The 58,934-nt window shown below is 38.3% G+C and overlaps 6 protein-coding genes across 12 annotated transcripts in view; 1 reads left to right on the plus strand and 5 right to left on the minus strand.

The window, feature by feature from the left end:
• Window positions 1–893, minus strand: part of LOC126791823 (protein IQ-DOMAIN 14-like) — a 5,357-nt gene extending 4,464 nt beyond the window's left edge. Inside the window, exon 1 of one of the 2 annotated variants that reach the window (XM_050518313.1) lies at window positions 486–893. The gene's annotated coding sequence lies outside the window, so the exon portion shown is untranslated. The remainder of the gene's footprint in view (window positions 1–485) is intronic. The other variant, XM_050518312.1, reaches the window with a different exon arrangement.
• Window positions 894–13,052: 12,159 nt separating this feature from the next.
• On the minus strand, window positions 13,053–15,027 carry LOC126791834 (uncharacterized). Of its 2 annotated transcripts, none has more exons than XM_050518327.1 (2): window positions 14,673–15,027; window positions 13,053–13,684 (listed from the first exon to the last, which is right to left on the minus strand). In XM_050518327.1, the coding sequence occupies exons 1-2, from the start codon at window positions 14,678–14,680 to the stop codon at window positions 13,117–13,119; spliced, it is 576 nt and encodes a 191-aa protein (XP_050374284.1). In that variant the 5' UTR covers window positions 14,681–15,027; the 3' UTR covers window positions 13,053–13,116. The 2 variants fall into 2 exon arrangements, with proteins under 2 accessions (XP_050374284.1, XP_050374283.1); XM_050518326.1 differs by having other exon boundaries at window positions 14,683–15,022.
• A 6,448-nt stretch (window positions 15,028–21,475) lies between these two features.
• LOC126791820 (pentatricopeptide repeat-containing protein At4g19440, chloroplastic-like) lies at window positions 21,476–27,403 on the minus strand. 2 transcript variants are annotated; one of them, XM_050518309.1, is made up of 5 exons: window positions 24,823–27,403; window positions 24,606–24,685; window positions 22,952–23,012; window positions 22,674–22,735; window positions 21,476–21,959 (listed from the first exon to the last, which is right to left on the minus strand). In XM_050518309.1, the coding sequence occupies exon 1, from the start codon at window positions 27,301–27,303 to the stop codon at window positions 24,826–24,828; it is 2,478 nt and encodes an 825-aa protein (XP_050374266.1). In that variant the 5' UTR covers window positions 27,304–27,403; the 3' UTR covers window positions 21,476–21,959; window positions 22,674–22,735; window positions 22,952–23,012; window positions 24,606–24,685; window positions 24,823–24,825. The 2 variants fall into 2 exon arrangements, with proteins under 2 accessions (XP_050374266.1, XP_050374267.1); XM_050518310.1 differs by having other exon boundaries at window positions 24,606–24,690.
• Window positions 27,404–27,621: 218 nt separating this feature from the next.
• On the plus strand, window positions 27,622–33,893 carry LOC126791840 (uncharacterized). The gene is made up of 4 exons (XM_050518336.1): window positions 27,622–27,812; window positions 28,457–28,515; window positions 33,068–33,249; window positions 33,518–33,893. The coding sequence occupies exons 1-4, from the start codon at window positions 27,644–27,646 to the stop codon at window positions 33,588–33,590; spliced, it is 483 nt and encodes a 160-aa protein (XP_050374293.1). The 5' UTR covers window positions 27,622–27,643; the 3' UTR covers window positions 33,591–33,893.
• A 532-nt stretch (window positions 33,894–34,425) lies between these two features.
• On the minus strand, window positions 34,426–39,570 carry LOC126791839 (transcription factor bHLH153). 4 transcript variants are annotated; one of them, XM_050518335.1, is made up of 7 exons: window positions 39,247–39,570; window positions 38,016–38,112; window positions 37,057–37,182; window positions 36,335–36,400; window positions 35,964–36,029; window positions 35,340–35,387; window positions 34,426–34,932 (listed from the first exon to the last, which is right to left on the minus strand). In XM_050518335.1, exons 3-7 carry the CDS (start codon window positions 37,153–37,155, stop codon window positions 34,780–34,782), a joined length of 432 nt encoding a protein of 143 aa, XP_050374292.1. In that variant the 5' UTR covers window positions 37,156–37,182; window positions 38,016–38,112; window positions 39,247–39,570; the 3' UTR covers window positions 34,426–34,779. The 4 variants fall into 4 exon arrangements, with proteins under 4 accessions (XP_050374292.1, XP_050374290.1, XP_050374291.1 ...); XM_050518333.1 differs by lacking the exon at window positions 38,016–38,112; XM_050518334.1 differs by lacking the exons at window positions 38,016–38,112; window positions 39,247–39,570 and adding an exon at window positions 37,430–37,666 and having other exon boundaries at window positions 34,426–34,923.
• Window positions 39,571–41,649: 2,079 nt separating this feature from the next.
• LOC126792145 (AUGMIN subunit 1) lies at window positions 41,650–46,962 on the minus strand. Its single transcript, XM_050518629.1, is given in 2 exon segments — window positions 41,650–41,757; window positions 41,839–46,962. Coding segments are annotated over 2 exon segments (231 nt in total). The 5' UTR covers window positions 41,962–46,962.
• Window positions 46,963–58,934: the final 11,972 nt, after the last annotated feature.

A 58,934-nucleotide genomic window follows, 5' to 3' on the forward strand; every position in this document is an offset into this window, starting at 1 on the left:
TAACCTATTCAATATCTATATATGAACAAAAACAAATTGAGATCATACTGGAATTAGATCAGAAAAAAACTACAACTGAATATTCAAACTCCCAGTAACTGTCATATTGATTATCCTTAATCAATTGAGAACAAAAACAACCCGCCAAAAACAAACAGAACAAATTTGCAGGCACAGGGGGGGGGGGGAGAGAGAGAGAGAGAGAGAGAGAGTTAACGGTAACAAGACAATAAGTCTCCAGGAGGAAACAGCATCTGACACACTGAAAAAACAAGAGGGATCCCAAGAAGAAGAAAAAAAATTAATATGAAAAATTCCGAAAATCAATAGATATGCTCCTCTTTGCTCCACATGAGTTTTCTCGTATTCCGATTAATCTATATAAACTAATCCCTTACAATCAAAAGTAATTTCTATCAACCTTAAATACACAGAGGCAAAAACCCAAAAGGATTATTAACAGGAGAGAGTGAGATGATTTGTACCTTATTGAGACCATCCAAGCTTCCAAATAGCCTTGAAAAAAGCTGCTACAAGCAAAAGAAAAGAGCAAGAAGCAGAGAAGAGAAGGGAAGAGGGGTAGGCTCGGTTCCCCTTAGTCTCTAAGCTTTCCTTTGTTATACAAACACATGCTTCGTTTCCACAGAAACCCTTTTACAAGAGAAGAAGAATTGAAAATGGGTTGTTGATGACAACAGACCCTCTTTCTCTCTGGCTGGCTGGCTCTACCACTTCGAATCTGGTCCTTGCTTGTATGGATTTGCTTTTCTTCTTCTTTAACACCACCTTTTACCTTTTGTGGGATTTATAATTTAGTTTAAGCTAAGCTGAGGATGTTGGATGATCATGAATCATGATGACCAAGAAAGAAAGAGAGAGAGAGACATGGAGGTTGCCCACTTTGTCACTCAATGTGTCATTGTGTGTGTGGCCAACTTCAACTAACTTTACTTGAATGGGAAGACTATTTGGGCCGAAGATACTTATTACACGGTTGGTTCCATGGGGGTTGGTACCTCTGTTTCTGTTTTCTAGTTTTTCTCTCTTTATTACTTCCGTACTCATCCTTCGTCTTTATTGCAACGGTCGTAGAATTGGATTTTTGGATAACAAAATCTATCCTACCATTTAAAGAAGCCTCTCTACCATGGATCCCTCTACTATTTATCTAAATAATTATTTTAAGAAAATATCCTGCTTTTGTAACCGGGAAGCATCATTTTTGTTAAAAAAATACACTCATAATTCTTTATCGAAATATTAAAAAGCGAATTTCACACAACAAAGCGTATTTCCACAAATAGAGTGAAGTTATGTCGTCAATGGTTTTTTTTGTTTTGTTAGCGTTCCTTGATGCTAAAGTGGTTGGGTTTAGTGGACACAGGTTTTCTTGGCCTTGTAATCTCGAAGTCTCCATTGTTGTTGATCAGGCTAGGATTGTGGCAATAATTAAACAGAAATCCAAGAGGAGATATCACAAATCAATTTTCATCAATAGATTGTATAAATGAGTTAAAGTCAGAACTCATACGGTGGACATGAAAACTCATTACTTAGGCTGCTTAACTAACCTAAAGGGTATTTCACCCCAAACTCATCTACTCAAGGTGTTAAGACTTGGTTTTGGCGACAAAATTCCAAGACATATGTGCGCATTTGGTCCATGTGTTGCTTGAGCACGTATCTTTTACTTTGAAAGTGGTGCACAACCGGGTTAGTGTGTCTTAACCAAAATACCAAGTTGAGAAAGAGTCAAGTCCAAAGATGGGGTCTTGTACGTCCAAAACCCAAAAGGACCAAATGACTTGCGTTATGGTCTAAGCTACATTGCTTGACCCATTCTTAAGGCAACTACTTGTCTTAAACCGTATTTGTATGAATTGTAGCATAACACGTACCAATTCTTACATACTAATTAACAATCAAAATCATACCTTTTACCTGATAATGAAAAGCACTAACAATAGCTGGTATAACAACGATTAGAATAATTGAGAGGAGAGGGAATAAGCGTTTGGTGGATACGTGGACCACTGGATATAAGCCATGTGATCTCAGCCGTCAGTTCGTACGTCCTAATTCTCTAATTATTCCGGCCTTGCAAATATTAGATATGGTATTGTCAGAATTAACGTCTAAATTAGATGGCTAAAGAAAGATTGATTGGCTAAAGAAAGATTCATGATGTAATGTGATGAAATTAAAAGTATAATTAAATACTAACATGATGTTCCCTCCTCAGGGGTACGTAAACTGAATTTAATCTTAATTATTTCAACCAAAGTAATTAAGGATTGTTGTCATTTTAATCAAAGTCTAAACTCTGAGCTCTACCGTTATATTATCTTTTCGGTGCCTATCTTTTCATATATGATTACTCCTACTTAAAGTTTCAATATTGATCTCCATGGCGTATTTTTTCTCTATTAATCGAGGTCTAAACTCTGAGCTCCACCGCTACACTATCCTGCTATTTCTATTCCGGTTATGGATAGATGATCGATGGTGGATAAAGTATAGGTCAGCCTAAGACTCAGCCTAGATTGGTCTTTTTGTTAGGGGTATGTTACATCGGGTTTCCGGCGGCGGAACTCTGGCGAACCGATGAAGCTTTTTGATCACCTATAAACCACAAGCACACGGCGTTACGGAGTGAAGACCGGGTTGGCCGGGCTTCAACGTTCTGATGCCTAAGTCAGCAAAGATAAACTATGATATGTGTGAGTGGAGGATAAGAGGCTTAGGAGAGCTTACCTTGATGTGGAGAGGAAATGCATATTTATAGAGATAAATAGGGTGCAACCAGTGAAATTACCAAACTGCCCTCGTGGGCTAATAATAGCTGCAATGGGCTTTTGGGCCAATTGGACCCTAAAACGGTGAGCAATCATGATGTTTAGCCCATTAAAGGGCGTATCGTTAACAAGTGCCCAAATTCTCGATCAAGAGACTTTCTTGAGTGGTGATTTTATCAAATAAAACATCGGGAGTGTGAGTTTGAACGAGTGCTGGAGCACTAGTGGTGACACTACCAGTCACGAGTCCCCGAAGTCCCCATGCAAAAGAGTGGCTGACCAGGCATAAAGAAACATGCACAATGATGTATGCTTCCAGAGAAATCGTATAATGTAAGTATAGTCTGTGGGACATGTGATGGCAATGCACGTTGAGTATGCACGTGGTGCATGATGAGCATGTATATGATATATGATGAGTGTGCACATGATGCATAATGTATAAGTCCCCCGGTCCCCATATGGCAGGGACGGACCGGTGGAAAGACGTCAGGCCCCGGAGAGACCGGGCGATAAAATAAGTATAGTGCAAGAAGAACCGAAATCAAGACAAGCGAGTGTTACAATCCGGAGGACCATGTGGCAGCGTATACGACGTGCCGACATATGGCGATACGTGATTCGGGGGATCATATGGCGATGCGTTCGATAGGTGTGGCGTGGTTCGGGGGACCATATGGCGATGTGTGGCATAGATGGTTGTGGTCCGAGGGATCAGATGGCGATATTGGCGACATACGGTTGCCGCTAGGTGCTAGAATGCCTACGTACCCACGTATGGGATCAAATCAAATGTAGTTCCTTTGGAGTTAAGCCGGGCCAATGCGATCAGGGCAAGGCGAGTATGCGTGTAACGCATGTTATCGTGTGGCAGGTGAAACACATCAAGTCCCCAGTATTCGGATCATGGCGAAGAGGAGGCACGAATCCCCCGGTGTCCGGAGTTGTAGAACCGGGCCAGAAACTATCTAAGTGCACGCCCGGATCGGGCCGAGGCAAGATGCGGCCGAGGAGGTCGAGAAGGGGCCGAGTGAGAGCGACCGGGGCCGGTGCATCCGAGCGAGTGCTACCAGTGCGTCCAAGGCAAGGCACGATCGAGGCTCGTGCGACTAAGGCTCGTGCGACCAAGGTAAGGCAGCCAATATGATACTTCTGTTAACTTTGCTGTTAAAATGCTCATCTGCCACCTAAACGGCCCTGCTGCCAAGCAAAGACATGGGTAAAAAAGTGATTGCCAAATTTATTTACTTTTTTAAGGAAAATAAGAAAAATTATTCACTTCAATGAAATCCATCAAGATCAACTTTTATTCCTTTGTTTAAGCTCTCCCACTGATCTTGGTAGGGGAACAACACACCTCCTTTCGAAAAAAAAAAAACGCTCTCACCGATCATAATATTGAATGGCACAGGGGTGTGTCCTCAAAAAACGAAAACGTTATGCCTCTGTTATCTCCTCTAGTGTCAAAACCACATGGCGAAACACAGGTTAGCAGCTCCACACGACAGTTTTTCTTTTATTCAGTTGATGACTGATAGTATGAGAGATGGCTTCTGCAGATAACTTGATGCTTGAAATAATAATAATTATAGTAATGCACCCATCACCGGTTCTTCAAAAGAAGAAGGATATAAACAATAGTAATTGAGTCTTTGCCAAAATTCCAGCAAGTTTTTGTTCACCAAATTTTCATTTTTTTTAATTAAGTGATTTTAGAATTATAAGGATTTATAGTTTAATCAATAAAAAAATTATGTTTGACAATTTTACCCTCATTTTTAATGGTAAATCAGACAGATGTACTATAATAGCTGACGGAACATTAACTTAGGTACCATTTATGTAGTTCTCTCTTTTGAAGCATATTTTAGATACCATTTGAGGATTTTGCTCTTTTGTTATGCACCTCTAATTATGCATGTAATTAATAGGCCCGCCATGTAACAATGACTAGTAGGCATGCATTCTTCTTGAAAAATGATCATTTCATACTAATTTAACATTCTAATTGCCCATTTCAATGACAAAATTCAAAATGTGACCATTTCAACACAAGATAAACTAATATTTGGCCAATTAGTACAAAAACCATAGTTTTAAGACTATTTCACCTCATTTATCTAAACACTAATTTATAGAGAAAGTTGACGAAATATGACACTTTTCCGGAGTCCTGATCACCCGTCACCAAACTCCGATTGTCGTCCCCGGACACCGGTCAACTACGCTGGACTCCAGCCACCGTTGCCAGACTTGTCGCCGGATTCCAACCACCGGTCGCTAGTAAAAAAACTAACATCCAGTAACCCCCAATAATAAATTACTAATACTTAGTAACCTTAATAACAAATTACTGATACCCAATAATCTTCAATAACAAATTACTGATACAGTAATCTCCAATAACAAATTACTGATACCCAGTAATCTCCAATAACAAATTATTAACACCCAGTAATCCTCAAACAACAAATTACTGACAGTCAATATACTCTAATAACAAATTACTGACACCTAGTAACTCCATAAAAAGCAGCGCATAACAATGTTGTTTAGGGTTTAGGGTTTAGCATTTAGCGTTTACGCTAAAGCCTAGACTTTAAACCTAAACCCTAAACGCACCCCAAGGGTTTAAGGTTAGCGTTTATGGTTTAGAAAACTTTAGGGTTTGTTTAACACTTTTTGTCACACTACGTAGCACACTACATGCGTATTTAAAAAAAACGGCGCATAACAATGTTTAGCGATTATGGTTATTGTTACCCAATAACTCCCAAATAATAAATTATTGACACCCAACAACCCCTAATAACAAATTATTGACACCCAACAACCTCTAATAACAAATTATTGACACCTAGTAACCGCCCAATAACAAATTATTAACACCCAGTAACCCCCCTAATAACAAATTACTGATACACACTAACCCCAATAACAAATTATTGACACCTAGTAACCCCCCAAATAACAAATTATTGACACCCAGTAACCTCACCTTCATAAAAAGCGGCGCATAACAATGTTTAGCATTTAGGATTTAGGGTCTAGGGTTTAGCGTTTACGCTAAATCACCCAGAGTCGAAACCCTAAACCCTAAACACAGCCTAACTTTTAGAGTTTAGGGTTTAGAAAAGTTTAGGGGTTAGTGTTAAATATTGTCACACTACGTATCACCCCAATAACATATTACTGACACCTAGTAACTCCATAAATAACAAAGGCATAAATGCCGATTTGCACCCCAAACTTGGCTGAAATTGTCAATTTACATCCCGAACTTGCATTTGAGTCAATTTACCTCCTAAACTTGGTAAAAATTGCCGATTTACACACCGAACTTGTATTTGAGTCAATTTACCTCCTAAACTTGGTAAAAATTGCCGATTTGCACCCAATCCGTTAAATTTAACTGTTTCTATCCAATTTTGCGTCACATGTCATTCATTTAAGGGGTAGTATTGTCATTATATATTTATATTTTTCTTAAAAATAAATAAAAATATTCTTTAAAATGAAGATTATTTTGTTAATCAAATTATTTATTTACATCTTTTTTTCTACCTACTTAACCCTACTTTGAATTATATATTCAATATACCCACCCATTCAAATATAGTGTGTTGTGTATAAATATATTTTTATATGTACACATTGTTAGAGGATGAACAAAACAAGAATAATAACGACGTAATATAACAGAACGTAACCGTTTATTGATTGATAATGAGGCCAATATATAGGCATTACATAACCACAATCCCGTAGGATTCGGAGTCCTAATCTATTACAGAGATGCGAATCTATCTCTAACAGAAAACCTAATAAGGCTAAGACACACATAATGGTAGAATAGTAATTCTCTCGGAACACATTTATTTTTAATTTTCAATGTATTTATTTATTTATATTTTTTCTAATATCTTTTAACATACCATATCACATAAAATAATAAATATATAAATCAATAACATGTTTCGAAAAAACAAACATTGTAGCAAGTGTTCCTCTTAAGTAATTTTATTAATTTATTTCATTATTCAATATGAATAAATATATAATGACAATACTACCTCTTAAATGCATGACATGTGACGCAAAATTGGATAGAAACAGTTAAATTTAACGGATGGGATGCAAATCAGCAATTTTTACCAAGTTTAGGAGGTAAATTGACTCAAATACAAGTTCGGGGTGTAAATCAGCAATTTTTACTAAGTTTAGGAGGTAAATTGACTCAAATGCAAGTTCGGGATGCAAGTTGACAATTTCAACCAAGTTTGGGGTGCAAATTGGCATTTATGCCAATAACAAATTACTAACACGCAGTAACCCGCTAATAACAAATTACTGACACCTAATAAATATAGTAAACATGTTACTGACCCTCAATAAGTTACTTATCCCGCAATATGTGTGTTGTTGGTGCCTATTATATGTAAAGTGTATTGTTCAACATATCTAGCTACTATATCATGCTGCAAGATCTTCTGATGAAGTAGTAGCAATGGATAGATACTATAAAAATGTATTGTACAATGGTAAGAAATCAAATTTTCGAGTTCATAAAGTATATCCCTTCATATCAGAATAGAAGCAAATTGAAGACCAACAAATAGGAATTATTTGAGTTTTACCTCCGAGCTATACATATTTAAATTCAGGTGTCAACAGCTTTTGAGCAATTCTTTTCAACATAATACAGGAGTCCCCTTGTTTGATTAATGACCGCTGATACACCTTTTGGAGGTGGTAGGCACAAAATATAGGTGACAACTATATGTCAGGAACAAATTTGATCAAAGCTTTTGTCAATGGAAGTACATAAGATATATAATGTATCAGTAAGCAAGCAGCCCTCAAAGATATAGTCAGGGGAACCCAAAAATCTAAGCAAGTACTTATCGCATTGTCTCCGCCAATCTCTCTTGCTCTCTTGGTCCCACCGAAAAAAACTCCAGGTTAGGGAAGGTCATTACTCAATACTACATTGAGGAAAATGTAATAACTAATAAAGAGACTTCAGAATATCAACAATAAGGTTGAATAGATCAGATAACTCAAACACAAGTAGTCATGAATTACTCTAAAAAGCTCAGTACGTAGATTGATTGGTCTACTAAGGCAGAATTCAAATGAATGAAGGAAAAAGAATACAAAAGATAAAACGAAAATGATTGGTACCTGATTTCTTCCGATATGAATATCAGCAGGAGTTTCTGATCAGAATACCAACAGTCGTTGTCGTCTTCATTGAGGCCGCGGCGATAGCAGCAGCGACAACGGCGCCACTGTCTTCATCGAGGCAGCAGCGGCGAGGAACATCGGCGTCGACGAGGCAGGAGAGAAAGAGGCTTCGTCGGAGTTGGCGTCGTCTAGAAAGATCGGTGTCGACGAGGCGGTCGGTGCGAGAGAGAGAGAGAGAGAGAGAGAGAGAGAGCAGATGGGGAACCTTCGATTTCAGAGGTGGATCTGAGCGTCTTCTCCGGTCTGGTGTTGAATATGAGATTCGTCTCCAACAACACACGCAGCGTCGGTGCAGAGAGATGTTTCAGACTGGGGCAGTTGAATTAGAGGGAGGGTAAGTCTGTCTTTTTATTATTAATCATTGGAATGGGATTTTTTTTTGGGAGCTTCTATTCATACCTCCTAAAATGGCACTTGGACCTCCATCTTTTTTTTAGATAGTTTTGACTTAGTCAATACATATGAAATTACCAAAAAAACATATAATAATAAAAATACAAGAAGGGAAATAATTCATTACTTGACTATTATAAAATATAAATGTAGATCATTATCCTTTATATTTATTGCTAGACAATCCAAAATAGGATATCAAATTGCATTAAATGATTTAATTGATTACCTTCTTTTTTTATAAACATTATTAGTCAAAAATTTAATATAGTTGATAAACATCAAATTGAATGTGGACGATTTAATGTGAGCCAAAAAAATAAAACTCGTTCATTAGAGGTTAAAATATTTCATATACGTTGATGAACAAAACTTGTTAATTAGAGGTAAAAATATTTCATATACGTTGATGTTACTATCAATGAATGAAAAATATAGTTTACCAATTTATTATGAATTTAGAAAACGAGTGGAAGAGTGATTGAATTAATTCGAGAAAATAATTTGTGTGATTATTATGTATTTTTCGAGTTGTATATAATAAATGAATTTGAAATAGAGTAGGAAATAAATTAATAGATAGTAGTATGATTTGATATATCAAATTAGATAAGGGGCATTTTAGGAAAACTTTGGAGGTCTAAATAGTATTTTAGGTATCTATAAAAGTAAAATGGAGATCTACTGAGTAAAGAGGTCTAAATACCGTTTTTGGAAGTATGAATAGAAGCTCCCTTTTTTTTTGGTTAACATTTGGAATGGGATAGTAGAATTGGTTTGTGCATTTGGTCAAAACCTCTTCTTCTTATTGTTTCTTCGTTCTAACGTCAAAACAACGTTGTTTTGGGCTTCATTAATAATTAACGAGGCTTTCATCAAAAAAATAAAAAAATTAACGAGGCAAGAACCAAATCCATTCCGGCATCTAACCATATACAATCAAATTTTGCTTTGTTTTATATAATCAAAATATGCTAGTGATACTTTGCCAAAACTCATTTAGGCTATGCTGAAGTTCAGCAAATTAGATTTTGTAAACATAATTTGCCTTGGCTCATAAAAGATCCTGGATCTGCCGGCCGCCGCTGTGGATAATAGTGGGATTTTACACATGTACAATCTCATTTATATCTCTGTTTCTAATGCAATAAAACTGTAACTTCATCTAATTTGAAATGATCCTGAACTCGTTGTAATTCTTCTTAAGTGGATAAATTAAATTTTGATAAAAATAAAAATAAAGAATGAAATTGCATGCACAATAACTCGTCTTCTCGTAATTAGCCTACCAGAAATTCAGTTCATACCATTGAATGCTAAATCTTTATTGACTGAGTTGGCTAATGCTATGTTTTAGAAGGAAAGTTAGCTGTTCGAGGCTTCCATGTATTTATCTTGATTAGAATCATTAGATGGCTCCCCATGATGTTCCTACAAAGAAAAAAAGACCCTAGCCTCTGCGAAATTAGTATCCTGGATCCGCCATGATGATTTCAGTGCATTGTATACCTGATTCGTCTTCACACCAGTGCCGGCCCTGGGGCGGTCAAGGAGGCGCGGCCGCACATGGCCCTCTGACCGGCATGGGCCCTCCGGCCGACAAGGGCCTGCAAATTTTTTTTTTCAGTAGAAATAAGGTATTGGTTATATACTAAGCATGATCCATTTATAACCAAACGGGTTGGTGGATTGGCTACATGCTAGTTTTTATAATTAGAGTGGCAATGAGGTTGGGAGTTTGATACGGGTTTGTGTTTTTTTTTCCTTTTTTCCCCCTTAACAACTCATTCCCTCATTCATTTTCCCTTTTAACTCCTCTAGCCTCTCTCTCTATCCAGACTTATTTCTCTCTGGGTTTTGTACTGTTCATGATCAATGAATCAATGATCATTCTCTTCTTCGGTTCTTCCTCATAATCCCTTTAATTAGTTCTCTTCTACTCTTTCAATTTCTACTCAAAAATTAAGATTGAAGAAAGGTATGTTGCATTGATGAGTTTGAAATTATTTAAATTTGTTTCACATTTAACAATGATTCTGTCAATGAACAATCTATTTGTTCCTCACTTCTTTGTATTGTTTTTGGATTTAGTTTGGAGGATTGCTTGTAATCAATTTGGCTGGAAGCTTGACACTTTGAAGCAATCGGTGGAATCGAGACTTGAGATCGGGTTAGTTGTTTCTGTTTATTTTTCCAATTTCAGATGAGAGCCATAAGAACTCTTCTCCAATAATTCAATGGCATGTATTTCTCATCCAATAGCTGAAATGATATTAATTGTACAAGTTATTATAGTTACTTACGGTTTGGCATCACTCTCCCTTATAAGGACAACAATTGCATTTGCCTGTTCTAAATCTTTTATTATTCAAATTTAATTTGATTCCACTGGTACAATTGGCCCAACTTTGTCATGAGTTCTTATTCCTAGTGTTGCTTGCAAATCGGTCCATTTTCTTCTCTGGGTGAACGTATATAATTTTTATGAAAGTATGTGTGTCAGCAATCCGTGAGATATGTACACTCAGTATGTTTTTGTTCATTCAAACCTGCGTAAGTTTTAGCGTAGTTTCCTGAGTGGTTGTTGTGTGCTATTGATTATACAGCATTGTGCATTCTTATCATTCTCTTCCATATGGGTTTTTATTTTGAACAGGTCCTTGCATTCAGGGACATCAGTCCCCAGGCTCCAACACACATTTTGATCATTCCCAAAGTTAGAGATGGCTTAACTGGATTGTCAAAGGGGTAAGTATTACTGATTTCATGTGCCTCTCTCTCTCTCTCTCTCTCTCTCTCTCTCTCATTCTCTTCCAAATGGGTTTTTATTTTGAACAGGCCCTTGCATTCAGGGACATCAGTCCCCAGGCTCCAACACACATTTTGATCATTCTCAAACTTAGAGATGGCTTAATTGGATTGTCAAAGGGGTAAGTATTACTGATTTCATGTCTCTCTCTCTCTCTCTCTCTCCTCTCTCCCCCTCCCTTTTTTTATATGCATTTTAGTAAGATGACACATTATTAAAAAAAAAAGTGATATTATATAGATAGACACACATATGTAAGTATATACAGTGCGAATGCAATTCTAGTCTTATATGCACAGGCTTGCGTTTTTTTTTTTTAAGGAAAGCCATAATATGGTTGTCATGGATGCCTGCACATGATGTTTAAATGCATTTAGTTTCATCAATGTTTGTGTATTAGATTTACTAGGATGTGATCCACTCAAAATTAAGCCATAGGATTATGACACATCTTTGATTTCAATTGAGAGCGAATTCTTAAAGAAACTTGATTATGAAAAATTGATTGATGAATTTGCAGATAAAAGTGCAAGGTGATCAATTTTTCATAACTGAATGTAATTATTTATTATGATTATTATTATTTTTCTTTTAATAAATATAAATGGTCTGATTTGTATTTCGCACAGGGCTCTCGATCACTTTGGGCCGGCCCTGCTTCACACGTACACCTTTTCTTATTCTCGGAGCTCTGATGATATTATATATAGGGCTTCAAAAGGATAGCAAAGAAGAAGTTCCTGAAGGTGGAGAGTATATGGCTTTACCAGCTAAATTGTGCACGCAAAGGACGTAACTCCGAATGTTGTGACAAGGAAACTCAAATTCACTTGCGTTATCATCTTCATGACTTAATCAGACAATGGATCTTGACCTTATTGTACAACTGCGGAAGGAATTTCACAATCACAAGCACTACAACTTTCATGAGATTAAAATATGCAAATGTGTAGAATACATATGAAGTAGGTTATGTCTTCTCTAATCTCTACTTAAGTAACTTAACAGTTGAAAAGTAGTTGTCATGTATATATCGCGACCCAGCACGGGCAACACATCTAGCTTTAATATTTAATAATTACTCGAGTACCATTATAGATAGTTAACTATAATCTACCTAAATTGTAGTTATGTAGTTGTTTTCTTAGTTAGTGTGTGGAGTGTGGAATGCCTCATGTATAAGTATGTTTGTCATGATTGGTGCACGGTGTGACACAACTCGTTATGATCGATGATATGGGGAGATTCAAATTAGTTAAATTTAGTAAGATTGCTTACTGACACCTTTTTTTATATTTCGTCTATTATGCTTACCACCTATTTAAGTAGTTGCGACTTTGAGTATTTAAATTTATAAAAGAAAAATAGAAATATCAATCATTTCCACTGTCCATAGGATATGAATGGTGCACATTTTGGAGGATTGCAAAACTTATATGAATGCTTTCTCCTCAATTCAACTGTAACTTATTTATTGCGAAACATTGTGTGACTTACATGTTAGCTCGGCTCATTTGTTTTTCACCGTGTAATATTTATAATGGACCCTGAAGTTTAGCACTACCGCCAGCCTCTACTCTCCTTCAGCAGTCTAATATGGTTCGTTTAAATTTAATATTAGCTAGGACTCGACTAACAATTTAGCGAAGAAAAAAGAAGAGAAAATATTTTCTCGATTTGCATTGAATGGAAATCTCCTAAATTTCATATAACAATTCCCATAGCAATTAATGAATTGTATCAATCTTCCTTGATAATATAAGACACTCAAGATCGATCGAGCAGCCACATGCATGCAGAGAAGGAGAAGTCCAAAATTCACCATCGGGATTGAAACAATTGATAAAGCGATCTTTAAAAATGAAACTAAACTTATTGATTATCCTCTTCCCTAGCCATAACCATTCTACAAAGACGACTAGGCCCAAGATTCTTCCTCCTCATTTTACTTTTTCTCCTTGTAACTTCCATTTGATTTCTCCTTCTAACGTGCATCATTGCTTCTTCTTCCAAAACGAACCGTCTCATCAAAACGTCTTCTGTAAGTGATTTCCCACGGAAAACTCTTCTCTCAGAAGTGCTAAGCCTCGTGTTCAGAGTGGTGATGCTTCTTTGATCTTGCGTTGTCGCCACCGATCTCGGGTAACTATTGCTTCTTCTTGGTGGGAGTTCAGCCCTGAAAACCTCATTGTACGAAGAGATCGGTGCACAAAGACAAACCCTAGTAAACGAAGTCGCAACCTTTAAGGAAGCACATTTTCTCAGCTTCTGTCTACTGGAAGTCGAAGAATTAGGAACATTGTTGCTTGTTGATTTGGTAATGGTTTTCCACAAGGTTGTAGCATTTGGTGTTGAAACTTGATCTGTGGGAAGCTTGGGACCACTCCTGTTTGATCTCCAAAGAGTGCCCATCTCTATTGCTCTTTGATACCAAGGCTTCCTATATATTCAGAAACAAGTGCGTGTCAATATCATGCTTAGATTCTTGATGGTTGATGGTAACCTGATCAATGATTTAAATCTTGGGGCATATATCAAATATAAACCTTACTGCAATTTTTTTATATTGACGATACCCCTAAGGGAAGGAGAAAGATTGATGAAAACTATTGCATTTCTTGTTAACTGGACTCAATGTATGCCTGATGAGGACTAAAATTAATTTGAAAATTGTGTAAGCCAATTCTCCATTACCGGTGTTTAATTTGGTTTGATGTATGACCCCTTTATTCCTATAAAAGCTAGGAATACATACCGAGAAATAATATGATTATATTATAGATGAGCGAAAAAATTTCGTTGGCTTTACAAGTTGTTTTTTGGGTAAAATCTTGGAGTCATTGGAACATATATATATATATATGATGAATCACAAGGATAGCTAAACATTACGATATTAACAACAAAATTATCATATTTATTTTACATATTTACATATCATTTAACAAAATTACCGTGTTTACAACAATTTGTTCAAAAACTAGTAAAATGTTTGAAATGAAGTAATTATCTATAATCAACTATAATTATCTAAATAATAATTTATTTTAAGTTGTTGTCATTTTAGTAAATGTGGGTATCATATACACATAAGTACTTAAGAAAATTCCTTATATTTCAATTCAGACTAGGACCTTTTACAGTTTTACTTGTGATCGATTGAACTGGAAATTACTGTGCTCTTGGTTTACAGCACTTAGATTCCAATATATATATATATATAAACGTTTTTAAGATAAAAGAAGGGTCTTCAAATCTGAACTCGACCCGACATCGTATTTTACAGTAAACGGCTTGAAATATCAAATATGGAATCCGCTGTGATTTTCAAAAGATAACTAGTGGGATCTGTCGATGTCTCTCTGGGAAAGATTTTAGTACAACAAATGTTTCTCAGCTAGTGAATTAAATGAGAGAGAGAGAGTTACTTTGGCATACCTTGCTGCTTGTAAGTTCTTTGGATCTTGCATGAACAAAACCAGGGGAAGTATGAGATATATGAGAGAATTAAGTGACAAAGAATAAGAACAAAGAGGAATTAGTATCATTTGGGTTCAACTGATTTCTGGGTTTGAGATGAGGTATCTAGTAGGCTAGATAGGAGGAGGAGGAGGAGGAGGAGGAGCCTTTTCTCTTTTGCTTGGCTACAATTAGCATGGCCGACCACTCAACTCAAACTAAGATGGGGATGGGATATATGGGCTACTTTGATTCACTTGGGTATGCCAGTGTGTGCTTCTTTTTCCCCGTTAATTCTATACTATTGGAAAATCATCTTTTCTTTTTCTTTGGCTGGCAGGCATATGATTCCTCTTGAATATTTTGAGAGAGAGAGAGAGAGAGAGAGAGAGGCAAAGTAAATTGCGACTTTATATACACAATAGCTTTACTAATCTGCCATAGTGGCATAGTGCAATTGATAAATTTCAGTAAAAATAGATTAGGAAATCTTATCACTTCCTCATCACTTTTTACACACATCTCTTTCTATACAGGCTTTGATTGTAATCATGGTTATTTGCTGATATATATGATTGTTAGCATGGTGGACAGTAAGAGCGTACTAATGTGTTTAAACATGCTTTGTCACACTAATAAGAATCATATTCATATTTAGATAGGCACACTAGTGAATTAGTTATATATCATTGAGGATGTTGGATTTGGGATATGCTCCAATTTGATCTACTGGCATTTATTTTTCTCTTAGCAGCTGTTAGCAGAAGAAGCAGAGCTGCTGGTGTGTCCTGCTGTTATTTAATATGCAGTGGCGCACAGACCTTAGTTCAGTTATTATTGAAATCGATTCATGTTTGGAGGTACAACGGAAATCCTCAACTTCTCTTCCTATCAATAATACATCACTGCTAGGGAGGCTTTACGAGAATGTTGTGATGTAATTATTCCTTCTTAAAGGGAGTAAGGTGGGTTTTTCTCAAAAGGCGGGCTAATTTTGCTGCACATATGATTGCTCAACAGATTTTTAGGAACTTCTTAAACTATAATAATTGATTAATTGATGCGATGTTCCTTCAGATTTTCTAAGTTTTGTACTAGTTGTACTTATTTGTTTTGAATTCTGACCTCTAGAAAACAATTTCTTATCTTAGGAGTCTTAATTAATAGGTTTCTTAAATTGCAAGACTTATTCGGTATTGAATGTTTATCGATCAGATACAAATATGTATTGTTAGGGGTGGTGCTCAATACTTTAGCCTAACGAATCCCATAACTGAACCAAATAGTCCTAACCGCGGTGAGAAAAGTGTGCCGGTGGTGTTGGCTGGTAGTAGCCATGATCTCTTATGTTCTCCTATAGTTCTATTAGTTTTTTTTGTCGGTTTTCCGGTCCGTGATCATAGTTACATGCATATGGTATTGGAAATTGATTGGCTTAGATTTGAGTCATTTAGAATCTCACATTGGAAAAAGTGAAGAGTTATCATTGGGTTATAAAGATTGATACCACACACACTAATGCCGATGCCTTTTGTGAAAACTCCATACCCGAATTCCATCGGGTGGTTAAAGTGGGAGGAGTATCGGCATTATTGGACCCGTGTGTGTGTGTGTGATTGTTGGCCGCTTCCGCACAACAATGGGTATCAGAGCCCAAGTTGCGCTTGAGACTTGGTGTCTTGTACGATCGAATTTGGTGGAGCTTCTATTTGAATTGGGGTCATAAGATGCTTGTAGTCGAGGTGATCGTGAGAGAATTGGTGATAACTCGAATCATGCCAAGGTGGAGATTGTTGGAAATTGATTGGCTTAGATTTGAGCCATTTGAAATCTTACATTGAAAAAAGTGAAGAGTCATCATTGGGTTATAAAGATTGATACCACACACACTAATGCCGAGACCTTTTGTGAAAACCTCATACCCGAACTCCACCGAGTGGCTAAAGTGGGAGGAGTATCGGCATTACTAGACTTGTGTGTGTGGGATTGTTGGCCGCTTCCGCACAACATATGGGTGGTTGCAACCATCAATTTTTATCCTAGCTTAGTAGGTGATTATAATAGTTACATAGTTGCGACCTATAATCAATTCATCATATTTCTAGGTTTTCACTAATATATTAAGGCTCCTCCAAATCAACATTGATGTAAGGAATTCCCTCTCTCACTCAAGAACTTTTACTCTGTCCTAGTATTAATAATCCTGATATGACATTCTAATACATGCAACATCCTAATTGTTTGCAACAAATTGTGTGTTTTTGTAAATGAGAGATGCTTCAAAACTTTGATAGAGGCTCATATATATAGTTGCATGGCTAAGACTAAGAGTGATCTCTAAAAAATTCTAAACCAATCAGAAAAGAGGAAGAAAACCCAATAAAATCGCACAAAATCCTTATGCGCAACAATTTTGTGTACAACTTCATATGTGTCTTGATTAGATTCTTTTGCAATAAAGACTTGCTCTTTAATAGTACCTTTTTTATGCATAATAAGTCGAAATTGTGTCCTAAAATTATCTCCAAGGCTTCTTAGATGCAAAGTCTTTTCCTTTAGGATATTTTTAATATAGGCAAAATTGACTTCAATGCATTGATTATGCCATAACTTCCTCTAACAATAGCTTTTGATGCGATTCCAATTGATTTGGAAACTAGACTCATAAAGTGTCACACCCCGGGACTATTTCAGGAACCAGAATGCAACAGTATTCGTCGTAGTCCCGAATTAATAAGAAACCGACACGTCAAGACCGACATGTAGACTACCAATTAACTCGAAACTACAAGGCTAATGATAAAAATAAGAACAAAAGGACAAAAAGATATGAGGAGAAAATGAAATATAGACGCAAATAACAAATGTGGAAGGTAGCAATGTAAGACTCAAACATCAAACAAAGAATATGTCTAAGTCTCACCGGCCCACTCGGTCCGACAAGAAGGTAAATGACCAGGTCCGAAGATGAGATATACTAGAGTACGTCAAATGCGTCAACTGAATCCAACTCAAAGATCGGAAAGCTGAAACACTGTGCAGTAAAATCCTCAGGAATGGGAAGCAACCAACGATACACGAAGGCTAACAAACTGACCACTAGCCTCCAGACCAACGCCACTAGACACCTGCAAAACAAGAGGGCGAGTACTCATCCCCGCTAACCCATTTTGGGGACGATACCCTTCCGAGGTAGGGTTTGAAAACAAAGGAGAATAGGTGAAGGTTGTAACGCTCGATGTAAAAACATTTAAATGAACGTTCGAATGGGAAAATGAGATATATGAATAACCAAAATGACATTTGGTTAATGATAGGTAGTATGATATCCATATGCGAGAAATGACTAACTCCACGGTCGAGGAATATATGTATGACCATTAACGTAATATATTTAGTGAGGATTGTCAGGCCGAGACGATAACATGTCTCCTGTCAAGTATGATAAACTAGTAAAGTCATGCATATGTGAAATATGCGACTTAGCACAATATAACAAGTAACGTCAATAGGGTGTATAAGACCCGGTCGGCTTCATGGTTCATATTGAAGATGAACCGCAGGTGGACAAGCTATGAGGGATGCTGTAGGTGGACAAACTACGAGGCCTACTGAAGATGAATCACAAAGGGACGAACTCCGAGGCCTGCATATAGTGGACAAGCTCCGAAATACAAACTATGGTTCCGTGAACCCTAGATAAATAAATATAGTATTTTAATTCCTAATAACTGTATCATGGTTCACCCGCTCGGATTAACCGAGTACTAACTACTCACATATAAATATTAAATCGATAACCATATTATCTAGTCTCGACTGGGGCCTTGAGACGGAGCTTGGGTTCATCGTTTTGAAAAATATCTCGATGAATTTACCAACTAGTTCGAGTGAAGTGCTCGAGACGTTAACTTAAGAACTAGCTGAGCATTACATAATTAAAAATATCACTAACTCGAAAAGGTAACGGCTTACCCTAGCGGGCGGCTCACCCCCTTACCTGAGATAGTAGTGCCGAAGTCTGTGCTCCAGATCTCGCTCTTCTTGCTTTGCGTAGAATCGTGTCCCTCGAGTTCATTTCGTAGCTAACGAATAACGAAAAAGGGGAGTAATTTAACAAATTATCGACGGTTTGACCAATTTGACCATTCGAGTCGAGGTCTTGAGATGATCAGTTGGTTTTTCCAATGGTGAGTGTGAATTTATTTTATAGATATTTGTATCTTAAATTTAAGACGCGAATAACCGATAAAGATGGAAATGTTTAATTTATTGTTCCGGCATTTATATCACTCACGCTTGAGTTCCTCAATTTTCGCCCAGGGCGGAAATCGAGTTAAACGTTTAACCGAAAAGTTAAAAAAAAAAGATTTTAGCGAAAAATACTAAAATCTCTTAATTCGATTCAAATCGGAAATCTTAAAGACAAAAAGATTGAAATGAGATTTAAGTAGAAAGTAAATTAGGTTAGGGTAAAACAATAACTTTTCAACTTATTTACTACTAGGAGTAAAACTATAATAATTGAAGTCAACAGGGGTATGTTGGGTTTCACAGTGGCAGTAAAATAGTAAAAAGGTTACTCGGTAACAGTAAAAACCAGGGTGTTTGACCCTTGCATCACCGATCACTATTCTAGCCAATACTTCGACTTTGATCAACCCAAAATCAACATGCATCACCAATCACTATTTCGGCCAAAACTTCAACTATGATCAACCCAAAATCAACATGCAGTTATATCAAATGAATCGAAACAACAATATGATCACAACTACACCAAAATCAAGGAGATTGGAGCTCATTTGATACCTCTACGAAGTCTCGAACTCGATCACGGTGCCTCTGAGCTGCAACACCCCTGATCCAAGCTACTGCGGCGTTGCTTCCACCTCCCCGACGTCTCTGCAGTCACTCCGAGCTCCACCACGATCCCAGAAGCATCAACTCAGCCGTTGTAAACGACGAACACAGTCACCAGAGTTTAAGAACTCGCCGGCAAGAGGAAAAGAGAAAAGGTGAATGCTTTGGGTTTAAATCTCTAACCAAATCACTAGACCAACTCGGAAACAAAGAGAGAAGAAGATCTTACCGAGAGGAGCTCCAAAAAAGTTGTCGGAGCTTGACAAATTCGATGACGGCCTCCATGGCTTCAAAATTTGGATTCGTCGGAACTGGGCTGCATGCCTGTTTTGTGGGTACGCTCGAGAAGAGGAGAGAACGGTGGTCACGATAGTTGTGGTATCGTCGTCTGGGTTGGCCGGACGGCGGCGCCAGGCGGCGGTGAAGGGCCGCCTGTTTTTTGGGCTTTAGAGAGAGAAGGTGCGTCGGGAGAGAAAAGGAGAAAAGAAGAAGAAGAGAAGGGAGATAGGCTAGGGTGTCTGGGTGTGTATTGTAGTTGGGTATCTATAGATTAATCTGACAATCTAGATCAATTCACTCAAATGGACGGTTAAAATTTAAAACATAGAAAATATGATTTAAAAGTCGTTAACTTCGTAAACACATAGAAAATTAACCGAGCATTAAAATAATATCGGCGAATACCCTCGCACTCGTGATGTCGCATAGTTTGATACATAAATAAGAAACCAAAAATTTGACATTTTGAAGATATGTCGGTAAACGTATTAGTATGCCGAAAAAATAAAAAAAAATTTCGCTCACGTAAAACTTTCTATTCATATATGACATTCACAGTGAGTTATCACGTGGACTCTGTTAAAATTGGGTAGCATCTGCACTTCTAGTTTTATTAAGATTTGACTGGGCCTCCAATTAATTCTCAATCATAATTTCAATTTCTTGACTTGAACGAGTATCCTAGCCTATATAGGACTCTTCTTATCTATTAATGCTCGATCATACCTCTCTTCGTATAATAAAGACTCCTAGAGTAGTAAGGAAAGACTCGTTATCCAACTAAAATTCTTCACTTCTTCTCATTCATGCTCTTTCCCTTACATGTACTTCCATGACACTTATACAACAAAACTAAGTTAAAACTAAAAAAATTAAAGAAAAAACATAGCAAAAATATGGTAGGAAATTTATATTTTCATAGATATTTTATCGTTGATCACCCAATTTTAGTGATCAAGACTTATTTGACAAAACCAAATATAGAAATATAAAATCCTTATAATAATATAAATTAGCTTCCAGAATAATTATGTTGCTGAACATGATATCATGTCATTAGTCATCTTTTGCTTTTGTAATATGTAAAATATATACTTGCAGACCCAGGAAATCAATTGGTCCACTACTTTGCGACTGGACCTGAATGAATGAAGAGGCTTTAGTTTACCTTACTTTCGAAAAGAGAAAGGGACACACCAACAGTGTTGATCACATTTGAACTGATTTGCTAATATGACAGAACTGAATTATAATTTTGAAATAATAAAGTTCCTCATTAACCCAATTAGGGTATAAGGTGTTAAACGAGATTGGTTAGCGGAAGAGATACTGGAGCATGAATGTATGAGACATTTACTTAGTTGGAATAGAAAACTAGAAGACAACGTAATGTAATTTAAAGGCATCCTTCCACTAACTACATATTAGCCTTTTTACCCATGCATCTGTACGGTTCCAACTTCCCCTTATAATTTTCATTTTTTTATTTTTTAATATTTTTTTTTACTTTTTTATTCTCCCATATATTATTATTTTCAATTTATCATTCTATTTAATATGTATTTCTAACAGATCTATTTTTTAGTGAAATTATTGACAGCAAAAGAGAGTTTCTAATTATAGTAGTGAATATATATAGTTGGCAACTTGGCATTAACACGATATCAATGTTGTCAGTGGTGGATCTGGAAATAAATCATCGAAGGAACTAAAAATTCCGAATGGGCCAATATCTGCCAAAATTTTAAATCAAATGGGCCAATAAATGCCCCTACTAGGCAACTATAACGGTTGGGGCATTCAACAATAGTTACAAGTGAAATTTTCTCTGGCAAAAATCTCCTGTCCCAAGATAATCTCGATGTAGCTAGGTAGAGTAAGGGCTTGAACCCTTACAGTTTCCACTAATCTTTGATTTAATGAATTTTAGTACCTTAGGCCCTTTTGGTAACTTTTTTACAGATAGAAATAAGTAATTCCATCTTCAAACTTGGGGGCCAGTAGTCCAATTAGGAGTCGAGATATCTGCACTATTAATTTTGGGCAACTCGAATGGAACATGAGCTGCAAACAAGGCGAAGACCTCTTCGTCTCTAGCTCTTTGGCCTTAGCTCCTGGTGAACAAAAAATCACAATTTAGCCAATACGGCATTACACATGAAGTACAATGAAGTACAGTAATTAAAGGTTTTAGTGGACATTATACAAGTCTTACAAGCTATCCCCTACATTTTGCAATCTCTTCATTAATACAAAATGGTTTCACCCAACATAATTCATAAGTTCTACAACAAAGTTCAACAAATTTCACTGACATTTCACTCTTGGCTGTTGAAGCATGCATTTCCTCCTTTTATAGATGTATGCATTCACCTCAAAATGCGGTCATATGGTATGTAGCTATGTACTTTTTTAGCTATCAGATAACTTGGGAAAAGTTTAAATTCCAATAATCTAAAGCTGTATCAATTCATAGTATAGATAACATAATCTGCAATGTTTGGACTTTGGACTCTCGTGTGGCCAGCAGTCCAACACGAGAAACTGAGAATAATTCAAAGAATTGGTTGTAGCTTTTAAAATCTCTCCTTTTCTTTTTCTCATAAAACTATAGTAACATCCCACACTTGAGTCTCACCAACTAGATCCCCACAACCCAAACAGATTCCAGTAAGAATTTAGCATGTGAAAAATCGAGATTTTTTCACCTTTGAAGTTGACATTACCAGTACAATACTCGGCATGTGTTTTACAGTATTGCCATTACTAGTTTCCAGTTGTTATATTGATACTGAGTACAACTGCTAGATACAATTGAAGAGGCTAACCTTTGCGTGGTCATGGAAGAAGCGTCTGTATCCATTGCCTTAAGGAGAAAAGCTGTATTTATCTGAGTAAAATTATAAAGACATTAGAGAACACATACGAACAACTGGAAGTATCAGAAACTAACAGACATATGAGCACTCAGCTTCAGTTGACATTCACTTTGAGGAAAAGGGCTCATGTCTTGAATTATATGATGAGAAACGCACCGAAATAGTTAAATCATGACTTAAGAACAAAAGACAACATACTACAAGTATATGTAACAACTAATAGGTACCTCTGTGCATGGAGTTAAGCTGTTGCAGATCTACCATTTGTTTAGCAAGCTGCTTCTTTCCCTATGAACAGAACAAATTTTCAAAAACTTTCAGTAATGCACAAGAGAAATTCCAGCGAGGACTACAATGTAACTTTCAGAGCAGACAGAGGGCAAAATCAAGATTCTATTGAAAATAACATGAAAAACTATAAATTAGGGTGAAGTGTAGAATGGCACTGAGATTTTTCCTTTATATTATCACTTGATATAAATCAGTAACTACTAAAAGGGTCACCTCTCTTCTGTACTGTATCTTTTATTTATCTAAAAAAATCTCGTGGTCCCAATATTAACTTCTGAGTGCTGCTATATAAATCTAGTAAAGTAGCTGTTATTACTATCAAATTGCTTCGTTTTTCATCATGCATATATCTATGTAAGATGGCTCTGCTGCTAATGTGAAACCTTTAACTAAAATAAAAAAGCTAAACAAATGATAACTGTTTGACGAAATGGCTTCCCAACAGTCCAATTCACGAGCTAAAACTAAATTTTAACATAGTACAACAATAAATACGCAATTGTATTCAGACGAAAAAAAAGTACTATCAGATGTGTCTTATGTACAAAAACATGCACAACAAATACAGGTCCACCCATAAGACCTAGCTGCAGGCATGGAAATATCAACACTAGCTTTAAACCTCTAACTTACATAAGCATTGCTGAAAGCTGAGTAGGGTATTATGCAAATGTTTGTGAAAGGATTAGACTTGAAATACAATGCCATGCAATAGAATTGGACTCAATGGGTCCAAGTAAAGACTTTACAAGAAAAATAAAATAAAAAAGGAAACAGAATTCCACTTAAAATACACATCTGATGTTCTCTAATCTGAATGAACTCATTATGTGACAATTAAAAGAATGGCATTATTGGAGAATAAATTCTACGGCAACAGTCTCCTGCCAAGGCTATCATATCAAAATCCCTTGTGATGCAAAGCAGGAGCTAGTATTGTCTGCCTTATTGGCTAGATAGAGATAGGAACATTAGGAAGCAAAGAACTCAGCAAGAAACAATCAAAAACATAGAGATTTAATATGTAGACTTAGGCAGGAACGATCTATGAGTTCTGGGCTAAGTATTCCCAAAGAAACTCTTTGTATTCTATTGAAAATGATAAAAAACAAAACTGATTACAAAGACTTCAAACACAGCTTATATACTAGGTAACTTCAATCCTAATAAAAGCCTATATAAATGAGAAACCAGCAAAAATGTAAAAAGACCCAAGACAGCACTAAATGGCAATAAACTCCGAATTTAATTTAGCAGTTTTATTTCTTTTTGGATGCTCCTGCATCACCTCGCCTGCATTATGCAACCAAATCAAATTTTTTTCATATACATTTAGCTATAGAACTTGTCATATGAAAGAGGCTCAAATCATGTAGTATAATCAAGCGGCAATTGGGGTAAGAGCCACAAGCATATAGTCACATTCAAGTCAGCTTCATTTTGACCAGGTTAAAAAAATATTACCAGGCATTTCTTCACATTTAGTAAAATGATGAACAATTACACATATACATGTCATGTCAAACTCATATGGAACAAGCTTTATATATATACATAAGAAAGAAATGGGTCATGTACAGATTGACTAACCTCTCAAGCTCAAGCATCAATTTGGAGATGGTACGCATCATTCCATCAGCAACGACAATCAGTGCTTATAAAAAAGTATCCTGTACTAATATAAAACGTAAATAAGCATTCATTTTATGAGTGAGTTAATTAAACATGATAAAACAGTAAACATATACGATAAATTTGTCATAAAAAGTGAACATAGGAATTTGTTATAGAAAAGTGAACAACTCACCTTTCAATGTTCTGAATATCGTTCCTCGTTTGCATTGGTCTGATGCAGCCCACTGACCAACGTCATATAGGTAATTTCATCTAAAGCTAGACCTTTACTGAACATTTCATCACAAACTTCAAAAGCTTCTTCCACCTTCTTATCCTTGCAAAATCCATTTGTTAAGGCATTGTAAGTGACAGCATCTGGGACGATTCCCTTTTTTTCCATCTCGCATAGAAGTTTAGTTGCTTCTTCCATATTACCTAGTTTACAATGCCCATCAATCATGACAGTGTACGTAATCTTATTAGGTTGTATGTTGTATGAAGACATCTCTCCAAGAACAGTCCCTACTTTATCCATCTGGCCTAGCTTACAATAACCATGAATTAGTGCGGTGTAGCAAACAACATCGGGGACCAAACCCTCCTTCCTCATTTGATCAAGAAGATATCTTGCATCTCCGACATTGCCAATATTGCACATCCCATGTATAAGAGAAGAATATGTTGTACAAGTTGGTTGAATACCCTTCTTTTTCATGTGGCAGCAGAGACCAAGGGCTCCCATCATGTTCACATCTGTACAGTATGCTCTGATAAGCGTATTATAAACAATAAAATTCAGTTGTAGTTTCTTAGTGACCAACTCTATAAATAGGTCTTCACCCTCTTTGATTCTGTCAGCTCTACAATACCCGTTGATCATGACTCCGTATGTATAAATATCGGCAAGACCATGCTTTTTGCACTCCTCCCAAAGTTTAACAGCGTCGTCCACTTTGCCCAAATTACAAAGACCATGAATTAGCAAATTGTAAGTATATGTGTCTGGAAAAATGTCATTCTTACCCATCCAGTCCCAAACTTTGAAAGCTTCCTCCACTTTTCCCTCCTTGCACCAACCCAAGATGAGTGTGTTGCATGAGATCGTATCCAGTACGAAGCCTCTCTCTACCATTTCCTTGAGTAGCCTAGCAACCTCTTGCATGCTACAGGTTTCACAAACTCCATGAATTAGAGCATTGGAGGTCACTGTGTTGGCTGCAAACCCTTTATCCCATAGCCTAAACCAAAGCTGAGTTGCCTCAGAATGCTTTCCATCCTTACAGAGCCCCACAAGCAATGTAGTAAGCAAATTATCACTGGGTCTGAAGTTTCTTAAAAGCATTTCATTTGTGAATTTCACTGCAGAATCAAACCTAGAGTTCTTGCATAACAAATGAATGGCTGAGAAACAAACGCGTTTGTCCACCAATGAACCACTGGATAGCATTAGCATCTCATCTACGGCCCGCTCAGCATGCTCCTCAAAGTGGTTGTTTTTAAAGATTCCCAGCAGTAGAGCGTTAATGGTAACAGAATTTGGAGAAACACCATTGGATAACATTTCATCCCATACCTTGAGTGCCTCGCCCATACTAGCCATTTTACAAAAACCACCAATCAGCATGTTATAGATCACCACATTGGGGACAAATCCCTTACTATCCATTTCCTTCAAAACGCAAATTGCATCCTCAAACTTCTCCAGCTGAATAAAACCATTAACAAGCGCACCGTACGTTACAAGACTGGGACTGACATTGTTTTGTACCATCTTGTCCTTGACCCGAAAAGCCTCCTCTAACCGCCTGCTCTTACACAGCCCGTGAATAACACTGTTGTAAGTAACAACACTGGGCGCAACGCCGAGTGCCTCCATTTTAGAGAACAAAGCCATGGCATCATCAGCCTTGCCTCCCTTAAAAAAAGCCTGAATTGCAGTAGTAAACAAGTAAACGTCAGGACACGCACCACGACAAATAGCATCAAACACAATGTAGCTCTTCTCAAGCTCGCCGGCCTTGACTAGGGAACTCAACAAAAACTGGCAAGTCCTGAGTGACGGAAACAATGCCTTATTAGAGAAGAACTGAAAAACACCAACGGCAGAGCAAAACCCGGAATCCTTGAACTGCGTGCAGTAGAGATGAACCAAAATATCCAACGCCTGAAGCGCCGGGGCTCTTTCGAATGCGGAGATAGCCATGGCGATCTCAACGTGCCTATTAGAGGGAGGGAGAGCATAAATGGCTTGGAGATTGCCGTCGATCAACCGAATGAGAAGCAATCTGGCGGGGGAGGTGAGATGGTTGAGAAGAAGTAAACGAAGCAAGAGACAATAAGAGCGAAGAGTGAACTGGAAGTTGAAAGCTCTGGAAGCGAAATGAAAGAAGCGGAGAGAAGTCTTGGGGTTGAGAATGGAGGAGGAGGAGGAGGAGGAGGGGGAGGTGGCGATGGAATGGAACAAGGTGTCGAAGTCATGAGGGTTCAAGAGGGAGATGAGAGATCTACATTGAGGGTATTTCAATGAGGAGTCTGAGAGAATAGAGGTTACCCGGTTTAGTAATCTATGATTATTCTGCGGCGGCGGCGGAGGAGGTCGTGGGAGGCAGCTTAGTGGGCGCTTGATTAGGAAAGCGCGAGGCTTGGAGATTGGAACCCTTCTCAGCTCCATTGAAATACGAGGAGGATTTGGGGGCTTTAAGAAACCGCCATGGATTTGAGTTGAAGGAGAGGGATTTAGAGGACGTGGAGTAGCCACGGTTAGAGTTTAGAGTCTAGGGGTTTAGAGTTTAACCGAACAGAAACGCGAGAAAAAGAACAAGAAGAAAAAAAAAAGAACAGGGAGAAGGAAAAACCAAACAATGAAGAAGAATGGCCTGGGGGCTCTTAGGTAATTCACAAAAGTTTTCAAGAGAAGCGAAACGACGTCGTTAAGCTGCTTTGTACAATTTGACCTTTCTTGCTGCCTTTGGGTTCAGAGTTTAGAGAGAGAGAGAGAGAGAGAGAGAGAGATGAAGGGAGCGTGGATCGCATCGGGTTTGGTAGTGGTGGTGTGTTTGGTGGGTTTATCATCAGCATCGATAGAGCAGCTGAGCACTAGGGAATGCGAGAATCTTGGTTTCACTGGGCTTGCTTTGTGCTCTGATTGCAACAGTTTGGCGGACTATGTCAAAGACCAGGGTGCATACTCCCTTCTTCTTCTTCTCTTCTCTCAGCTTTGATTTCTGAATTGTTGGGCTCATCGTTGTGGTGTATGTGAATGCTTGGTTTCATGTAATTTGATGGTTTTAGTGTCTGGTCTAGTTGATTTAGATTGAGAATTTTGGGTGTTTAAAATCAGTATTGATTGGTAAATAATGGACTGGAAATCGAAATGCTCTTTCTGTCGAAAAAGCGTAGCAGTGTGAATTTGGTTTCCTTTGTGTGGTAGAGTGCCTATCATACTATGTCTGTATGCTTTCAGAAAAGAATAGTTTTGAATTTTTGTATAAACAATTAAACACATAGTTGACTTTGTTTGGAATTTGTGATCTTCAAAGGCACTCTTGGCAAACATCACATCTGTAGCAATTGGTATATAAATATCAGGAAATCATGTAAATAGAATAGTATATCTACCTAGTTTACAAGCAAGAAAACATCTTTTGAAACACTGGAAAAAGAAAAACAGTGCAATGTTTTGAATAAGAAACCAGATCTGAAGGCTTGACATTACATGACATCTTTACTAGCAAAAATTTTATGAAGGCTTCTTCATCATGGATGTTGATATCATTCTGTTCTGGGACTTCTGGTGCATACTGACATTCTACGTTTCATAGCAGAACTGATATCAGACTGTAAGAAGTGTTGCACTGAAGATTCCAATGATTCCATGACGAAGGTACAAATGAAGTTATACTGTTCATTTTAAAAAGTTCATATCATGTTTTAGTCCTGCTCATATGCTGCCCTTTAGAAATAATTAAGTAGAAAGTTCTATTTGAGATTGGGTTCGCCCAAATAACTATAATCTTGCTAGGTGTCCGACTGTCCATGGTTAATACACATACTTGGATTACATAAAACACATAAAAGACTTGATTATTATGTATACTAATGGCAGCTTCTCCTTTATATTTTTCCGAATTTTAGTTTAGATTTTCTGAAGTTTGATATATTCATTACCAAAGACATTCTAATAGGAACCCGGAATTACAAATTCAATTTTACTGTACTTGTATGGAATAGTGAACCCTATCTATTAACCAGACCCTTTAATATCCAGGTAAGTTCTTTGTCAACACAGATTTTTTTAGTATCTAAAGAAAGTCTGATGATAAGAAGGGTAAACGCAGTTTTCTCTGTACGTCCTAGGGCTTTTATCAAAATGTCTGGTTGTTTAAGAACAAAATGACTATTATAGACACAAGTCAGGGAAGTAAAGAATTAATGGAAGAAACTACTGGCATCATACTAGTAAGTTCTAGATACCACACCTAGAGGCTTTATGACAGGACGCATAACTTTTTCTCATCCACACGGATGCAGACTCGATACACTGTATTTCATACCTAGGGTTAGGTTGCATCACGCGAACCTGGAGAGCAAAAGCTTAGAATATAAGTGAAGCTAAGACAGTTCTAGAGAAACTAGCATAATGGTTCTAATAATTGCCTCCCACAATAAAGAACCTTTTTTTTTAAAAAAAATAAGGTTGGAATCATTCTATTCTGCTTCAATAAGATATCCAAAAAGCCTGATATATCAGCCTCTAATATTTGAAGTTTTTAAAAATCAATCAGTCAAGATCCCAGCAAGGCTTTATTCAAAAAAGAAAAGAAAGATCCCCAGCCCATCATCCTCAATAGAATGCCAAGTCAGGGCTTTGGAAGCTTCTTTCCTACGCTACTGGCCATTCCACCTTTGTTCATCAAGTTCTGCCGTTAGTATTTTGTTAGTGTTCTCCTACGGATGTCATCTTATTCATGTTGGAACCATATTGACAAAACTTATATATTTCGTATTAGAACCATTCTTCTATAACTATTGAAAATAATCTTTGATAATAAACTTCTTATCTCCTGTGCAACAAATAAATAGTAAGATTCAAAGTCTCAAATGTGAGTCAAAGCAGTAATAGGGATTGACAAACTTCTTGTATGTGTTGCATTATGATTTATCCCATCTTGGATGCTAAAGGGCTTCTATACATGCAGAATTATGACATAAGCTTAGTGATTTTTGGAACCATGAATCATCTTTGAGTCCATGCATTCATTTGCAGTTCATTGGGAAAATATAGCCTGAATTATTTGTACAGTGCGAAATAAGTTAGTATTTCAATGGCTTCAGTACTCCTGAGATTATAAACAGCACCTTTTTGTAGTCAGGAAACTCCAGTGTCTTTTTTTTTCATTGACAAAGAATCCATTATTGTTGGGTTTCCAGCCCATGTGTTTTTCCTAAGATGGTTTCTTAGAGTATGGTGTTCCGGTAAGGATATGGAATCCTTATTGATGATGGTTTACTTGTAGAAGGAGGAGGCTTTATAGCCTACCACTATTAGGAATAGGATTCCTATTTGATGAGGAAACATGTTTGTCCTTATGGCTATATAAGGAGGGCTTATGCTATAGGTTTAGGCATCACAGAGAAAAAGAGCATAGTGTGTTCCATTCTCGGTTAGAGGGTGAGAGAGGGCAGAGAGGAGAAAGATAGGAAGAGAAGAGTTCTTGTTTTCTTAGTCTTTCTTGTGTACCCATTATTAATATAGTGGAAGTGTGTGTTCCTGTCCGGTGGATGTAGGCAAAGCTATTTGCTGAACCACCTTAAATCTGTGTTCCTGTGTTCTTTTCTTTGTAGTTGTTTCTCTTGGTTTGCTGTGCTTGTTCTGTTTCTCTGACTAACTTGTTGACCGAACCACTACAAATGGTACCAGAGCCTGGGTTCGGCTGAATCGGTATTGTCAGAATGGATGATGATATGAAAGGCACAATGATCAAACTCACCCACAAGAATTGGGTGACGTGGAAGCCAAGAATGGAGGATATCCTGTATTGTAGGGATATGCATGAGGCCATAGAGGGTGTGGCTGCAAAGCCAACCAATATGACTGATGAGAAGTGGCGAAAGTTGCACCGGAAAGCAGTTGGTACGATAAGACAATGGGTTGATGATAGCGTCTTTCACCATGTGTCGAAAGAAACTGATGCGGAAGAACTCTGGAAGATATTGGAGTCCCTCTTTGAGAAGAAGACCGCTGCGAAGAAAGCATTCCTTATCAAAGAGATGGTCAACATGAAGTTTGATGACGATACTAGTGTGGCTGTGCACTTGAACAATTTCCAGAATGTGACCAACCAGTTGTCGACAATGGGTATGAAGGTTGATGATGAGCTACTCGCATTGCTGCTGCTAGGAACTTTGCCGGATAGTTGGGAAACTTTCGTGGTGACCTTGAGTAATTATGCGTCTAATGGTGTATTGTCTATGGATACCGTTAAGGATAACATGCTTAACGAAGAACAAAGAAGAAAAAGTGTTGGCACAGACAATGAGCACGCAAGAGCCCTTTATGTGAAGGGTAAAGGCAAGAATTCGGGTCAAAGGTTTAGTGGTGATTGTCACTATTGTGGCGAGAAGGGCCACATGAAGCGGATGTGTCGAAAGTGGAAACAAAACAAAAAGAAAAGCAAGTACCAAGATGAAGATAATGGTTATTCTGCTTGTGTTTCGGATGAGCTTCTTACTTTACAAGAATGTCTATATGTGGGTGACAAGGGTCATGATTGGTTCGTAGATACGGGTGCAAGTTGTCATGTTAGTTCCAACTTGGAGCTCTTTTCTACATACAAGACATGTGACTTTGGGATGTTAAAGATGGGCAATTCAAGCTACTCCAAGATTTCAGGAATAGGAGATATTTGCATCGAGACTAATCTGGGTTACCATATGACATTAAAGGATGTGAGGCACGTTCCGGATCTACGTGTCAACATATTGTCTGCAAGTGCTCTTGACAGGCAAGGTTTCCACCAGTTTATTGGTGATGGGAAGTGGAAGCTGACGAATCGATCGTTGGACGTTGCTAGTGGAGAGTTTTGTCGTTCCTTGTACAAGACACATAGCTTGGTGTATAAAGAAGACTTGAGTGCAATGGGTGATACTTCTTCGGACATACGGCGTCATGGTGACGGCCATATAAGGAAGAAAGGCGTTCTGGAAAAGTGGTCCCAAATGTCCTTTTCCAATGGGTTTTCTGACCAGGGTGAAGATGGTCAAGAGTTGTTCCACCAACAGGGACATGGTGATGAGTTGTTCGATCAGGGGGAGCCTGATCATGGGGAGCTGCATGCTCCAACCACATAGTTCTGCATCAAGTCAGCTTGAGCGGACTCTCAGTGATGGAGTCGCGCCGGTGTACCTCCCTCATGGTCTGGAGGGGGAGATTGTTGGGTTTCCAGCCCATGTGTTTTTCCTAAGATGGTTTCTTAGAGTATGGTGTTCCGGTAAGGATATGGAATCCTTATTGATGATGGTTTACTTGTAGAAGGAGGAGGCTTTATAGCCTACCACTATTAGGAATAGGATTCCTATTTGGTGAGGAAACATGTTTGTCCTTATGGCTATATAAGGAGGGCTTATGCTCTAGGTTTAGGCATCACAGAGAAAAAGAGCATAGTGTGTTCCATTCTCGGTTAGAGGGTGAGAGAGGGCAGAGAGGAGAAAGATAGGAAGAGAAGAGTTCTTGTTTTCTTAGTCTTTCTTGTGTACCCATTATTAATATAGTGGAAGTGTGTGTTCATGTCCGGTGGATGTAGGCAAAGCTATTTGCTGAACCACCTTAAATCTGTGTTCCTGTGTTCTTTTCTTTGTAGTTGTTTCTCTTGGTTTGCTGTGCTTGTTCTGTTTCTCTGACTAACTTGTTGACCGAACCACTACAAGTATTATGTCTTTTGGTATCGAAAACTAACTCTTACTGTAGCCCTTTTAAGTCAGGATATGGATCACATGAAAAAAAATACTAATTGATCTTTTGTGTTGGGAACCATTGCTTACCCTACCACTTCCCTTGCTGTATTTAAAAGCTTTTGGCAAGATATTAACCCCGTCAATTCTTTTTCTTTTAAAACATACCACTTTAGCCTAAAATTTTGATTTTTCAGAGTTTTTATAGCATAGATGTGGCTGGAAACCAAACTCTTCTTGTAGTGGTAGTATGATGCTCATTGATTTTCTCTTTAGTGTTCATGGCTGCCCACTGATCTCGACAAATCTAAATTGTTATTGTATATCAAGTCAGTAGACAATCTTTAGAAATAGTATCAAGGCCTATCAGTAGACTTCAGAGAAGAAATTGGTAGGAACCCATTTTGAATTACCCTGTAACTGAAGCTTTAATATACTAGCTCTAAACACCAAAGGAAATGCTTAATGTGCCTCTGTCACTGCAGATTACTTATTCTGGTGCAATACTTGAGGTCTGCATGAGGAAATTGGTATTCTATCCAGAAATTGTTGGCTTCATTGAAGAAGAGAAGGATCGATTTCCATCTGTTAAAATTCAATACATGTTTAATTCTCCTCCAAAGTTGATCATGCTAGATGATGCAGGGGGGCATAAAGAAACAGTAAGGTGAACCTTTTCTTTTTATCTGTCTTATAAATTCAATAAATTGGTCAGTCCCAATTGAAGTAGCACGCATTTTCTGTTTTCGTTACCCTCATATTGTGTTATCAAATAATGATGTTGCTGAACTAGTACATGTGCATTTGTAATCCAATGGTGGTTGTAGTGTGGTGTCAGTTATAGGTTCAGGGTTGTGTAGCACGTCAATATCCATTTATTTATGGGTAAATGTCTATCTATACAAATTTCTTGAATACGCTTGTATCTATAACAGAATCGACAACTGGAAGCGGGAGCATATACTTCAGTTTCTGCAAGGGAAGGTGAAGCCTACATCAGCAACATGAAAATACTGGTTATTTTCTCCTGTCACTACCTGATGGTAGATATGTCACTGGATCTTATAGGGAAACATAAAACTGATATCTGGACAATTGATGTTCTCGTCTTTTTCCTATTTTCTCCTAGTTCTTTCTTTCATTTTTTGCTTTGTAATAGTTAATAGATTAGTTTTTTGTATTGTTCGACTCTTCAATCCATCGCTCTATAATATATTTACTGATAACTCAATGGTTCTACTTTCACGGAAAGACAAACTCCTATTTAGTGTCAGAATATGAAATGACTACATGAAGTCTATGATTCTGTCATTTCTGTGGTTGGTTTGATTTCCAACAGCCTCCCTGAAACTAAGCTCATTGTATTTCACTTTCCAAACATCTTTAGTTCATAAGAAATCTCCTTTGAAAGGCTTTATGAAAATATCAGCACTTGATCTTTACATCGATAAAGCTTTAATCAGTGGTCAAAAATAATGAAATTTCACATGAATGGTCATTCCATGACACACCAAGTAATTAAAGTGCAATTGAGAACCCTGTCGCAACATCTTTGTAGTAAACTTTTGTCATCCTGCAACTCGACGCAGTACTGACTCGAGTAGCTAAAACAGCCGCAACTAGTTTCACTAGTTTCACTGCAGTACTGACTCGAGTAGCTAAAACAGCCGCAACTAGTTTCACTAGTTTCACTGCAGTAGTGCAATGTATCTCCCTTGGCAGTGCAGGGATACACTAGAGTAGTCTGCATTAGTTTGTAATTAATCTGTCTATTCTCTAATCCAGGTTTTTGCCATACCACATTAACGATTATATCAAGCCATACAATAATGAGCAAAAGATATGGAAGGGGCAAACCACAGAATTGGTAAAGCAGGTTTATACATACGTTTATATGAACCCAGGTTTATAAATATGTTTATAAGAACCCAAGATTTATAGCATAGGTTTATACATATACATTCTGCAAATTTTCAAGTAAACAATAAAACCTGGAGGACTAGAAACTCATCATACCACCAATCATTAAATGAAGGTCCTGCATGACTGCATTCGGAAGGCGTCATGCTAAAAATCTCAGTTATGAATCCTCTTCCGCTTCAGGAAATTAGTTGTTCTTTAGAAATGATTGGTTACCCTTTACACTGCCTCAATCCATTACCTTTGGATTTTTGAATGGTTGACTCGACAATATCTATCAATAGGAATTTGAGGACACGCTCTCGAATTTAGGGGAAGTAGTCTTATTGGGAGCCCAGATGTCTGCACCATTACTTTGAGCAACTCCAACTGTGCAATCAACCGGAACGAGACAAATACCTCTGCTTCTCAAGCTGAATGGCTGCAATTCCTGAAAATGAAAATCATTTTGTATACACAAAGTAGTGAAGAAAATGGCAGCATGTTTGATCCATGAGCTCCATACCGCTTTTCTTTTAGTCTATAATCATATGATTAGGATGTCTCATAATCACGGCATATTGCATTGGATGAATCTATGCTATTTTTGTAGCCAAAACTGAATTTTTTTTACTTTTATACCCTCGATTAAATAAGTTTATTGACTGTATGTGATTGTTAGACATAAGATAGTAATAGTAAATAAAAATTTATACAGAAAATATCTCCCACGTCTAGGCTGTTAACCACCCACTTCTCCACGCCCATAAGGAGTGAGCAGTTTCTAGTGTTATATAACCCAAAGAAAATATATAAATATAACTGTGACTTCTTGCAATTATGCAAGCTGAAGCTCACCTGCATCTTAGCTGTTGGCGTACTTTGTAGGTATGGAGCGCTCAACACCTAAATCGATTAACAAGAAGAAAGCCAACTCAGTTACCATTTAACACAGTACCTATTAGAGACGTATAGGTACAGACCCGAAACATTGCAAATAACAGAAATTTGAAGTGACTTTGATCATGATTGTTTTTATTTTGACTTGGGAATTAAGCAATGTCCATAAAAATGGACATGTCTCAGCCATATATACCTCACCATGTGACACACACACACACACATGGTTAATTTATAGCAGATATAATCATATAAAGCATGATTGTCTATAGCAGCAATGAACCCCGAAAATTTTATACTCACGATATGGGGGCTCACGCATTAGAAACCAAGGAAAAATACAATTGACTTTATTTTTTTATAGTTAAAATACAAAATACAAGTTCAAAAACTGAAATTTTTCGGTGAAATCATTTACATTTTTCTTTTTTGGATCAAAAAAAGAGATACAAGGTATGATTTTTATACCATCAAAAGTTCACATAAAATTCTCAGAATACGGCATGTTATTACTACACTTGGTTAAACCAATTAGGAAGTTAGGAATTGAGGTTGATATTCAAGTGAAAATATTTGGCTAACCTTGACTTGGTCATGAAGGAAGCGGATATAATCCATTGCCTCCAACAAGACAGAAGCAGTATCTGTCTGCAATAAAATGAAGGGAACTATGAAGCTCAGGCACATATATATACATATATAACTAACATATAGTCAAATAGTCATATACATATATTAGACTAACATATTATTGGAAATTACATGAGACGAGATATAGCATGCACATTCTGTATTATTTTCCAGTCATACCCAAAGTCTCATGGACCCAGAAATCTAAATTACTAATTCCAATAGATGAGTTGGTGAAAACAATTGATGCTGTAATGCCACGATTCAGTATTATGCTTTTACAGTTCATGCATTAATGAGAATGACTCATGCATGCTATGTACCTTTCCGAATGGAGAAACAAGCTGTTGTAGAGCCAAAATTCGTTCACCAAGCTTCTCTTTTCTCTCCTAGAAGAAGTACAATAAAAACAAGAATTAAAAGACAAATAGTGGGGAGATAAGGCTGAAACCTAAGTCGAGTGTAATACTAAAGAGAAAACGAAGTGACATTCTAAGTTTGTTTTCTTTCTGCCACATTGATCTACATCAATACATTTTCAATCGCCATGCGAATATTGGCTTATAACTCATTACATTGATCGTTAAAGGTTGTCCCGTTTTCTATATCAATGCATTTTGAAAAGAAAAGAAAAAAAACAGCAAAGCATCAGAAATGGCATACAAAGTAGAGCACTTTCTAATATAACACGTTTATAAATAATATACATCAATGTTGAGCCACTTATCATGGATCTAACTCAAAATAGAATGTATAATTGAATCCAAAATTCAACATATAAAAGATAGCTCTGATGCCTCAAGGTGAAACTTTCAAGTTTAGAAGCATAAATAGGAAGCTATCTAAAGCCAGAATGGCTCCCAAATACCGATTTCATACAGGAAGGGAAAAAAAAAAGGAAGAAGATCAAAGTTGCAGAAGTGCAACCAAAGTTTTACACAACATTAAATTTTCACGACAACTGTGCTCCTTGACATAAAAACACAGATAACATTTACATTTACGATGTCCACAATTAGAAGGAGGCAAAGAAAGGAACAGAAACCTTTGTTGACATGGATAATTCAGTCTTATGTCGCTTCGATGCAACAGCAGTGACACTGCTTTGGTCAATAGAGCAGGGGCTTCTTTTGTGTTCTGTCATCTTTCTGACATCAATACCTTCTTCTCCCTAGTTTTAACAGCACAAAGATAAATCACTATGCCCAAGAGAAATAGTATAAACAAATGCTTACGCCTGAACAATTATTGTTAAATTCAATAAATTGACACTCTACCCAGTTCCTATACAACATGACAGTCTCCAGACTAAAACAAGTAATCTTTTCCAGTAAAATACTAAAGAACATAGCAAAGCAATCCCTAATTTGAGTAAATAACCATCTAACATGTTTGAAACAATGTATAACAGTTTATACTTGTTCAGGAGGATATGCATGAGATTCTGCTGCATAGTAGTCCATCCTCACTTCCAATGTGACTCATTAATGCAAAAGGTTCAATAAAAGTCTAACACAGCAAAGGAAAATCATCTCGCACATGGGTACAATCTGCAGGAAGGCACCCATGTGGCACGAGAAATTTTGATAAATGACCTCTTTTAGGCCCTTAAATTGACTATTAACCATGTTTTTATAACTAGTTGAAAACTAACCACAAAAAGAATTTAATGTCTCAATTGCCCTTATTTTAACTGATGCATCTCGTACTCTTACTCTCATTTCTTTTCGTATATATCTCAATGACTCTTTCTCGATTCTCATGATCATGTGGCCAACTCTTTATACAACAGGCATACAAATAAGGTACCGGCCACAATTGTAAGATATATTGCAGCATTGCAGGTGATCATAGCTCAATTTAATTGTTTGAGTTCTCCATAATTGTTGGGTGGTACGTATTGTCTTATGGACAGTACTGGAGATGCAAATCGATAAAAAGTCTTGCACCTATTAATATCATGTCAAGTATAAGATGGATTTGCAGCCTGCAAAACAAATTCACATCGTTGAATCACTTTTATTCCGATCACTCGATGTCCTCCACAATTGATGGAATGCTGGAAAATTGGAGTATAGTTTCCTCAATCCTGAAGAAGGTGCTAACCAAACACAAAAGGGTCTTGGATTTGAAGCTTTTCAATAAGAGCAAGTACAGTATGTCATTGTTCCTCAATGAATGCTGAAGCTTGTTTGAAAAAAAAATCCCCAACAGAGGGTATTTGGGACTTTTCATTCAAATATATGGTTATTTTTCAACTTTTAAAAAAATATGGTTAAAAATCAATTTGAGTATTGAAAACTGGTTATTTATCAAAATTTCTCATGTGGCACTACCTAGATGAATTGAAGATAACAGTTGACCCTCTGATAAGTTTGATCCTGATAATTGAGAACCCAGGAATAATTAGTCTATTATTAAGCTCAATGTCACTCTCTGTCTTCTTTATATTAATAATCAAATCTTCACCAAAACAAAACCAAGTTTTATACAAACTATACACGACAGCATGCAAAGCTATCACTCCATTATTAGTGCTTATTTCGGTCAGAGGTTTACCCTCTAATCCATACTCAGAATGCAATTAAAAATGCATAGATCATTTGAAGCTAGCATATTTAAAATATTGACATCACCAATTATAAAAACTAATGCTCACAAACAGACAAAAACTCCATCGTAGAATGAAATCCACAATCACCTACTCATAATAAATTAATAAAGCATGTTTTTATAGGTGAAGAATAATGCAGGCTATTTTATAAATAAGAACTCCAAAGTCTTCAAAAAAGGACCAAAGGTCCGTGATTTCATTAGCCCACAGACGTAAACCAACCAAACGCTAAATTGAAGGGAGTTTAGTGTATAATACAAATCCAAGCCACAAGATCAAATCATAGATAAGCTTCTGTGAGTGGAACTAATTTGTTGAAAAACAAACTGAAATAATCAAATGATATACTTGGTGTGGGTCCAGACAACAAATTTATATACTGTGCATGAATTGAACCATGAACATAGTTTTAATTTGCGTACACAATCTTCCCACCTATTAATTATCAGGGAGCATCTAAACTAATACCAAATACAAACATACTGCAGAACAAAAGAAATGAAATTTTACACTACCAATTATCAAAGAACACTTTTCCATTTGTTTGCAGAATCTATATGATACACACAAATACAAAAAATTATAAGTGAACAATTTGAAAGAAAGAAAAGTGAAACTCACCGAGAACCTGGTGCTTGCATTACAGAGAGAGCTAACAATCATATTGGGTTCAGAGTCCCTGAAAACCCACCTCCTCCAGAAACTGCTAGTCAGAGACAACCCAGGTGCTCCTCCCCTCTGAAGCTTTGTCAGTTTCTTCTCTTGTGCTTAGAGAGTGAAACTTTTTGGCTCACTCTCTTGGATACTTTGTAAAGTATGAAACTTTACACAGTAGTCAAACTATTCGTACTGGTAACTTCCCTCGAACACTGAAATACAGAGAAGCATGGAACTTTACTTGAGGAATGAATTTGAATGAACCAATAGAGACCAGAGGAAAGGGAGTTTGAGAGAGAGAGGGGGGGGGGGGGAGAAGGGAAAACGATGCTTTTCAAAGTGTTGTTATAAAGTTGAAATTCCACGAATTAATTTAGAGAAATACAATCTTTTTTGTTTTCTTTTGTTTTAAAGTCTATTTGACAGCTAATATACAACCAGAGAGAGAGAGAGAGAGAGAGAGGGGAGTACTTAATGCAACCCAAGATGAAATCATTCTTCCAACCATGGTTGAAAGCTGTACATGTCTCAGAATTTACCATAAAATGAAAATAATGAGGTACTCTAAATGACCATAGTCTTTACTTTAAGCAAGGTAATTAACTCCTTTACTGCTATCATAGAAAGCCGCTTTGTTAATTAGGCGAGAACAACAACAACTACAAGAAGAGTGACAGGCACTCTCCACCCAGCAAATCGTCCAGGATATGTAGAAAATAAGTGAAAGCTTCAAGACAATCTCCTCCAAGCATATTTACCGAGAAGCAAACTTTGTTGCGGATGCAGTGCCAAATACAGAACATTCGATCACAGGAAGTCGCACAAGCACAAAAAGTTATCCAAGAAAAGTAGTGCAATTTGTTAATTTTGATAGATTTGGTTTAGGATGCCCGAGATGATAGATGTTCATGGTTACACTTTCAAAGAAAAATACAAAAGAATGGTTGATGGATCGGTGGAGATGTAAAGATATTCATTCGAGAAGCAAATGAAGATTGTCATCGCTACTATGACACTTTATAATTATATTAGAAGATATCCACATTGTGATAGACATTTTGTTCGAGGTGAAGAAAGTGAAGGTAGTGGAGATGAGGAACATGATGATGACGTAGAAGAACAAAATCAACAACAAAATCATCATGGTGCACAAGAAATAGATATATCAAGAACATGATTGCTCAAAATTTGATAGATGCGTGTGTATGAGTATTTATGTATTTACATGATCCTAATCAAAATCAAGTTATCAACATAAGAATGTATATTTGTTTAAGATAATTTTAAAACTATCCAATTCATGTCATATTTTCAAGCATTGTTTTAAATTAAAATTGACCCAAAATTATTTTACATGTCCAAATTGGTCATTTAGCAAATTAAAAAACATAAGTCAATTTGAGTTTACCAAACGTTTTGTCATAGCTTATGCCACTAACAGTCATTTATATAAGCCAGTTTACCAAACAGTCAGCTACTTTACATATCAGCCACTTATTCTAAAAAATCAGCATAAGCCAGCTTTTTTTTATAAGCCCAACTGCACCAAACACAGCCATAAATGCTTGTTCGGGAGGTGTAAATGGTGAATGATAATTAATAATCATTGTGAGTTGTCCCGGTGAGAAAAAGGAGAATACATATGATCTAAAACTTCTGACTACGTACGATAATAGTGAAACCTTTAATGCCTCTTATGACGCCTAGTTAGGAAGCTAACAGGCAGGTATGTCATACATCTCACATCGCTCGGGAGATGGTGTATATTTTACTTAAATGTGCAAGGTTAAGTACTTTTAATGAGATGCTTTTTGGGGTAAAACCTCAAAAACAAAACACCAATGAGCTCAATGGCAACAACATTTCAATTAGGTGGACCACCACGATAACATCAGACCTTGAGGGCGATGAATTGTAATACCAGACTAAGACTATGAAGTTAGCAGACATGAAAGTCACAAATTACAGATGCAGGTGGCGAGTGAGAGTGAATGATTGAGAAGGGGTACTAAAACCGTGCGACAGGAAAAAAGTCCAATTTCAGCAACACAAGTCGACGATTCTTGTCATACAGGCTTTTGCCTTTTTTGTCTCTCCCCCTTTCTACTCTCTACCTACTACTACTATTACTAGCTCATTATGACCAAGCTCGCTCTCTAATCTCTATAAACTGAGATAATCATATTTTCTGGCATAAGCCTAAAATAATCAATATAAACTGAGATAGGCAATGCAAGTTTCTTTTAACACTACAATGAACTCAACTTGTGCTTCAATCAAAGTATCAACAAAAAAGCATCAACCCCTTCCCATTTCTTTGCTGACAAATTTACAACAATATTGGAGTCAATCACAAGCCTCCTCGCACTACTCTGAAGTGGCAAGAGCTGAATGTAACACATCTTCGAGCTACTTCTCGGCAGCAGCATACTATCTTTTCTTCTCCTCAATTGCTAAAGCAGCCAAAGCTTTATCCTGCAGATATTCATACCTTACAATTCACAATCTTTCTGGAATAGAATAAAACTTGACCATATAATTAAATTAGAAAAGTACCGGGGGCAAGTCTTGGTAGCTTCGCAAAGTATCAAGAACGGGTTTCGTCTTCTTTTCTAATTCCTTACGGTGCTCAGCCAATTCAACCAACAGCCCATGGCTAATCTCAGGGGTATAACCCATACGAGTAAGAGTAGTATGTGCAAGCAGTTCAAATCACACTCTTATTCAAAACCAATAAATCAAGGATAGGAGTAAGCTAGTAAAATTGACAGATCAGGGTTCAACAATTATCAATACTTATTAACATCTACCATAATTCCTTGATATATGACAAACTCATGGATTTCTATCACCTAGTTTGATGGCAAACGAACAATGATAACCTTGCAAACTAAGATGTTCTTGCAATAACCTGAATATTGTTATTAATTTATTGAAATTTAATAGAGATTAATGAAATGATAGTTTGGTTATATCCATATTCTACATCTTTTAAATAGCCTTCATTCGAAGTACAAATCGGTTCGAGAACCATTAAGTCGTTTTACGATTTAATTCATTCGACTCAAGAGTCGACTTTTGATCTGTCACTCGTTTCCGAAAATTTCATTCACGAAAGTCGTAGAGCTCGTCGATACGAATTCATAGACACGTGACACATTTTATTCGAAGGTCATATGAGAAAGTTGCTATAATTGAAGAGGAGAAAAATGGGAGGGGGTGAAAATTGGAAACTTTTTGGGAAAATATCTTTTTTTTTCTCGCCGACTTGTTTTTCTTTTTCTCTCTTTCATCTTCTCTTCTTTCTCTCATTCTCTCATCTCCTTTCTCTTCTATTAGCAGAAACTCCCACCGACTCTTCTCTTCTTTCTCTCCACAAATTCTTCTTCTCTTTTGATCTTCTCACCCAACCACTGTGTTGCTTGCTGCTGCTGCTGCCTGGGGAGTGTTGTTGCAGCTGTAGCCAGCGTAAGGAGACTTTGAGGCGCTAGTAAAGCTGCTGGTTGTGTGCACCAGTGGCTTGGTTAGTTGCTGCTAATTTTAGGCAGTGACTTAAAGAGCTCAATCTTGGTAATTTCGTTTTCCTTGATAGTTATGTTATATTGCTGTTTGGTAGTGTTCTTAGTGGTAATGGTGAGTTATTTGAAAGTCAAGAGGTATTGTAAGTTTTAGGGTCTTGGTTGTGAGAAGTGGAAGGGTTTAAGAGAATGCACGGAAAGTGTTTGATGGAATTCATGTGAGAGATTTTGATACAATGGAAGTAGTTAGGCCACTATTTTGGTGTTTTGGGTAGTGAAGGGGTTCTTTTGGAAAGCAATGGAGGCTTGAGGGAGTAGGGGCTGTTTGGGAGTGCCATGATATTGTTTGGGGAATTTGTTTAGTTAAGTTGTGACATTTTAGAAATGTTGGTTTTGGGAAGTAAGAGAAAAAGAGGGTGAAGAGGTTTGAGTATATGCCACTAGTGTGTGGCATGAATGACCTTAGTAATTTCAGCATTCTTGTCGAAATTTATGAAGTGCTTATTATTTGGTTTTTTTTAGTTCCTTTTTATTAAGTGGAGCTATGTTCAACTTAGGTGCTTGAGTTGGAAACAAGTGTTCGACTTGTTGAGTTAGAAGTGGAAGCAAGCATTAAAATGAGTAAACCTCACGTTTGGTCTAGTTATCATTGGCGGTATCTAGACATGTGAACTTCTTTTTGTATATTTTTACTTGTTGTAAGATTGAAATATAAATGTGTATATATTTGGTGATTTATATACGTATATCTAAATGGTAATAAGATATGTATGTATTTATCACTAAGTGTATAAAGCTATTATGTTTGTGAAATATATTGTGTATTTTTAGTTGGTTTATATTATATTGTGGAGGATGGGACCGAAGGGGAATAAAATGTACCTCTCGGTAAATTAGAGGATTTTGGATGAAATATGTGTATAGTCGAAGTGCTTATATGTTGTGTGGCCGAGCGTGAAGAAAATGTACATTCCGACATTATGGAGTTATATTATGGTTATATTGTTACCGGAAGGGAATAAAATATACCTTCCGATACGATTGTTACGTGTGTGACTTTGTAGGTTGTGGTGTTGTGTTTGTAGTGGCCATTTTGAGACAAAAGATTTTGTGTGAGTTGTTCTGCCTTAGTGGCGGCCAGTTTGGCGAAAAAACAAATGAATACATATGATTTAGCCTTAGTGGCGGTCCAAGTGGCAAAATGTATTTCAAGGTTCTGCATTTGTGGCGACCTTAGTGGCGTAGGTATATGTCAGAACCACTTCTTGGCCGGTTGTGGGGATGATCATCGAGAGCTCTAGTATTACTGTCAATCTTCTGGGTGCGACTTGAGGGTCGCATTAACCCAGAAAGTTCTGCATGTGTTGCGATGTGCTTGTAAATTGTTATTATACTTGTGTTGCGATATGTGGCGTTTGTTGTGGCATTGGTTGTGTGTTTGACGTTATTAGTATTGCGATGATAATGTTGTTTTATATATATTTCTGAGTTTTAAAAATATGTTACATTATGCTTGAGTAATTCTTTTAGTTTACTCATACCAGCTTTGTAGCTGACCAAGTTTGTGTTTACAATCCTGGTGTACCATTATTGGTGCAGGGGGTAGTACTGCAGGTACTGCGAGACAGTATAGGTAGACGGTTTTCCGTAGCGTGACAGTAGAGCATTGTTTTGCTTCTGTCCATTTTAGTCTGTTTTGGTGAGGACTTGTGTGAGAGTGATTACTGTACAACTTAAATTTGTGTAATTACGTTTTGTTACAGTTTGTAAGCCAAGTGTTTTGTTAAATTTGGTAATGATATTAAGTTGCTGTAACATAATTTCATTTTTTTTGAAATTATATCAGAGTGTTAGCATCCATAAATTCGAAATTTTATTATTATGAATTTAGGAATGTTACCGTTCTAGCAGACAAGGTTTCAGTATGGATCAAGGACCAAAGAGATTATTGATGCACACATTTTCAGCTTCACCTTTATTTAAATTGGAATGCCCTGTTAAGCTGGGACACTAAGATTAAGATTATTAGTATCTCAGAAAACTTACCAAAAATTACAAGGACATTTTCGAGCTGTCAACAGTAATGACTTAAGCTAATAGAAGTATGCATGATACAGGTAAGAACAATTGTAGTTCATACCGTACCTATATTCTGTGTATGTGTGAACCTTGTATGATGGGGCTAAACTGCTGTCTGGAAAAGTAATACTACCTATTTGTCTAAGTAAAATAGTTAGGGGGTATAATACAAGCATACAACCCATGGAGTATACATATTTCTTCCTTGAGCTAAGCAATATACACACTAATGCCTAGCTGGCTGGCACACAACAGGATTTGGCAAAGCCACATATTATGATTTTCAAAATACAGAACATGTTTGTTGTCAACCACGGAGCCAAAGCATCCCTCCCAGTTTGCCCTATATGATGCTCTAGCCACATATGATGATTTTCAAAATACAGAAGCTAATCCTCTGTATTGAACATTTGTGGTATATTCCCACTTAAATTTATGAAAAGTCGCAGATGCCAACAGCCATCCTATGTTCTTGTCTTCATATCAATAAATGTCACGATATATCTATATGGACAATTTTACATATGCAAACCTACTATTTAATATATACTTGAGAAGTTTTATAAACTTGAAAAGCTAATAAGCATAATATATTACGAGCACAGTCAGTGAATAAGAGTTTCATAGAAATACATAAGAACACAAGCCATGAACCAGATGACTAAACCAACTGAAAACCTCACCATAACCAGAATTCTATCTGAACAATTACTAAAAAACCTGCTGCCTGCCAGCCAATCCAACAAGATAACAGGAAAAGTAGACTCCATAAATTCCCAAAAAAGGAGCCCCAAAAGTCCAAAACAGACTTCCAAGACAATTCATCTCTTTGCCTTTTACATCATCAAAGACCCTTTTTATTATAGATTGTGCACTTTACCCATAAATTGTCATCAACGAACATCTCCCTAAATCTATTCCACGTTTATTTCCTTCAGAAAATGCATACAGAAAAACAAAATGCGGTGAGATGGCCATTATGATGCCCATGCATACTAAAATGTAACATGTACACACGAGCTTCTGAAACTAACGTTTACATATCAGTTCTTCATCGAACACTAGGTTTGCAACCTGTTTCAGATTAAACTACGCAGTCTGGCTCACGAGTTGCCCTTATGACTGCATCAATGCTTATGAAATAATATTCTTATCAAATGTTGGCCAGACCAAATATAGGATCACTTTATACGGAACCTGATTCATTAAATTAGATGGTTCTAAGGTTTTGTTCTTCATATCAATTAGTTTTGGTCTCATAAGTGCTGACGCCCAAAGAATCAACCGACATGTTTGTATAGGAGGCAAGAGGAACAGACAGACTCCAAAGATTCTGTTGGGTTTGGTGTGATCAGCCTGTTTGTGTGATTCATACCATACTCCTATTGATTACCCCATGGTTACATGACTGCTGTAACTTTACCATGTGGTCTTTTAGCATGCAGTCTTCTAGTCACCTGTTACTTCATCACATATAAATTTGATTCACAAGCAAACTAACATTAAGAGCCAACACATATACTACACTTGTTTATAGATTTCAAGACTTCAGGTTTTATCTATCAGATGTTGCTTTTTTATTTCTATCATGTATTCTTTTCCAAAACACAATATTAACAAAAGCAGTAGCATGAACAAAAGTTCAGTACCTTATAGTTGGCAGTTTGTAGATTGTACAGTTTCTCTTTACCCACCATCACCCCCAAATTGGTCTGAGAGCGGAGGGGGACCTTGGGACCAGTACTCAGAGGCTTTGAGGCGGAAATCAAAGGCGAGGATCTTGGGCTTGAGTCTGGGACTGGGAAAGAATGGCAAGGTTGCGTAAAACTGCTACGGAGCGAGGGGTGTATTCGAAATCGGGTACTTCCTTTCCGGCTTGGGAGAATTCCTGAGCCAGCCATTGCTTTACATCTCCAATTCGAGACGCATCCGTCCCCTTCGACGATGCTGTTTCGCTTAGCGGTGATTCACTCATCCCCCTGATGTTGAGAAATTGATTTGTGATACCTGCAAATTTGAAGTGGATCATCTCTCTTTTTGTCCGAATCAGATTGTTGTTCTTGGCTTACAGTTCGACTCTGTAGCAGCATCGAATTTCAATTCTTTTTCAGTAGGGAGTATATTTTGTCCTCGGTCCGTGTTTTCGGTATACTTAAGTGCTTTGTTATTGATTACCAGTTTTTTAAAAAATTCATATAATTGATTGAATGTATTAAAGCTTATATGTACATCTATATACATAAGTAAGAATTCTTATAAATAAATAAACCTGGTTCTTAATACATTTTATTTGGTTATTCATATTTGAATTTCTCATTATCCAAATTATTATAAGAATGTAATATGTATTTATGAGTTTATGTTACTCATGACACAATCTTATTTTTAAGTAACAAGTAGATACTTGGAGAATGAGATGAACTTACTAAATAAAATGAGGGTTTTTCTTCAATTACTATTTCAAGAAAATAAATACGAGAACTCATGTATCTTTACTGAATTTTAGTATTTCTAAAATTGCGGTATTTTAAAATATTTAGTATTATAAAATAATTTTGATTTTTTTTTCTAATAAAAGTATTATTTAGACATATATTTCTGTTAATTTTATTGAGAAATTTTATTAGTTTTAAAGTTACACCTCAAATTCAGGAATCATATTTACATATAATAGTAGTCTCGGATTTAGGGGTGTGACATATTGGTATCAGAGCAAACACTCTTAAGTTTTTGTTAAAAATAAAACTATATATATATATATATATTTCAAAAACTTAACAAGAATGGTGAGGGTTATGTACTTATTTTTGCGTATGTGTTTGCAATAGATAGAGGAGTTTCATATAAGTGTTCTCACTTATAATTTGTTGCATCTTGAAGTTTTGTGCTCAATTTGAATTGATGTCTTTCGTGATGAAAAGTTAGAGCTGATTTGTCTAACAATGATGATTTGATAGTATTGATCTGTCACAGTCCTAAATTTTGAATAATAAAATTTAAAATTCAAGATGTGATAAACTCCAAAATAATTCTAAATACTTAAGAGTCATTACAAAATAACTAAGTATCAAAAACTTAAGACTTAATTTATATAATGATGTAATAACCCTAATTTTCAAACAATATTTGAGTTTGATTTGAATTCTATAAAATTGAGAAATTTAATTAGAATAAATGTGAGTGATTGTGACGTTATGAAACGAGAAACGGGAACGTTCTCGGAACGCTTAATTCGAAAAACGTTACGTTTCCGAACGAATTTATCGACTTTTATTCCGTCACTCGGTTATGAAAACTTTCTTCACAAAAGTTGTAGAGCTCGTCGATACGTGTTCGTGAGTATGTGACGCGTTCTAATCAGACGTCGGACGTGGAAGTTAGTTTTCCGATTTTGGAAACGAGTATAAATAGGATGTTTTGGTGATTAGGGTTTCCATTTCATGAAACCCATTCTCTCTCTTCTCTCCGCCTCCCTCACTCTTTCTCTCTCCCCGAAAACTCTCTCCTTCTCCTCAGAAAATCGCCTCCGTGCAATCTGCCCCCTGGGCCGCCGTGTCGTGCATCGCCGCTCTCTACGGCATCACGAGGCCCTTCGCACCAAACCCCGAGCTCGCGCCGCTCTGTCTTTCCGCCGAGAGTCTCCTCTCCCTCTCCGAGCCTTCCTCTGCATCACGTCGCAACCTCTGCCTCCAAGCCGTCGCGTTCCTCACAGCCGGTCCCTGGAGCACCGTGTGACCTCCGCAGCAACCCTCAAGCTCGCCGCTGCTCGAATCGACCTCGCCGGCTTCTCACGCATCACCGACGAAAAATCGAGCTTCTGTCATTCGAATTGGGTAAAAATTGATGTAATTGAATTGTTGTTTGTGTTTGTTGGATGTTTGGGATTGATTTGGGAGATTTCTGGATCGATTGGAGAATGTTGGAGGAGAATCGGAGGTGTAGGTGGTGAGGGTTGAGCACCGCTGCCTTAGGCGGCGCGTGTGAGAGGGTGAGGTAGTGTAGGGGTGGTCTTGGGCCGTGGGAAGGGCGGAGGAAGAAAGGAGGATGGTTTTGGGGTGGCGGGGCGTCATACGCGCCTTGGTGGGTGTCGGCGCGTGGGGCCCACGCGCTGCCACAGTGAGTGGCGCGTGAGCGCCACGCGTGGCCTGCCGGAGGTTGCGCGTGTACCCCACGCGCCGCCACGTGCGGCGGCGTGAACAGTGTTTCCAGAAGGGTAATTTTGTAATTTATTTACGTACGGTAAATGTAAATGTAAATTTTATTTTACGTACGGTAATTGTAAATATAAATTACTTTTAGTAAAGGTAAAAAGTAATTTTAGAAGGGTAATTCGGTAATTATTATTTAATGAAACAGTACGTACATTTAAATAGTATTTATACGTACAGAAATACGTAAACAGTATGTACTCGTACAGAGATACGTATTGGATGTGTATTTGTACAGTAATACACCAATAGTAAATAACGTGAACAGTGAATGGTGAACCGTGACAGTGAACAGTAAATTCGTAAAACCGAAAAATTGCTGAACAGTAACCGATTATTACTGTTTCGGCATTTAAAGGTTTACGAAACTATTCTAAATTCTTTTCTTATCTTTTCAAGGTGATCGATAAATCAAGGAAATGAATTATCTTTTGAAATTGTGGAATTACGCTCGAGTCGATAAGGTGAGTAAAATCTCACATATTTAAGAATCTACCCTTGCGGTGAATTCAAGATTTTTACAAGAGTTTAAATATTGAAATACGACATGTATATGATAAGTGGATTATATATATATTCGTATAAATGGTAAATAAGTACCTATATATATAGTTTGCTATATTATATACTGTTATGAATTCATTGGAACTGGTCATTTCGATGACGAGAATTATATATTGAGCATATGATTTAATTTGTACAATAATGAGTAGATTATTGTACATGGTTTTAACATTGAGAATTGTTAAATCGTTTTGTCTTCGGACGTGTTTAAGAAATATGACATGTATACAATAAAGCGGATTATATATATATTGTATAAATGGTAAATATGTATAAATATATATAGTTTGTTATATTATATACTGTTAAGATTTTGTTTGTAAATTATGATCACAGTGGTGATGAGAATTATATATTGAGTATGTGATGAAATTTGTACAATAATGAGTAGATTATTGTACGTGTTTATGTCTTCGGACCAGTCTTCGGACGTGTTGGCATGTCGGAACATAGCCTTTGGCCGGGCGAAAGTTACGATACAGTTAGAGCTCTAGTCTGTCTGCCGGACATCGGGTAACGAGGAGGTTGCCCGATGTCAAACATAGGGTAGCGAGGAGGTTGCCCTATGTCGGGTGTTGGGTAGCGAGGAGGTTGCCCAACGTCGGCGGTGTACTATGTGAGGGATAACAGAGGTGTACCAGCACTCATTAGTACCCGTATTATAAATACATTTGGGCATCAGAAGGGTTGCCCAAATTCTCATGAGTACTTTCATTTTCATATTTTTGGGACACCCAGATGGGCTGTCCATTGACTCATGAGTACATTTATATTTATTGAGTCGTGGTTTGGTGTATATGTTGATATGCAATGTATATTTTGTTTTATTTTACTCATACGAGCTGTGAAGTTTACCGGGTTTGTGTTTACAATCCCGGTGCACCAATTCGATGGTGTAGGGGATACTACTGCAAGTGTCGATTAGTGGGAAATCGAAGGACGACTCCGGAGACTCGAAGTTGTTCATTATCCTGCTTGTGGTGAGGGTTTTATTATAAATTTGTGAGACTTTGTGAGAATTTAATTATGAGTTGTGAGAGATTGTGAGAATTATTACATTTCATGTTCCGGGAGAATTACTATTCTACCCTTGTGTGTGTCTTAGCCTAATAGGTTTCCTGTTAGGAGATAGATTAGCATCTCCGTAGTAGATTAGGACTCCGAATCCTATGGGATTGTGGTGTTGTAAATGCCTATATATAGGCCCCCATATCATTCAATAATATACAAGTATTTCATCCTCAAACACGTTATCAGCACGAAGCCCTAAAACCCTGAATCTTTTAGAGCCTTCCGAAATTTTTTTTTCTCTTCTTCCCGCCGCTGCCTCCTGCCGCCGCCGCAGCCCCCCCTGCCGCCGCAGCCCCTGCCTGCCCTCGCAGCCCCTGCCCCTCTCAAGCCCCGCAGCCCTGCAGCTCCGCAGCCCTACAGTCCCTGCCCGCAGCCCTGCTGCTCGCCGCTCGCCGCATTCGCCGCTCGCCGTTCGCCGCATTCGCCGCTCGCCGCATTCACCGCTCGCCGTTCGCCGCATTCGCCGCTCGCCGTTCGCCGCATTCGCCGCTCGCCGCATTCGCCGCTCGCCGCTCGCCGCACTCGCCGCACTCGCCGCACTCGCTGCTCGCCGCTCGCCGCACCTGCTGCTCGCCTCAAAGCATTCAAAATTGCTCCTCCCGCATATTCACGCAAGAGACGTGAAAGTCACAAGCAAGGACTTCGCTCAAGAGAAGCTACTCCCGTATACTACAAACCTTCCAAGGTAAATTTTTATAAACGTTCCCGCTTTTGAACGTATAGATATATTATATCGGGCGCTATTAGCCTTCTTCTTGTCTTAATTCCGGCCTTTCTTATAACGCCGATGAGACTATAGAGGGATGGGTTTCCCCTCTTGGTCGATGTTTTCTGTGTGACGGTCCTGGGGGAGTCACGATTGTTTTGAAAGGGAAGTTAATCGATTTTCGTGTGGTCGCCTTAGTGCACCGCTGTTTTGGGTGCGATCATGAGTATCGCCGCTTGCATCGATTTTTTCTTGTGACCATATACGTCACCCCTTCTAATTCCTATTATACTTGAATCTAATCGATTCCGTATTCGTTTTGTAGATGTCATCGCCATCTCGACCGGAATTTGGCCTTCTTGATCTAGAAGGAAAGGAATACCACCGATGGGTTTCCGACATGGAACTCGCGTTTGAGAGCCGAGGGATTGAAGGCATGTTTGCCGACCCTCCTGCTGATTTCCCACCTATGGCTAAGACTCAGACTCTCATCTTTATGAGACGTCACATCCATGCAACTCTCAAGAGGCAATACTTGAACGTAAAAGATCCTAAAGAATTATGGGACAAACTACGCTTGCGGTACAACAACGTTCATGATAAGCTTCTTCCTGAATTGACCGTTAGATGGGATAACATCCGTCTATTGGACTATAAGAGAGTGGATGATTTCAATCAGGATATGCTATGCTTGCAATCCGATCTTGGCACCGTTGGTGTCATTAAGACCGACCTAGATCTTCTCAATAAGACATTGGACACGTTTCCAATCAACTATGAGGTTCAAGCTCATACGTACTGCACTCATGTAGAAGAAGGGAAGATCCGGTCTTTTGCCGACTTAATGGCACTCTTAGCTAAGAAGGAGAGACATTCTGAAATTCTCCTCAACAACAACAATAGACCTGTTGGCACTAAAAGAATTTCTACGCCACAGGCTAACTATGGGAAAGCTCCTAAGCAAAAGAATCAATCAAGGAACGCTCCATATCAGCACCAAAATAACAACTCTCGTGGTGGGAGGCAACAAGGCCGATCTCGGCCTCGGTTCAATACATGGACCCGTGATGGTGGCGGCGCCGCACCCTCAGGGGGAGGCCGTCCCCGTCCCACACTTCAAGGAGGCCGTGCGCCTCCTAATGCCTCCACTTCCGGTAATGGCAAGTCTCCATGCTTCAAATGTGGCTCCTTTAAGCACTTTAATCGCGATTGTCGCGCTAAGCAAAGAGATGATCAAGGCTTACTCCGCCTACATGAAGTTTCTACAACCCGAATCAAATCATGTGGATGAGGACCATGAGATCGAGACTCACCATATCTCCATGAAACCCGAGCCCCTTGCTTCTAAAGCTAGGCCTCCGGTTGCTACCATGGATACTCCCGACTTTGATTAGTCGTTTTAGCTTCTTTAGCTTTATGATTCAAGTATCGTTATGGCCGACCGCCATTGTTATTTTCATTGACTTTGTAATAGTCTTTTTGGAATTAGAAGTTTATGTGTGATGTATTAAAGATTGGCATTCAATAAAATTTCTCATTTCTTGCTTACAAGACGATCTCTTTGAGAATTTTATTTATCCGACACTTAGCATGATGATCAACGTGTGCAACTCACGTGGTTTTTAAATTGGACGCTTTTTGGGTCACATGAGACCCCAATAGCACTACATTGTGAATTTGGAACTTAAAATTCGGAAAACGAACCTCGGAACGTCGAAAACGACGTCGTTTTGCCTTGGCCGGCCCCGGTTACTATTTCGGCGTTTCCGGCATGTTTTGCCGGCGTACTCGCCGTCTTCCGGCCATTTCCCGGCGTTTCCGGCACCGCCACTTGGCTCCTGCCGGCGTCCCCTGTCGGACCTGAAGTCCCGGCCTCCATACCGGCCAGTTTCGACAGCCGCCGGCCCGTTTTTCCGGCAATAGGTGCCGCCGGTTTTCCACCGAGTTTTTCGACGATTTATTTTTTCGTCGTTTTCTCGTGATTCTTCCGGCATATTGCAGCAGCCCCTGCTGCCACGTTTTCCTCGTCCAAAATTCACCCGGTTTAGAGTTCTTTTGACATGGTTTTCCGGTTTGTTTTTCCGGTTTTCTCCAAGTCCGTTATATGCACTCACCGGTACTCTTTGTGTGTGTTTCCACACCATTTTTGGATGGTTTATACCACCCTCGTTTACTGTTTGGTATTTCACTGCTTCAATACCATGATTTCCAACTCTTTAGTTGAAGAATGTAGTACTATTGCCATGTGATACATTCGATGGGATCGACCTTCGTTCCGATTCCCTTTCTTACAATATCCTACGGCGTATTGTATAGAATTGTTCCCGTGTCGCTGACTCTCTTAATTGTCATTTTGTAGATGTCCCGCGGTGAAATCGAATGTCTAGCTGATTGCGGAACCACCCACACTGTCCTACGCCACAGGCAGTTGTTCACGGATCTAGTGTTTTCGACTTCTTCGATGACTACAATGATTGGCTCGAAATCCATCATTCAAGGAAGAGGCACTGCTTCTTTCATGTTGCCTAATGGTACGACTCTTAACGTCGTAGACGCTCTTTATGCGCCGAAGTCTCCCCGCACCTTGCTAAGTTTTAAGGACATACGTGCCAATGGTTTTCACCTCGATACTTATGTTGAGAATGGAGAGGAATATCTTTGCGTTACCTCTGAGAAAGCAGGCCATCGCCGCATCTTAGAGAAGATGAAGAGTCTTGGGAATGGTTTGTATCTTACTTCCATTCGGATCTTTGAATCATATGCGGTTGAACGCAACTTTTGTGATTCGGACTCTTATATGCTTTGGCATGCCCGTCTCGGGCACCCTGGACGTGATATGATGATTAGAATTCTTAAGAATTCACATGGTCATCCATTTTTCAAGTCCCGGAAGCGATTGGACGATCACCTCACCCGTGCTCCGCACGGTGAGGCCGTGCCGACCCATGCACCGCATGGTGAGGCCGAGCATGCCTCACTCGGCAGCTCCACGGCTTTCATGCCGTCGGTGGCGGCATCCCCTCCTTCACAGGAGCTTGTGATGCCTCCCGTGCTTTCACATGCCTCCATGGCAATTTCTGATGCCCATCGCTCGTTTTGCAAAGCTTGTTCTCTTGCTAAATTTCAAGGAAGTCCTTCTTTTGCTAAGGCTTCAACCGAGAACATTCCATTCTTACAACGTATCCAAGGTGACATTTGTGGACCTATTCAACCAGAATGCGGACCTTTTCGATATTTTATGGTATTGGTTGATGCATCGACGCGTTGGTCAGACGTCGCATTGCTATCCACAAGGAATGCTGCATTTGCTAAGTTATTAGCTGAGATCATCAAACTTCGGGCTCACCACCCCGATTATACTATCAAATCCATTCGTTTGGATAATGCTGGAGAATTTACCTCCAAAACTTTTGATGATTACTGCATGTCTATTGGGATCGAAGTTGAACATCCCGTTCCTCATGTTCATTCACAGAACGGTCTAGCAGAGGCTACCATCAAGCGTATTCAGCTTGTTGCTCGGGCAATGGTTATGGGTACTAACCTGCCGGTCTCTGCGTGGGGATATGCAGTGTTGCATGCAGCGACACTTATTCGTTTCCGACCCGCGGCTAACCAAGCGTTTAGTGCGTACCAGATGGTAACTGGTTACGAACCCAATATTTCACACTTACGCATCTTTGGTTGCGCCGTTTATGTGCCTATTACGCCTCCGCTGCGTACTAAGATGGGTCCTCAGAGACGATTAGGTATCTATGTTGGCTATAATTCCCCAACGATTGTCCGCTACTTAGAACCAACCACCGGAGATCTCTTTACTGCAAGATTTGCAGATTGTCACTTTGATGAGACATGCTTCCCGTCGTTAGGGGGAGATGGGAATGTTATCATTCCAAATGAACGTCAGGAATTGACGTGGTGTGTCCCCACTATGTCTCATTATGATCCCCGCACTGCTCAAAGTGAGTTAGAAGTGCAACGCATTATCGACCTCCAGAAAGTCGCGGATTCGATGCCCGACGGCTTTGTAGATATTGCTAAAGTGACGAGATCAAACATACCCGCTGCGAACGTACTGGCACGGTTGGATGTCCCGAAATACGGGCGTGGAAGACAAGCTCCTGGACCTAGCAACGTTGGCACCGCCCCTGACAGTGGGACGGAGGCCGACGGCGGCACCACCGTACGCCGTGGTGTTGCCGGCGCCCCTTGTGGCGACGATGCTGAGATGGCCCAGCATGGAGCAGCTTCGGCCTCGGCTCCTCAAAGAAAAAGGGGGAGACCGATAAACTCTAGGGATTCAAAACCTAGAAAGAAGCGAATGACTAAGGCACAGCGCGTCATCAACGATGAATCACCATCGTATGAAGTTGTCTCTGATTACAGCTACGTCCATGAATCAACTCAAGTGTTTCCGTGGGACGCTATGGAACCTTGTTTGATGCCAGAGAACAACGAAATCTCAGTGAACTACACAAGTGAGCAGTCGGTCCGAAACCGAGCCACTACATGCATTGATGACGTTTTCGCTTATTCCGTCGCACTTGAGATCATATCTGAAGACGACGTTGAACCTCGCTCTATAGCTGAATGCGAACGCAGAGCAGATTGGCCGAAGTGGAAGGAAGCAATCCAGGCAGAACTTGACTCATTAGCGAAGCGAGAAGTCTTCGGAAAGGTTGAATTGACTCCAAGAGATGTCAAACCTGTTGGACATAAATGGGTCTTCGTTCGTAAGCGTAATGAGATGAACGAGATCGTGCGTTATAAGGCAAGACTCGTGGCACAAGGATTCTCACAACGACCTGGTATTGACTATGAAGAGACTTATTCTCCTGTTATGGACATTATTACCTTCCGCTACCTTATTAGTCTGGTAGTGTCCGAAAGACTAAACATGCAGCTTATGGATGTGGTCACAGCTTATCTCTATGGGGATCTTGACACAGAGATATACATGAAAGCTCCTGAGGGACTACCTTTACCTCCATCAAGTGCCTCCAGACCACGGAGTGCTCATGCAGTCAGATTACGTCGTTCGTTGTACGGGTTAAAGCAATCCGGAAGAATGTGGTACAATCGGTTGCATCAATACTTGGTGAGAAGGGGTTACAAGAATGATGAACTATGCCCATGCGTGTTCATACGAAAGATAAATTCCGGATTCGTCATCGTTGCGGTCTACGTTGATGACATGAACATAATCGGTACTCTTGATGAGATTGAAGAGACCGTGTCTTATCTGAAGTCGGAATTTGAGATGAAAGACCTAGGGAGGACGAAATTCTGTCTCGGCCTTGAGCTTGTGCATAGGGCCGACGGCATCTTAGTGCATCAGTCAAATTACACGCAGAAGATGCTTCGACGTTTCAATATGGATCTATGCAGTCCATTGTCTACTCCCATGGTCGTCCGAAGTCTAGATATCAAGAAGGATCCCTTCCGTCCTAAAGAGGATGATGAAGAAGTTCTTGGTCTTGAAGTTCCATACCTTAGTGCGATTGGGGCACTATTGTATCTTGCTCAATGCACTAGACCGGACATATCTTTCGCAGTGAACTTATTGGCTAGATTTAGCTCCGCACCTACGCTACGTCATTGGAATGGAATCAAGCATTTGTTTCGATACTTGAAAGGTTCCCTTGACATGGGATTGTTCTACTTTTATTGCAGAGAGAACACCGCCACGGTATCTCCCCACACCACCGCCGTTGCCGACCCCGGCCTTGCCGCCGTACGCCGCAGCGACGCCGCCGGCCGCCATGGCGTGGAGACCGTGCGCGGTGCCGAGAGCAGCCACCGGTCCCGTGCAGCTCTTTCCCCCGATGCAAAGACTCCAAACAACTTGTTAGTTGGTTATGCCGACGCAGGGTACCTCTCTGACCCTCACAAGGCTCGTTCTCAAACCGGTTATGTGTTTACCATTGGGAATACGGCGATATCTTGGAGATCCACAAAGCAATCTCTTGTTGCTACTTCTTCGAATCACGCGGAGATCATCGCTCTCCATGAAGCAGTGAAAGAATGTGTTTGGTTACGATCACTTGTTCGCCATATTCGTGATTCTTGTGGATTAGTCTCTACAACTGATCAACCTACGTGCATTTATGAAGATAATGCTGCTTGCATAGAGCAGACAAAGTTAGGTTTCATCAAGAGAGACAACACCAAGCATATTTCGCCTAAGTTCTTCTACAACGTTCAACAACAGAAGTTCTTGAATGTTCAGATCAATCAAGTGAGTTCAGAATCCAATGTTGCAGATTTGTTCACCAAGTCTTTGCCTAAATCTACTTTTATGAAACATGTGAAGAGCATTGGCATGCGTCGTTTATCGGAACACTAGAGTTTGGTAGACTTCAGGGGGAGTCTACATCACATGTTAAGCTCCTTAAGTAGTTGGTGCGTTGTGCTCTTTTTCCCTTCGATCAAGCTTTTGTTTTACCCAAGAGGTTTTTGTTTTGCTTGACAAGGTTTTTACCGAGGCAACGATGTGTGCACCATGCAACCTAGGCATGCGACACAAGGGGGAGTGTTCCGGGAGAATTACTATTCTACCCTTGTGTGTGTCTTAGCCTAATAGGTTTCCTGTTAGGAGATAGATTAGCATCTCCGTAGTAGATTAGGACTCCGAAACCTACGGGATTGTGGTGTTGTAAATGCCTATATATAGGCCCCTATATCATTCAATAATATACAAGTATTTCATCCTCAAACATTTCCATATTATGTAACGTTGAATTATAAATTTGGTTTGTAATAATTGGTTGTCTGAGTTGTATTGTGAACTCAGTAATGGTCCGCTGTGCATTTAAATGATTTCGATTTTATTGAAATTGTTTAGTGTTTAACGACTTTGAAATTTTGAGTTTTTTTTAAGCTTGAAATTTTAGGGTCGTTACAAATGAATTTATAATTATGAGGATTTCATTGAGGATTTTGTTGATTTAATAATAATCAAATAAAATAATATAATACATCGAGCAACATAATATTTTGAACAACATTATCCGTGATAAATCAAACAATTTGGTGAATGAACAAAGTAAAACTTGTGTATTTTTTTTCAAAAAAAAGTGAAAGAAAATATTTATTATACCTTGATAAATTAATAAGTTATTAATTAATCAATAAATTAATATATAATTAATATCTCGTTAAAATAATAATTTTCTCTAGTCTCGAGCATATTAATTTATAGAGATTTTACTATATAAAGTTAGCACTCTTAAAAAATCACCAAATTATGTTTTGCCCATAATACCTTTTTATCAAACACAATTACACAAAATGATTGTTTAAAAAAAATCAAAACAAATAAGCTTTTAAAAAAATAGAACATGTAATGACAAATAAAATTTGTTTTTGTAATCTTTACACAATAACCCGTGAAATAAATAAACATGTGCATCGCATGGGGTACAAGTCTAGTAATAAATAAATGGAAGTGTGTTTAGTTTTTAAAAAAAACTTAAAAATAATTGGGAGGTGTATGAATCATTGCTT

Source organism: Argentina anserina, chromosome 4 (genome assembly GCF_933775445.1).
Source record: "Argentina anserina chromosome 4, drPotAnse1.1, whole genome shotgun sequence".
Lineage (NCBI taxonomy): Eukaryota > Viridiplantae > Streptophyta > Magnoliopsida > Rosales > Rosaceae > Argentina > Argentina anserina.

What these genes read in the sequence shown, in the direction of transcription:
- LOC126791839 (XM_050518332.1), bottom strand. Translation starts at nt 37,474, where the DNA reads ATGGACTACTATGCAGCAGAATCTCATGCATATCCTCCTGAACAA. An exon ending in ATGCATATCCTCCTGAACAA is followed by an intron (nt 37,183 to 37,429) that starts GTATAAACTGTT and finishes TGTTAAAACTAG; the next exon opens with GGAGAAGAAGGTATTGATGT. An exon ending in AATTATCCATGTCAACAAAG is followed by an intron (nt 36,401 to 37,056) that starts GTTTCTGTTCCT and finishes TACTTCTTCTAG; the next exon opens with GAGAGAAAAGAGAAGCTTGG.
- LOC126791840 (XM_050518336.1), top strand. Translation starts at nt 27,644, where the DNA reads ATGAAGGGAGCGTGGATCGCATCGGGTTTGGTAGTGGTGGTGTGTTTG. An exon ending in GGACTATGTCAAAGACCAGG is followed by an intron (nt 27,813 to 28,456) that starts GTGCATACTCCC and finishes GTTTCATAGCAG; the next exon opens with AACTGATATCAGACTGTAAG. An exon ending in CCAATGATTCCATGACGAAG is followed by an intron (nt 28,516 to 33,067) that starts GTACAAATGAAG and finishes CTGTCACTGCAG; the next exon opens with ATTACTTATTCTGGTGCAAT.
- LOC126791834 (XM_050518326.1), bottom strand. Translation starts at nt 14,792, where the DNA reads ATGATACTAATTCCTCTTTGTTCTTATTCTTTGTCACTTAATTCTCTC. An exon ending in AAGAACTTACAAGCAGCAAG is followed by an intron (nt 13,685 to 14,682) that starts GTATGCCAAAGT and finishes CTGAATATATAG; the next exon opens with GAAGCCTTGGTATCAAAGAG.
- LOC126791820 (XM_050518309.1), bottom strand. Translation starts at nt 27,303, where the DNA reads ATGGAGCTGAGAAGGGTTCCAATCTCCAAGCCTCGCGCTTTCCTAATC.